Source organism: Pristiophorus japonicus, chromosome 7 (assembly GCF_044704955.1).
Source record: "Pristiophorus japonicus isolate sPriJap1 chromosome 7, sPriJap1.hap1, whole genome shotgun sequence".
Taxonomy (NCBI): domain Eukaryota; kingdom Metazoa; phylum Chordata; class Chondrichthyes; family Pristiophoridae; genus Pristiophorus; species Pristiophorus japonicus.
The window spans coordinates 63,926,743-63,998,831 of record NC_091983.1 but is presented as its reverse complement, the minus strand read 5'-3'; the positions used below and the strand labels follow the sequence as shown (position 1 = coordinate 63,998,831).

Here is a 72,089-nt window from a genome sequence, read left to right as displayed (position 1 = left end):
ATATTGTCCATAATTTAATACAAATACAGGATCATTGATTCCAATCTCATGTGACACAATTGCGCTATCATGGTATGCACTTTGCTGAAGCCGCCTGCTCTCTACCTGTTCATGTAGATCAGGGTGAACTAACGAGAGCCTTGTCTTAAGTGCTCTTTTCATGAGCAGTTCAGCAGGTGGGATCCCAGTGAGTGAGTGGGGTCGCGTGCGGTAGCTAAGCAGCCCTCGGGATAGGCGAGTCTGCAGTGAGCCTTCAGTTACCCTCTTCAAGCCTTGCTCGATGGTTTGCACTGCCCTCGCTGCCTGACCATTGGACACTGGTTTAAACGGGGCAGATGTGACATGTTTGATCCCATTATGGGTCATGAATTCTTTGAACTCAGCACTGGTAAAACATGGCCCGTTGTCTCTCACCAGGACATCGGGTAAGCCGTGTGTGGCAAACATGGCCCGCAGGCTTTCAGTAGTGGCAGCGGACGTGCTAGCTGACATTATCTCACATTCAATCCACTTGGAGTGCGCGTCTACAACCACAAGGAACATTTTACCCAAGAACAGGCTTGCACAGTCGACGTGTACCCCAGACCACAGTTTGGAGGGCCAAGACCATAAACTTAGCGGCGCCTCCCTGGGTACATTACTTAAATGCGAGCATGTTTTACATCTGTGAATGCAGGACTCTAAGCCCGCATCAATACCGGGCCACCACACGTGGGATGTGGCTATCACTTTCATCATTACGATGCCTGGGTGGGTGCTGTGGAGGTCATTGATGAAGGTGTCTCTGCCCTTCTTTGGGACCACTACTCGATTGCCCCACAGAATGTCTGCCTGTATAGACATTTCACCTTTGCGCCGCTGGAACTGCTTTATCTCTTCCTGCATTTCCACTGGGAGACTGGACCAGCTCCCGTGAAGCAGACAGCTTTTGACTAGACATAATAAGGGGTCCTGGCTTGTCCAGGTTTTATCGGCCGGGCAGTGACGGGTGATTGCTCACTCTCAAATGCTTCCATAACCATGGCTAGATCTGCGGGCTGCGCCATTTCCACCCCCGTGGTGGGCAATGGCAGCTTACTGAGAGCATCGGTGCAGTTTTCTGTGCCTGGCCTGTGGCAGATGGCGTAGTTGTATATGGACAATTTGAGCGCCCATCTCTGGATGCGAGCCGATGCGTTGGTATTTATCCCTTTACTCTCGGAAAACAGGGATATAAGTAGCTTATGGTCAGTTTCCAATTCAAATTTTAGCCCAAACAGGTGTTGATGCATTTTCTTTACCCCATAGACACACACTAACGCTTCTTTCTCAATCATGCTGTGGGCTCGCTCAGCCTTAGACAGACTCCTGGATGCATACGCAACTGGTTGCAGTTTCCCGAAATCATTAGCTTGTTGCAATACACACCCGACACCATATGACAACGCATCACATGCTGGTACCAAACGCTTACATGGATCATACAACACAAGCAATTTGTTTGAGCATAACAATTTTCTCACTTTTACAAAGGCATTTTCTTGGCTTTTGCCCCAAACCCATTCACCCCCTTTTCATAGTAAGACATGTAGTAGTTCTAGCAGTGTGCTGAGACCTGGTAAGAAGTTACCAAAGTCGTTCAAGAGTCCCAGAAATTACCGCAGCTCTGTCACGTTCTGTGGCCTCGCTGCGTTCTCGATTGCCTCCATCTTCGCGTTTGTGGGCCTGATGCCGTCCGGCGCAATCCTTCTTCCCAAGAACTCCACTTCAGGCACCAGGAAAACACACTTTGAGCGTTTTAACCTGAGCCCACGCGGTTGAGTCGACGAAGAACCTCCTCCAGGTTCTGCAGGTGCTCAACTGTGTTCCGACCTGTGACCAAGATGTTGTCCTGGAAGATCATGGCGTGCGGGACCGACTTCAGTAAACTTTCCACGTTTCTCTGAAATATCGCCATCACTGATCGGATTCCAAATGGGCATCTGTTATAAACAAAAAGACCCTTGAGCATGTTGATGCAGCTGAGGGCCTTCGATTCCTCCAGTTCCTGCGTCATGTAGGCCGAAGTCAGATCCAGCTTCGTGAACGTCTTTCCTCCCGCCAGCGTTGCAAAGAGCCTTTGGGTATTGGTCCTGCAGGGAAAAACGATTGATAGTTACTTTGTAATCGCCACAGATTCTGACTGTGCCGTCTCCCTTGAGGTCTGGGACAATAGGACTGGCCCACTCGCTGAACTCGATCGCTGAGATCATGCCCTCTCTTTGCAGCCGGTCTAGCTCGATCTCTACCCTTTCTCTCATCATGTACGGTACTGCACTCGCCTTGTGATGGATGGGTCGTGCCCCCTGAATTAGGTGGATCTGCACTTTTGGTTCTTGGAATTTCCCGTTGCCTGGTTTGAACAGCGAAGGAAATTTGTTTAAGACCTGGGCACACGAAGTGTCGTCAGCGGGCGATAATGCTCGGACGTCGTCCCAGTTCCAGCGTATCTTTCCCAGCCAGCTCCTGCCGAGCAGCATGGGACCATCACCCGGTACCACCCAGAGTGGTAGCTTGTGCACCGCTCCATCGTAGGAGACCTTTACAGTAGTACTGCTGATTACAGGAATCAGTTCTTTTGTGTAAGTTCTTAGTTTCGTGCGAACTGGAGTTAAGACTGGCCTTGAGGCCTTGTTGCTCCATAGCCTTTCGAAAATCTTTTTGCCCATGATGGACTGGCTCGCGCCCGTGTCCAGCTCCATTGACACCGGGAGTCCATTTAATTCAACATTCAGCATTGTCGGGGGACAATTCGTGGTGAATGTGTGCACCCCATGTACCTCTGCCTCCTCTATCTGTGGCTCTGGTTCGTCGTGATCCTCCTTGGATCTGTCCTCCTCTGCAACATGGTGGTTTGCAGGTTTAACAGGTTTAGCAGCTTGCCTGCACACTCGTTGGAGGTGTCCCATTGTTCCACAGCCCTTGCAAACATACTCTTTGAATCGGCATGAATGGAAACGATGATCACCCCCGCAGCGCCAACAAGTTGTTAATGGCCTTGCATTCATCACCCTTGATGGTGGATTCAAAGTCATCTGCGGACGTGCAGCTGCAGGTATGTGTGACCTGCCCTGTACATTACGATTCGAAAACAACATCACTTTGTTCACAGTACTTGTAGCAAAACCTATGTGTTGAGAGATTTGCTTTGTATTGTCACTAGTGGCAATGAATGCCTGGGCTATCGCTATGGCCTTACTCAAGGTTGGGGTCTCTACAGTCAAAAGTTTGCGAAGTATGGTTTTGTGGCCAATGCCAAGTATGAAAAAGTCTCTGAGCATGTGCTCCAAATGTCCTTCAAATTCGCAATGTCCTGCAAGGTGTCTTAGCTCGGTGACATAACTCGCCAATTCCTGGCCTTCAGACCTTTTGTTGGTGTAGAACCGGTACATCGCGATCAGAACACTTTCCTTCAGGTTCAAATGCTCTCGGACCAGTGTGCACAAATTGTCATACGATTTCTCCGTGGGTTTACTTGGAGTGAGCAGATTCCTCATGAAGCCATTCATTGGTGCCCCACAAACGGTGAGGAGGATCGCCCTTCGTTTGGCAGTGCTCTCTTCCCCATCTAGCTCATTGGCCACAAAGTATTTGTCAAGTTGCTCTACAAAAGTTTCCCAATCATCTCCCTCCGAAAATTTCTCCAGGATGCCCACTGTTCTCTGCATCTTTGGGTTCGCTATCTGTAGCTCGTCGCCAGTTGTTGTGTATGGGGAAAGAGTCAGACTGAACACTGTGAGCTCAAAGTAAAGTGTGACCATAGTCTTTTATTGCAGGTCTCCATAGTGCCTCTCCAACCTGTGAAGCCTCCTTAAATACCTGTGCTCCCAAAGGATTATGGTATCCCTTGGGACTCCAGGGGATGAGCCCTCGGGTGGCTGTACAGAGTAAATACAAGTCCACATATATAACAGCTGCCAATTGGAAACTTCCAACATTCCATGGAGACAGGTCAACTAAGGACATTATCCATTTTAAAACTTTGCACCATGAACAGTCCAGTAGCCTCCCTTCCCCATCTACTTTGTAATATTCTGGAGAACTTTTTTAGCCAATATGTAGCAAGCACAACAAGAGGGTGCGGGGGGGGGGAGTCGTGGGGGTGGTGCAGTTCTGGTTTTAGTGTTAGGGAATGAAGCTGGGCAGGTGGAAGGAGTAGCATTGGGAGAGCATGTTTGTAGTAGTGATCATTATTCATTTAATTTTAGCATAAATATGGATAAGGACAAAGAAAAAATATGAGTCAGGGTTCTAAATTGGGAGAAGGATAATTTTACTAGGCTGAGAAGTGATTTAACAAAAGTGGACTGGAAGCAATTACTTGAAGGTAAATCAGTGCCATAGCAGTGGGAGGCATTTTCAAGAAGGAGGTACACGAAGTTCAGGGTAAACATGTTCCCACAAAGAAAAAGGGTACAACTCAAAAGTTAGAGCCTCTGGATGACGAGGTGCATGCAGGGTAAGCTAAGGCAAAAAAGGGAAGCCTATATCAGATATCGTGAGCTCAATACTGCGGAATGCCTAGAGGAGTATAGAAACTGTAGGGGTGAAATTAAGAAGGAAATTAGGAAAGCACAGAGAGCATGAAAAAAAACTGGCAAGTAGATTCAAAGAAAACCCAAAGATGTTTTACAATTAGATAAAGAGCAAAAGGATAACTAAAGAAAGAGTAGGCTCTATTAAGGGCCAAAATGGTGATCTATGTGTGAAGGTGGAGGATGTGGGTAAGGTACTAAATGAATGCTTTGCGGCTGTCTTCACAAAAAAGGGGGACGATGCCAACGTTGAAGTTCAGGAGGAAGAGAGTGAAATATTGGACGTGATAAACATAGTAAGAGAGGAAGTATTAAGGGGTTTAGCATCCTTGTAAGTAGATAAATCGCCAGAACCGAATGAAATATACCCAAGGCTATTAAGAGAAGCAAGGAGGCAATTGCAGAGGCTCTGACCATCATTTTCCAATCCTCCTTGGCTCTAGGAGTGGTGCCAGAGGATTGAAGAACTGCTAACATTATACCATTGTTTAAAAAGGGGGGAAGGGATAAACTGAGCAATTACTGACCAATTAGTTTAACTTGGGTGATGGGCAACTTACTGGAATCAATTCTGAGGGACAGTATAAACCTTCATTGAGAAAACCACAAATGAATCAAAGACAGTCAGCGTGGATTTGTTAAGGGAAGGTCGTGTCTGACTAACTTGATTTGTCATGTATGCAAACTCTTTGTATTCACTATGTAACTATGTACGATGTACCACCTGAGGGCGCTGCTGTTGGAGGCCCCAGGGGTTTCCTGTCCTGGTGTGCAGGGGCATATAAAAGGCAGCCTGCCATGCTGCCTCTCACTTTACAGTTATATTAAATGGACTGAAGTCACACAGCTCTTACTCACAGTACAAGGCCTCGTGGAGTTATTCGATGGTAATTGCAGACACAATATGATTTAATTTTTTTGAGATGGTAACAAGGAGGGCCAATGAGGGCAGTGCATTTGATGTAATTTACATGGATTTTAGAAAGGCTTTTGACAAGGTCTCACATTGTAGGCTGATCAAAAAAGTAAAAGCCCATGGGATCCAAGGGAGATTGGCAAATTGGATCCAAAATTGGCTCAGTGGCAGGAAACAAAGGGTAATGGTTGTGGGGAGTTTTTGTGATTGGAATGCTGTTTCCAGTGGGGTTCCATAGGGCTCAGTACTCGGTCCCTTACATTACTAGTATATATTAATGATTTAGACTTAAAGGTAGGGGGCATGATAAAGAAATTTGCAGATGGTACAAAAATTGGCCATGTGGTTGACAGTGAGGAGGAAAGCTCTGGACTGCAGGAAGATATCAATGAACTGGTCAGTTGGGCATAAAAATGGCAAATGGAATTCAATCCGGAAAGTGTGAGGTAATGTATTTGGAGAGGGGCAACAAGGCAAGGGTACACACAATAAATGGGAGGAGACTGAGAGATGTGGAGGAACAGAGGGACCTTGGAATATATGTCCACAGATCCTTAAAGGTAGCAGGATAGGTAGTTAAAAAAGCATATGGAATGCGTTCCTTTCTTAGCTGAGGCATAGAATACAAGAGCAGGGAAGTTATGTTAGAACCATATAAAACACTAGTTAGGCCACAGCTTGAGTGCTGCATGCAGTTCTGGTCACCACATTACAGGAAGGATGTGATTGCACTAGAGAGGATACAGAGGAGATTTACAAGGACGTTGTCAGGACTGGATTACTTTAGCTATGAGGAAAGATTGCAGAGGCTGGGATTGTTTTCCTTGGAACAGAGGAGGCTGAGGGGAGATTCAATTGAGGTGTATAAAATTATGAGCGGCCTAGATAGAGTGGATAGGAAGGATCTATTTCCTTTAGCAGAGGGGTCAATAACCAGGGGGCATAGATTTAAGGTAGTTGATAGAAGGATTAGAAGGGAGATGAGGAACCATTTCTTCTCCCAGAGGGTGGTGCGAGTCTGGAACTCTCTGCCTGAAAGGGTGGTCAAGGCAGAAACCCTTATCACATTTTAAAAGTACTTGGATCTGCACTTAAAGAGCCGTAATCTACAGGGCTACGGATCTAATGCTGGAAGATGGGATTAGGCTGGGTAGCCCTTTTTTGACTGGCAAAGACATGATGGGCTGAATGGCCTCCTTCTGTAATTTTTCTATACTTTTATGATTTTATGGTAATATTTCAGGTAGGCCATGAGCATCATCTTTGACTAGAGAAGGCAGAATTAAGAAACTAGAGAACTTAGCATGTGCAGTGGGGAAATAAAATAAAAGTTCCGAGCCACACTAGGTCAGAAAGAAAACAATGAGGAGGTAGTCCGAGAAGTTTCATACTTTGAAATGGAAATTTATGTAGTAGTGGTGGTGCTGGAGGAGCTCCTCATTCATTCAACTTTGATAAGTAGGAATATATATGTAGCACAGAAACGAACAGCTCAGCTGTCCCACTTTTTCAAGCTAGCTTAAAGCACACCACAACTGAAGTGCCATTCACCCACAGCTACTGGGTCATGGTAATAATGATCACTGAAGGTATGAAACCCAGCATCCAGTTTGTTAATCATCGCTAAGGAATGTGTTTATTTAGCATGTTTCCAAATGAAACTGTCTAGATTACTATGGGGCAGAAATTCTGGCCTCCTGGGTCCGTACAGAGTGTGTACGGACCCAAGAAGACAAAGAAAAGCAGGTTTTCAGTGCACAATGCGAATGCGCTGAAAACCGGCTTTTCCGATCTGTCAGGCTCCAGCTTGACAGATCTTCCATATCTCGGCAGCCAGGACATTTGCAAGAGCAAGATTGCGCTATTTACCCATATCTTACCCAGCAAATGTCCTAAAAACTCTTGTGTCTGATGAAAGCAGACACATAGCCTACTTTTACTTTTACAGACATAAGAGTTTTAAAATACACAAAAATGTTCTAAAATAAAATTATAAAAATACATTTTATTTTTAAAAAATCCTCCCCACTATGGTAAGTTTATTTTAAACCATAATTTAAAAAACGTTTTTGTTTTTAAATCGGAAAAATCTATTTTTTATAATACATAAATAACGAATTTAAATTAATAAAAATACGTGGTGTATTTTTTCTATTTCTTATTTGCCTTTTGGGTGTTTGGGGGGGTTTCTCATTCATAATGGCATTCCAACTTATGGAGTTTCCATCATTATGAATGAGAATATACTTTATCTGATTGGCAGCCCAGAGCCATGTGACTGCAGCTCCAGCCCTGCGCATGTCCTGACGTGCACACACTGCGATACACAGTCAGTGGAGGCCTCAGGACCAGGAACTCGCATGGGCGCAGCAGCTTCAGGTAACTGCGCATCTTTTTAAAGTTTTTCCCTCGATCACCCGCGGGAAGCAGCCGACCAGGATTTCTGGGCCTATGTCTTTCATTATGTTCACAGAGATTAGCTAATACTCTAAGTAAATCAGAGTAACACTACATTCACTGATTGATAGAACAACTTACATTTGTATAGTGCCAATTAAGTACAAATAAGTGTAAGGACATTTTACTTGGTAGATTTTAAGTGGATAATAAGCCTGGGTGGAGGAGAAAAGAAAAGGGTTAAGGGGGGAGTAAAAGCAAAGAGGGTCTGAAGGTAGGTGTTTGAAGGTGGTAACTGGCAAGGCAGAATTGCGAAAGGAGGTTGTTTCAGAGGGTAGGGCAAACTGGTTGAAAGAAGAAGCTGTCAATCGTGGAGCAGGCATTTAGAAGTAAGCCGGTGTTGGAAAACCAGGACAAAATCATGGAGGGGTTTGAGGTGAGGACAAGAATCTTGATTTGATACTCAAGAAGCCACTGTAACTTAGTGTGCGTATGTGGGTTCTGTGTAGGTGAGGATATAAACTGTTGCATTCTAGATGTCACGCAGTTGATGAATTATAGAAGCAGAGAGGTTTGCATGGTTCTCTCCAGGGTACCCCAGGGTTCCTTCTTTACCCACACCCCTCCACCCCATTATTTACACGTTGCCTCTTGGCAATGTTATCTGGAAACATGGGTCAATTTTCACATGTATGTTGGCGCCACCCAGTTCTACCTTACCACTTCTTCTAATGACCCTATTATTGTCACTACTGTCTCCAACTACCTATCTGGCCTTAAGACCACGATGAATCAAAATGTCCCCCAGTTAAATGTCAGTAAAACTGAGGCAATCTTCTTCAGCTCCTACAAACATCTTCACATGTCTGGCCTCAGCTGTATCCCCCTCCCTGGCTGCCAGCTCATGCGTAGTCCAGAGATGCAGACCCTTGTCATATTGCTTGACCCAGAGTTCAGCATCCACACCCACATCCTGTCACCAAGACTGCTTTCTTCCATCTCTGCAACATTGCCTACCTTTTCAAAATGATAATTTCTTGAGACATGTAAAACACAGATCAAAATTTTGGAATCACGGAGAAATGAATCCTCCGAACTAAGCAAGGTATCCATTCGTGGCTTGGTATATGTTGGTTCCATTTCACTGCATAGCCTGGTCTTTACCAAAAGGTAAGATGTAATACAGGATAACAGTAAAGGAATGCACGAGAAACATTCAGATACACTGAGACATCCAAGAGTAAGAGGAGGCAGAAAAAAGGAGACAGAAATCATGCAAAATTCTATGGTTTTATAATATATTACTATATGTCCATATACATGCAAGAATTTTGCATCTAACATATGTCCATAGCATAACACCTGAAGCAAGTTTCAGAAAGTGATCCACCTCCGAAATGTCAGTTCTTGTAGTGCAAAAGTCATGATTGGCTCAAATAAGGTGTTACCAAACAATGGCCCAGAATTTGCGGTCAGCAGCAAAGCAAGTGTTCGCTGTTGGCCCTGAAGTAAGCTTCACACAAAGATCTCGCAATCTCGGTCGAGAAGTTCGTGTTTTCTGACGTGTAATTCAAATGAAGATAGGATCCCTTAGAGTGAGCTGCTGTGATGGCAACAAGCTGTCTAAGCAGCCAATCAAAATGCAGAACCTTTACAGGCAGCAAAACAGGATATGGGTAAGCTCTTAAAATTGCTTTTTCAAAATGTTGAGAGAAAAAAAAATGAAGATTTAGGATCTCACATGGGGAAAAGGCAAATCTGAAATAAAGATGAACTTAAAAATTTTAATTTTTATTAAAATGGAAAAAAAATTGACACTGCACAAAATTAAAATGTTTTTTCAGGGCCGTAATCTTTGTTTAGTAGCGAATACACTGTTAAATCCCTAGTTACATCTAATCCCTTTGGGTCTAACTTTTAGTGGGGTATTTAACAGCGTAATTACTGCAGAAGAGCTGAAGTATTTGTCAGTTCCCATGATTTGACAGATTACACTGATTGCCGGCTCTGGGGGTTGAGGGGTGCACAGCGCAGCCTGTGGAGGAGCAGTGAATGACAGAGCGCAACTTCAAGATTTCGGCATTAAGCGGCACAGGCACTAAATCCTGAAGTTGCGGTCAGTTTCAAAGGCGAAATTATGCCAAATGCTGCCAGTTCGCTGTCATCAGGACCGCATATTCCAGGCCATTAAATTACTTGCTGTGAATCAAATAACAGAAGCAAAAAATGTGTACCAAAAGTAGCAAAACAAATTGGGTGGGTTTTTTAAAAAAAATACAAGCTTAGGTCAATGTATATTCAGCATACAAATATGTAAAAAAACAAATACATAAAAGGGGGAGAAATTGGTCTCCTTTGCACCTCCTGTTAGCGCCTCCAGGTGGCGATAACAGGGAACTACTGGCTTCCTGACAGGGCGCGGCGAGAGTACCAATGAACTTCCCTTGCAGGTGCCGGTAAACCTTAACACCACGATCCATTGTGTCCCGGAGATCGTGATGTCATCCAATGCGCAGCACCCCGGTACTGCCCCAGATGATAACTGCACTTCTGCCCCCGCAGCATCTCCAGGCATCAACACCGGCAGCTGCAGGAGGCGTTGTATGGTCAGCTGGCTGCATGGGGAGCGGTAGTTAAAAGGGATTGCCAGTGAGGTAGGCGAAAAAAAGTTATTGAACCCTTTTTTCAATGTTACCACTGCGGCGATTGATCAGCTCTGCAATCTGTTAAGAGTGCTTGGGGCTGTTCGTCGCGGATCGCAGGTGCCGTCATCCTGCAGTGGATTTGTTTTCTTGCAGAGCCCTCAGCAATGGCCCTTCCTTTTAAGGGGGAGGGGGTTGGAGAAGGAGCCTCTGAACCCAGCAACGATGCACTGGACATAGCGGTACAGTGTTGTGCAAGTGCCCCTTGATTTAGCGCTCCACTTCCCTCCTGAAGCGCTAAACCAGAAGTTCGCATCTGCTCCTGCAAAATTTATCTCCCCAAATGGGACGCTGTGCAATTTCTAGCCCAAAATATACAGAATTCTGAAAATAAAACGTACTCATTTAATTGGTCCTTTAAAAATGTTAGAAATGGCTGCAAAAAGTTGCTTCAACTCTCTGTTCTTCTCTCCGGGGCCCCCCGAGTCAGAAATATTATCTCAATACCTGCTCCCGTGAAATTACAGCAGGTGCTCCAATAACCCAAATCACATGGCAGCCAGGTAGAAAAGGACTGCGGACTTATTACTCCTGTTGACAAAACCTATGAGAGCACCAGTGAAACAGATATGTTGGGAGTTACAAGTTTTCACTTTTGTCCTGAGGAACTACAATACAAAATCGGACAGAAAACTACCGAACAGCTGGCGCACTGCTTAGACATGCAGGATAACATCTTTTTTTTCCTGCATTATATAAATAAAATCCTGATCTGTGTTGCTTGAAAAAAAAAAGGCTTGCATTTATATAGCGCCTTTCATGGATAGAGAACTGGTTGGCAGATAGGAAGCAAAGAGTAAGAATAAACGGGTCCTTTTCAGAATGGCAGGCAGTGACTAGTGGGGTACCACAAAGTTCAGTGCTGGGACCCCAGCTCTTTACAATATACATCAATGATTTGGATGAAGGAATTGAATGTAGTATCTCCAAGTTTGCAGATGACACTAAGCTGGGTGGCAGTGAGAGCTGTGAGGAGGATGCTAAGAGGCTGCAGGGTGACTTGGATAGGTTAGGCGAGTTGGCAAATGCATGGCAGATGCAGTATAATGTGGATAAATGTGAGATTATCCACTTTGGTGGTCAAAATAGGAAGGTAGAATATTATCTGAATGGCGGCAGATTAGGAAAAGGGGAGGTGCAACGAGACCTGGGTGTCATGGTACATCAGTCATTGAAAGTTGGCATGCAGGTACAGCAGGCGGTGAAGAAGGCAAATGGCATGTTGGCCTTCATAGCGAGAGGATTTGAGTATAGGAGCAAGGAGGTCTTACTGCAGTTGTACAGAGCCTTGGTGAGGCCACACCTTGAATATTGTGTACAGTTTTGGTCTCCTAATCTGAGGAAGGACATTCTTGCTATTGAGGGAGTGCAGCGAAGGTTCACCAGGCTGATTCCCGAGATGGGAGGACTGACATATGAAGACTGGATCGACTAGGCTTATATTCACTGGAATTTAAAAGAATGAGAGGGGACCTTATAGAAACATATAAAATTCTGACAGGATTGGACAGGTTAGATGCAGGAAGAATTTTCCCTATGTTGGGGAAGTCCAGAACCAGGGATCACAGTCTAAGGATAAGAGGTAAGCCATTTAGAACCGAGATGAGGAGAAACTTCTTCACTCAGAGAATTGTGAACGTGCGGAGTTCTCTACCACAGAAAGTTGTTGAGGCCAGTTCGTTAGATATATTCAAAAGGGAGTTAGATGTGGCCCTTACGGCTAAAGGGATCAAGGGGTATGGAGAGAAAGCAGGAATGGAGTACTGAAGTTGCATGATCATATTGAATGGTGGTGCAGGCTCGAAGGGCCAAATGGCCTACTCCTGCACCTACTTTCTATGTTTCATGACCACCGGATGTCCCAAAGCGTTTTACAGCCAATAAAGTACTTTTTGAAGTGTAGTCACTGTTGCAGTGTAGGAAACGCGGCAGCCAATTTGTGCACAGCAAGGTCCCACAAATATGTGATAATGACCACATAATCTCTTTTAGTGATGTTGATTGAGGGATAAATATTGGCTAGGACACCAGGGATAACTCCCTTGCTCTTCAAAATATTGCCATGGTATTTTTTTTTTTTTAAACGTTCACCTGAGAGCAGATATGCCTCGGTTTAACGTCTCATCCAAAAGACAGCACCTTCGACATTGCAGCACTCCCTCAGTACTGCACTGGAGTGTCAGCCTAGATTTTTGTGAGTGGGACTTGAATTCACAACCTTCTGACTTGAAGCGAGGGTGTTTCCCACTGAGCCACGGCTAATGTTTGGGATTAAATTTTATTGTGCCACTGATAGGGACAGATATTTGCACCAAGCCGGAAAGAGAGATCGATGAAAGTTTGATGTAGACGGCTGCAGTCAGCTAACTAGATACAGGCCATGGCAAATTAAAATCTGTTCGGGTGCTGGTCGGTGGAGAGTTCCAACAACTGGAACAGTTTCACTGGATAATGATACATCAACTAAAATTTCATCATGAACTACAAATCCATTGTGGGAAGCAAATTGGTGAAAAATATCCTTCATAATCAAGTAAATACCCAAGAACAAGGAGGACGTTTTTGGACAGGCAAAAGGGATGATCAAACAAATAAAGCACTGGCATCTTAATAAAATACTAGAAAAATCCACTATGGGAGATAGAGGAAAAAAGAAACTTGGAATAAAAAGGTTTTGGCAAGGAAAGAACAGTTACTTGCAAGTTTAATAAATTATTAGTTAACTAATATTACAGGAATAAATATCTGACTTTGCACTCCTTGCCCACCGACAGTGTATCTAAAATTCTGGAATGTGCTGCACGAGAAATAGAGACAAGAGTGAGTGGGTTTGGGAGTGGGTGGGTAGTTCACAGCGCTGAAATTGACAGCGCATCAGGAAGCCAGCTTCAACTCGCCTGTTTGATAGTGAGGAAGAAAGCTGTAGACTGCAGGAAGATATCAATGGACTATTCAGCTGGGCAGAAAAGTGGCAAATGGAAATAAATCCAGAGAAGTGTGAGGTAATGCATTTGGAGAGGGCTAAAGAGGCAAGGGAATACACAATAAATGGTAGGATACTGAGAAGTGTAGAGGAACAGAGGGACCTTGGAGTGCTTGTCCACAGATCACTGAAAGTAGCAGGACAGGCAGATAAGATGGTTAAGGCAGCATTCGGGATACTTTCCTTTATTAGCTGAGGCATAGAATATAAGAGCAGGGAGGTTATGCTTGAACTGAATAAAACACTAGTTAGGCCACAGCAAGAGTACTGTGTACAGTTCTGGTCACCTCATTACAGGAAATATGTGATTGCACTAGAGAGGATACAGACGAGATTTATAAGGATGTTGCCAGAACTGGAGAATTTTAGCTATGAGGAAAGATTGGATAGGCTGTGGTTGTTTTTCTTGGAACAGAGGAGGTTGAGGGGAGACTTGATTGCGGTGTATAAAATTATGAGACCGAGGTAGAGTGGATAGGAAGAACCGATTTCCCTTAGCAGAGAGGTCAATAACCAGGAGGCATAGATTTAAAGTAATTGGTAGAAGGATTAGAGGGGATTTGAGGAGAACTTTTTTCACCTAGAGGGTGATGGGGGTCTGGACTTCACTGCACGAAAGGGTGGTAGAGGCAGAAATGCTCATTGCATTTAAAAAGTACGTGGATAAAAAGTACTTGAAGGCTATGGACCATGAGTTGGCAAATGGGATTAGGCTGGATAGCTTTTTCGGCCGGCACAGACATGATGGATTGAATGGCCTCCTGTGCCGTAAATTTCTATGATGCTATGAATTGGGGAAGCTGAACAAATGAGATATTTTTTTGAAATCACATTAATACTCAGACCTCACACCTGCTTCCTTACCTCAGGGAAAGGCTCTTACTAACACCACCTGTGCTAAGAGTTTGCTTTTAGGTGTTTGCAGCTGATTTCTACAACTTTAGAAGTCATTCTCACTACATTGGAGGATTGTGTGTCTGATCTCCACTTTACTTCTATCAAACATCAGGTTAGCATGGGGTGCCACTTGTGCTGTTTCACCTTGGACCTCAGATCAGCAGCAGCAGCAACAATAACAGCCTTCTCCTCACCAACCTGCTGATTCACAGGAGAGTGGAGATGTGCACATGGGTGCAGCTCACAGGACGCAATACCCTCAACACAGGGAATATGGGCAGAGGATCAGCTTCCTGGATATGACTGAACACCAATGCCTCAGGAGGCTCAGGCTGTCACGTCAGGTCGTGGCAGACATGTTTGGCTTGCTGGAGCAAGATCTGCAGCCCAGAGAAGCGGGTGGCCATGCCTTACCAGTGGCTGCCAAAATCACCACCGCCCTCAACTTCTTCCCCACAGGCTCCTTCCAGGGATCTGCAGGAAATATTTTTCAGGATCTCGCACTCATTCGCCCACAAATGCATCAACTCGGTGTTCGATGCTGTGTTTGAGAAGGTAGGCACTTCTGTACACTTTGCCACCAATGAAGCCAGTCAGATTGAGCGTGCACTCAGCTTTGGATCGTTGGCTGGCTTTCCACAGGTGCTGGGCGTCATCGACTGCGCACCTGTGGCCATCGAGGCACTCCCAGATCACCCAGGAGTGTTCGTGAACCGTAAGGGCTTCCACTCCATCAATGTGCAGCACATTTGCAACCACAAAAAGGTCATCATGCAGGTGTGTGTCAGATTCCCAGGGCGCTGTCATGATTCATTCATCCTGCGCCAGTCCACCCTCAGCTCTTCACACCTCCAACCAGCTGGCTGGCTGCTTGGAGACAAGAGGTATCCACTGAAGATGTGGCTAATGACATCCTTGAGGAGGCCAAGCAATGAGGTTGAAGAGCGCTACAAACAAACCCAAATGATGACAAGATGTGTCATAGAGCAAGCAATCAGGATGCTGAAGATGCGCTTCAGATGCCTGGACAGATCTGCTGGAGCCCTTCTATACGCACCAGCCAGGGTCTCCAGAATGATCGTGTTATGCTGCGCTCTGCACAACAGAGTGCAGCTGCAAGAATTGGAGCTGCAGGAGGAGCAAGATATAGAGCACAGAGCCTCTTCAAAAGGAGTAGGAACAGGAGGAGGAACCTGAAGTGGACATGGCACCAGCAGCAGCGAGATGGTCTCATAGTGGCACGATTTACTTAAGTTGCACCAGTGCACCCATATGGCACCCAGATGCTGAACCAACAGTTCCCCTCACACCCCTCCCCCCACAAATGATCAAACCATTCCTGTCACACACATCCATTGCTTGAAGTTAAGTAGTTTTACCATTCACTTCAAATGACAAGGCCACTTGCCAGGCAGCAGGTAAAAATGGATAAGACAGGAAAGTGGTGCAATGAAATAATTTTATGTGGCTCAAAAAGTAAACAGAAACGTAACATTTTGTAACACACCCATGTGCTTCTAGAATTCTTTCATCTTCCTCTTCCTACCACTCCTATACCGTGCAACCCCTATGGCTTCAGCAGAGGTCGAGGCAGGCTGCTCACTTCCCTGCTCTGACTTAGACACTTTTGATGGATGTCTTCTGGTTTTGGAGCCCGCCAAAGACTGCTCCTCTTGGACCTGTTCAGGGGCAGACTTGGTTATCAGGATCTGACTCAGCATATAGAGCTCTGACTGAGATGGGGGGAGAAGTGGAAGCGCTTTGAGCAGAGTCCCCACTCACCATCATTCCTCTCATGGCCCACCCACACTTCCCTGCTAGCAAGGAGCTAGAGAGCACTTTGCTGCACAACCGTGGGTTTCTAGCTATGCTAGATAAGGTGGCATTCAGAGTCTGCAAGCTTTTGATCAGAGCAACCATGCACTCATTTGAATACCGCATTTGATGCTCCACGCAGGCGGCCACCTGTCCACCTTTCACACAGCCATAGCCATGGCCTGCAACATCATGCTGGTTGTGCTGGAGAAGGACTCCTCTATTCTCCCTACAATCCTGCCAGAGCCTCCCGCATTTTTTGTTGCTCCTTCAGAATCATCCCTTTTGTCGATGGCCCCCAAAGTTCAGCATCTTCGTCCAGCTGAGCAGTGATTGTAGCATCCTGCACCCTCCGACGAGATTTTGCCACTGCTGTCCTGGTTTCCACCATCTGCTCCTGCTCCCGTGTGAGATACCAGGTGACAACACTACCTTCTGACTTAGTGGACCCACCAACATGTGTGTTTCTGGGCTAGTGCTTGGTGTGATGGTGCACCCTCCGAGTCCATGGCCTCCTCTGAGAAGTCTTTCTCCTCTAGCTTGACTGTGGGGTGGGTAGGGCCACTTGATGAGCCTGTGGGAGAGTAAAGACATGAATTAGAACGGTTACAATATGTTGCCATTATGCACATGATCATATTTCCCTGGCTGCTGACATCAAGTCAGTGACTGTTGTATGCCATGCATCATATTCTGATTCAATTGCAGTGGCTTTGTTAAAAAGAGCGTCACAAAGGTAAAAGTTCTGTCCCATTATTTTTAAATGGGTGGCGTAGTGCTAGAATTTCCGATATGTGCTCCTGGCAGGTGAGGAGTGTAATGTCTGAAAATGACATCTTACATCAATGAAACCTGCGTCTTTTAGTATCAGTAATTTAAAAAACATTTTACCTTGTCAATCGTAGGATATAGTGCTTCAGTAAATTTGTTGCATCATGGTGACCGGTGAATCACTGCTGCTCTTCGACTGCAGAAGCACAATGGTAAAACAGCCATCAGCCACAGGAGATAGTGTATTATATAATACACTGAGTTATATGGTACAAAGCTCCAGTTATAAAACAGGATTGTCTAACCGACCAGCACGACAGATTCACTATTTATAAAATCTTACCACAAAATTATTTATCTTCCCAATTGTTCTTCGTTGTTTGCCAACTCGGAGCTGGACTGCTCATTCTACTCTTCCACTTCCACCATTCCCTGCTTCACTTCTCACTCCCTCAGCCCCAGATTATTTGAGTCCAATATCTCTTCAGGTCTTCCTAACTGCCTCCAGAAGTAGTCAATCACCACTGTTTCATCCTCTGCAATAAGTCAAGTTATCCCAACCAAACTGCAATATGGAATAGAAACATAGAAAATAGGTGGAGTAGGCCATTCGGCCCTTCGAGCCAGCACCACCATTCAATATGATCATGGCTGATCATTCACCTCAGTACCCCTTTCCTGCTTTCTCTCCAGACCCCTTGATCCCTTTAGCCGTAAGGACCATATCTAACTCCTTCTTGAATATATCTAACGAACTGGCATCAACAACTCTCTGAGGCAGAGAATTCCACAGGTTAACAATTCTGAGTGAAGAAGTTTCTTCTCATCTCAGTCCTAAATGGCTTACCCTTTATCCTTAGGTTGTGTCCCCTGGTTCTGGACTTCCCCAACATCAGAAACATTCTTCCTGCATCTAACCTGTCCAGTCCCATCAGAATTTTATGTTTCTATGAGATCCCCTCTCATCCTTCTAAACTCCAGTGAATACAGGCCCAGTCGATCCAGTCTCTCCTCATATGCCTACAGCAGGAATGCATCACTTTCACATCACAGAGACAGTTGAGATAGGCCCATCTACTAATAATGATCCCAACTCTCACTGTAACAGCAACAGAGCAGATACTCGTGGAGGTCGACAATGGCAGAGCAAACAAGTGGATGATGTGATTAGATAAACAGAAGAAGAGCAGCAAGAGTAGCATATATACATATATTGACATTCCGTCATCGTCGCTGAGTCAAAATCCTGGAACTCCCTACCGAAAAGTGTTGTAGGAGTACCTTCACCACCAGAACTGCAGCGGTTCAAGTAGACAGACCTCCACCACCTCTCATGGGCAACTACGGGTGGGCAATAAATGCTGGCCTTGTTAGCTACGCCCATCCTAAGAATGTTTTTTTTTAAAAAAAGGAAAAAACTTTTTTTTTTTAAAGTCGTGCTGGGTCAGAGGAAGGGAACCAAAAATGAAGGACAAAATGTCAAAGAACACGCTACAAGGTACACAATATGTACAATTTCAGAATTTTAAAAGTCTGCAAAAGTTAAATCGTGAAATGTGGAAACTAACATTTTTTTGTTGTACAAACAACAAATACAAAAATAGAAATTCAAGTAAACATGTGGTATACAGGAAGCGCTTGAACAAAATATAGGGAGTACAAACAGCATTTGTTTATTTACAATGGACAGAGGGCCATAGAACAAATATATATTGCACTGCTTATGGTGCATTCATTTTTGAGCTGATGGAAGAAAATTTGCCCTTCAGGAATTAATCGCACTCCCTGAAATGGAAGCTGTAATAAATTCACATGGTGCCATTTGTAGCATTTTGCTTGTTAAACACAACCTAAATAACAAGTGAGATTTATACTGCCATTCAACACTAGATGCTCATTTTCATCAGATTTTTTATTAACATTTCAACTAGAAATGCAAATATTTAAAGGGCATTAAACAAACCCTACTTTATCCATATTGAACCCATTTTGTAATCCAATTAGTGCGGTCAGATCTGATCATAATACAGCATAAGCATACTATAAAACTCAAAATCTGGCAATTAATGTACCCAAATCAAGCCATGTAAACATAGCAGTGTCTTGCAGTAAAAACAAATTATACTTTTTCATTTACTTTCTCAAGGAATATAATAAGCATATTGTAACAGCGTTGGTCTGGACTAAAGCACACTTTTGCTAACAGCAAGCTGTAGCAAGGTTAAAACATTCTTAACCTGGAAAAGTAAAAGAATCATAAAATCTTTACATTTATAACATGTAGCAATTTGACTAGTAAATCTAAAAAATTCTATCCAAATGACTTAACAGAAAGCTTGTTTTGACAAGTTGGCAGTGATACCCATCAGTGTTGACATGTTAGTGGTGCAGTATTACATTCCAAAGGAGCCAAATGACTTGTTTTGATACATATGCTGGAAAGATTAGTCCCTACAAGTTGTCCAATGGATTCAAAATATCTGACAATTTTTGCATTGTCCAGTTTAACATTGCAGTAGACCAGAGTACTAATCTGGATTAACACAGGCAAGCTTCATCTTGCTGCAGCATGCCATTACAGGAAATAATGCAATGCTCAACAATAAATAGATCTCTTCCATTCAAACCTGCAGTGCACCAAGTTGGACCACTGAACACTGCTATACAAGTAGTTGAATCCTTTCACTTAGTACAGTTGATGCTATTCTTCGTCCCAATAAATGACCCTTGTGGAGAGTCCAGAACAGAGGCAGAGCCAGGGGAGGGGCATAACCTTGGAATTAGAGCTAGGCCATTCCGGGTTCATGTCAGGGGTCACTGCTTCACACAAAGAGTGGTGGGAATTGAGAAATATCTTCCCCTAAATAGATGAGAGGCTAGGTCAATTGAAAATTGAAAAACCAAGATTGATAAGATTTTTTAGTCAAGGTATTAAGGGCTATGGAGCCAAGGGTGTGTGTGTGTGGGGGGAGTAGATGGAGTTAAGATACAGATCAGCCATGATCTAATTAAATGGTGGTGCAGGCTCCCGTCGTATATTCTTTATTTTCAGATGATTTTAGATATAAACCCGTCTAAGATTATCTCTAAATTCAGATGGAGAGGACCCCCTAGTATTGCTGAAGATGTTAAGAACACGAGATAGATCTCAATTGTCAGTAAAAAAGGAAAGGTAAGTGCCATGCAATTAAAACTGTTGAATTGTTGATTATTTTCCAGTCATATGCAGCGGGTGGGGGATAATAATGGCCCTGAATTAGCGGTCGGCAGCGTAGCTAAGGAGTACATCGCCGACATCCGAACAAAATCCGCACTTACCTATTGAAGCTCCAAGCGAAAATTAGCTTTCAGATGCTGCAGAGCTGTTCACAGTATCGTGGCCCATCAATGCCACAGGCGCACCGTTGTGCGTATGCGAACCTGGGATCTCGTGGGGCAGGGCTCCTTTCACTTCCTGACTCTTGGCCAATCAGGAAAGAGGAAATTGTCGATATGCCCACAACTCATTTTAAATAATTTAGCAGCCAGAAATTCTATTAATATTAATAAATTACGATCATTGTAATAATATTTTACACACAAACTGAGATTTCAACATTAATAGAATTCTATCAAAAAATATCTCGAGACTTTTCAGTGTTTAACTGAAGGTGTCCTTAAAACTATAAACCACAATTAGGATGCATTTATGGCCTGTAGCAGAAACCTAGCTCAAAATTAATACAATTTTCTCATTCTCCCCTCCCCTTACGCTGTGCACCAGACATAAAAGTTTTCAGGGTGCAATAGGTCATTCTACCAGCACATGGATTTGAATGGGTAGGTGAAACATACAGCGAAGCCAACGTGGAGTCAAAAATGGACAGATCGCAAGTTCAGATTTCAGTGCAGGTGTCCCGAACGTTCGGAAATTTCAAAGGCGGTATGACATCGTACATGTCCTCTCCGCTCTCACTGGGCATCTTGTCAAACACTGAACAATTGTTGATCATTGGAGGTGGCCAAATGGTGTTGAGTGCAGCTCGTGAATTGGTTAGTGCTGTAAATACGCAGCAGCCAGTCAGTATCTGAAAGAGAAAAGATCGGTTCATGTATCAGCGGGTTCGTCCTTTTCTTCTCTCAACACTTGCTTTAATCCAGTCGGTTTGCCAAATTAGATCGCTGAATATTGGGAACAGTAACACAGTGGTTATATTACTGGACCAGTAATCCCGAGGCCTGGATTAATGATCCGGAGACATGAGTACAAATCCCACCACGGCAGCTGGGAATTTAAATTCAGTTAAACAAATAAATCTGGAATTAAAACATCAAATCAGTAATGCTCACCATGAAACTACTGGATTGTCATAAAACCTAATCTGGTTCACTAATGCCCTTTAGGGAAGGAAACCTGCCGCCCTTACCCGGTCTGGCCTATGTGTGACTCCAGACCCACAGCAATGTGATTGACTCTTCACTGCCCTCTGAAATGGCCCAGCGAGACACTCAGTTGTCACCACACGACTGCAGTATTGAAGAAAATGGCTCACCACCACCTTCTCACGGGCAACTGGGGAGGGGCAATAAATGCCGCCTTGCCAGCGACGCCCACATCCCATGAATGAATTTTTTTGAAACAGTTCTAAACCTGGCAGAATGTGAATGTTTGAGGAGAGGGGTCATTAACGTTACTTAGGTACTTACAGCCAGGGCAGCTTGTAACCATAGTTCCTGAACACAATTGTGCCATGTGTGATCTGTGTCAAATGTTAATGCTTGCGTAGCACTTACTCTGAGCTAAAGAACTGTTTGTCTCTCTCCCCCACCCCACCCTCTGCCAGTTGGAAGTAACGTTTTGAATGTGCCCAATTGAGCAATGCCAGGTAAGTCATTTAAGGTTTGTCACTGTGTCGACCGAAGGGTCCTTGATGACCCAGTCAGTGCCATACTGACATATTTGTCTTTACTACTAACCTTTGATGGAACTGGAGAGATGTCGACTGTGATGCCAACAGTTTTGGCAACAGACAGTTTAGAGGAGCCGATCCCAAAAACTGCCCCAAAGTTAATACAGCCCCTTTGATCTACTAGAGTATTTTCCCATGAATTGTTCTCATATTGATTACCAAAGCAATTGGTGACTTAGCCTGACAAGCCTTTGAACGGTGGGGGGGGGGGGGGGCAATTTTATCCTGAGCCGCCCTACCCCCGTGGGGAACTGCTGGGATGGATGGATGGGGGGCCAGCACTGACTTTACAGCCTGGAGTCAGTAGCGGGAGTGGGGTAATACTGGCGTCCCATCCCATCCCGTGGTGATTCCTGCCCGGCAAGTTTGGTAAAAGTGATACCCCCCCCACCCCCGGGTCTCTGTGTGGCAGCCACTTCAGGGGTTTTAATTTCTCCAGCCTCCCTGCGCACGGTTTCAGCGGGTCCCCCAAGTCGGGGGTCCCCCGTTACTGGCTGATGCTTGGCAGTGCTTACGGTCTTGTATGTATTGTCGCCATCGGGTTAATCAAGATCTGGTCAGTTACAAGCGATCTGTAAAGATGCAATGGGTTTTCCTGAATTTGTTAAGGCCCCTAGTTAATACGCAGCGAGGGTGTTACCATTCATCTGGACTTGGTTGGCTGTGAGGACAAGTGTATCCACTGTAGCCGAACTCCCTCCTCCTGCTCCAGGCCAAGCAATGGAAGATACGTTCAGGAAAGGGGTACTGAGGGAATGATGAGCCATGATCTTATTGAATGGCGGTGCAGGCTCGAAGGGCCGAATAGCCTACTCCTGCATCTATTTTCAATGTTTCTATGTACTGCCATTAACTTGCTGTCCAATTTTGGTTGTACAGTCTGTATCCTAAAAGATTTTGAAGTCAATATATGTTAATTTAGGGGAATGATATATATTTAAAAAACACATGTTATATATCCTAGGGTATTGAAGGGGGCTTTGAATGAAATATCCAATATGTGTGCGCACTAGGTCCGTGCAGCAAAGCAGGTCTCCAGTCGTCTTGGTTAAACCTTACCACTAGATAAAGGCCTTGTTCGGTCAAGCCCGTGCGGTGGCCGATGTGCAACGGTCACCACACGTTAAAAAAGTCCATGCACAGGCATTGTCCAGCCCTTCAACATGTAGTTCAGGACTGGAATATCTGAGCCCTTCATTGAAACATCTGAACTCATATGGAAGCAAGTCATCCTCGTTTGAAGGACCACTATAATGATGATGGTGGATGAAATATGTAGGATCTTGTGGAGACATCGCTGCGTGATATTTTTCCAGCAACTTGAAGTATTTGCTGTACATGGTCCATGTCTGAGCCATACAGGAGGGCAGGTATTACTACAGCCCTGTAGACCATGAGCTTGGTGGCAGTTTTGGCACTGATCACACTCGATCAGCTCTGCTGGGCAGGCCAGGCCACATAATTCGCATGCCAGACACGAGATTCCCAAAGCAAATGCTCTACTCGGAACTCCTTCACGGCAAACGAGTCAGAGGTGGGCAGCGGAAACGCTACAAGGACACCCTCAAAGCCTCCCTGATAAAGTACGACAATCCCACTGACACCTAGGAGTCCCTGGCCCAAGACCGTCCTAAGTGGAGGAAGTGCATCCGAGAGGGCGCTGAGCACCTTGAGTCTCAAAGCCAAGAGCATGCAGAAATCAAGCGCAGGCAGCGGAAAGAGCGTGCGGCAAATCTGTCCCACCCACCCCTTCCCTCAGCGACTATCTGTCCCACGTGTGACAAAGTCCGTGGCTCATATTGGACTGTTCAGCCACCAAAGAACTCACTTCAGAAGTGGAAGCAAGTCTTCCTCGATTCCGAGGGACTGCCTATGATGATGATGGATGAAATATGGTGGACACACTCATTATGGAGGAATCACTCAGCACTGTTAAAGTTTGACAGGGCTAGAAGTAGGAATACATAGCACTTATTTTAAAAAGGGATGACAAGTTTGAGTCAGGCAAATTATAGAACCATTAGGCTGACATGAATAGAAGATAAAATAATGGAACACAGTGTTGAAGGATGCAAGAGGAGTATATATGTAGTAGTAACTTAATAGTCAGTACAGACTTAAAGGGAAAGATCCTGCATGACAAGCCCATACTTCTTCGTGGAGATTACAGATTAAGCAGATAGTGGCATTCTTTGATAAATCTTTAAAAAAATTAACTGTGACTAAAGCAAAGTATATCATATATATCAAAACAAACCATATGCATACAGCAAATAGAACTACATTAGCACAGGACGATTTAGAAAGAAACTGAGAATGATGGAATATAACAAATTTACAGAAGTTAAAATCATAGAATCCTATACATTTACAACACAGGAGGCCATTCAACCCATCATGCCTGTGAAAATAAGCTATCCAACCTGATCCCACTTTATAGCTCTTGGTCCATAGCCCTGTAGGTTACAGCATTTCCAAGTACATATTAAATGTGATGAGGGTTTCTGCCTCTACTACCATTTCAGGCAGTGAATTCCAAACCTCCCACCACTCTCTGGGTGAGAAAAGTTCTCTTCAACTCCCCTCTAACCCTTGTATTAATTACTTTAAATTTATGCCCCCTAGTTATTAGGATCAGAAATTTACAGCATGGAAGCAGGCCATTTCGATCCAACGTGCCCACGCCGGCCAAGCAAAAGCTATGCAGCCTAATCCTACCTTCCAGCTCTTGGTCTGTAGCCCTGTAGGTTACAGCACTTCAATTGCATATCCAAGTATTTTTTAAATGTGTTGAGGCTTTCTGCCTCTACCATCCTTTCAGGCAGTGAGTTCCAGACACCCACCACCCTCTGGATGAAGACATTTCTTCTCATATCTCCTCTAAACCTCCCCCAATTACTTTAAATCTATGTCCCCTGGTTGTTGACCCCTCTGCTAAGGGAAACAGGTCCTTCCAATCCACTCTATCCAAGCCCCTCATAATTTTATACTCCTCAATCAGGTCTCCCCTCAGTCTCCTCTGTTCCAAATAAAACATTCCCAGCATCTCCAATCTTAACTCATAGCCAAAATTCTCCAGTCCAGGCAACATTCTTATAAATCTCCTCTGCACCCTTTCCAGTGCAATCACATCTTTTCTGTAATGTGCTGACCAGAATTGCACACTGTTGTGGCCTAACCAGTGTTTTATACAGTTCAAGCATAACCTCCTTGCTCTTGTATTCCATGCCTCAACTAATGCCTTCCATATGCCTTCTTAATCACCTTATCTACTTGTCGTGCTACCTTCAGGGATCTGTGGACCTGCACTCCAAGGTCCCTTTGTTTCTCTGTCTCCTACCATTTATTGTGCATTCCCTTGCCTTGTTAGCCCTCCCCAAATGCATTACCTCACACTTATCCGGATTGAATTGCATTTGCGACATATCTGCCCACCTGATGAGCCCATTGATATCTTCCTGCAGTGTAGTTTTCCTCCTCACGGTCAACCACACGGCCAATTTTTGTATTATCTGCAAACTTCTTATGCTAAGGCTCAACAATTAACTGGTCAGACCACACTTTGAATGCTTTCAGTTTTGAGCACCATGCCCCAAAACAATTGCATTTGAAAAGGAAACAGGAAAAACGTAACAAGTCATCTCAAGTCTTCTTAGACAGTACCTCGTATCGAGGATGACCTGCTTCCAAACCAAACAGGGATGAGTTCACGGTGAAGGACCTGATATTCCAGGTCACGAACTGCATATTGAAGATGCCGGTGTATGGATTTTTTTTTAAAAAACGTGTGGTGACCGTTGCACACCAGCCACCACACGGGCTTGACAGAGCTAGGTCTTGGTGCAGTGGCAAGGATTAACCAAGACGATTGGAGACTAGCTCTGCTGCACGGACCTAGTGCGCACACATATCGCAGTTTGGGCTGGCCCGTGCCGTCCGTGGGCCCCTCGCCTCTTCTGGGTCCGGATCGCTCTGCTCCGGTCATTCACCGCACCTCCGGCATGACCTTTCCGTACCTGGGCCCCGCCGAAGTTCTTTCCCACGCTCCAATCGGCGATCTGGGTTTTGGTGACGTCAACCAGTCGCTCGCCTCGAAGCGGTCGCCCTAACGGCTCGCACTGTATCTTGAAGTGGCATGCTCCTCTTATACCCCCGACACGCGGCTGGTGTTTCCTCGCAGGTCGGGGCGCCACCAGTTTCATGTATACAGTAGATGAAATGTGATAAATGTTGAAGTGTACGCTTTACAATCCAGAAGGCAAAGAGTAAAATATAAAATTACTAATGGTATCAATAAACTAAATCTAGATGACTTCAAGGTATACTAAACAAAAGTTGGAACAGAATACCCAAATGGAAGAGTAAAAAGTAAATATAGAATGACAATAGGAAGAATTTGTTAACTCAGTGATAAATGCATGGAACAAGTTTGTCAGACAGACCAGCGATGGGGTTGTTCAAGGTGCTGTTTGATGTTATGAGAGTTGGGATACCAGAGGGGTGAGATTTGATGGACTGTGGCTGTTTTAGTATTGAATCTTAGATTTTTAACTACCTGCATCAAACTTCAATTTTGTATGTTCCTATAGCAACAGTAATTTGAGCACAGTAAATCATATTAAGTACTGAACTAGGTTAATAAGTGTTAATAATTATTGATTGTCATTTGGATTTTTCAGTCATTTTGCTGATCACAAAAAGATTTGATGCCTAGGAGTTAGACTGCGATTCAGCTGGGAAGATCTGTTGAGATTACAGAAACTGAACAGTCATGAGCAACTCCTAGATGATATTTTTCAAGCCCTTTCCTTCTTTATCAAGGAGATACCTGGAACACCATTGGAAAATTGAGACAGCGCAACATTCAGCAGAGAGCACATTGTGGCAAATTAGATTTTTGCCAGGGTTGATTTTTTTTTAAACTTACAATATTTTGATAATGCTAGATTCAGCAGATGTATAATGTTAACTCCCAAGCCTACATACATTTCTGCCCAATAAGCCAGACGCTTGTCTGGAATTAGTCTGACTATGATAGCGTTTTAAAGTGTTATACTTGGGAGGGGGTTGGTCATTATCCACAATCTCAAATATCTTAAACCATTGAGAGAATGACTCCTTGCAACAATCAAGCGCTCATTTTGTTATTCCATTCTATTCACTCAGGTGAAAAGGTCTGGCAGACATTGGGAACCCTCCTTCATCCCACCCCCCCCAACTTTCAGTTTGGTAGGCTGATCCCCCAAACACATCACAGACATACAAGGGGGCAATTTACAGTGGACTGTGAATTTGACATCCAGCAGCAAAAGAAACATTGGTTTGTACTTTTATGAATCATTTTAGGATTAAGCTAGAGAAAGTTAGAGAGCATGCAAGTTGTGACTTTAGTTTTTCATAAATCAAAGAATGCAGGGAAATACATGTTTCTAGCTGTGTAAGCTGTATACCGTTCATTCATTTCATCATCATCATAGGCGGTCCCTCAAAGCGAGGATGACTTGCTCCCACACCAAAAAGGGATGAGTTCACAGGTGTTTCAATGAAGGACCTAATATTCCAGATCTCAAACTACATCGTGAAGGGTGGAAGATGCCTGTGCTTGGATTTTTTTAATGTGTGGTGGCCATTGTACACCAGCCACCACACAGGCTTGACAGAGCTCAGTCTTAGTCCAGTGGCAAGGATTACCCAAGACCAACTGGAGACCAGCTCTGCTGCACAGACCGAGCGTGCACATATATCTCAATGTGAGCTGGCCCGTGCTGCCCCTGGGCCCTCGCCTCTTCTGGGCCCCAGATTCACGCCTCTCCTGGGCCCCGGTCACTTCCCTCTACAAACTTTTGCCTCCTTCGCCCTTCCTGCTGTGCCTGCCCGCACTGTAATCAGCGACCTGGCTTCGTAGCCATCCCCTCCTGCAGCAGCACACGCTGTTCCCTGCAGTGGTATGCCGCCGCGCGCTCCCTCCAATGGCCCCGGTCTGCTGATGGTCTTGCAGGCCAGGACCGCGCCAGGCCACCGCACACTGCTCCCTTCAATGGCCCCGGCCTGCTGATGGTCTTGTAGGCCGGGACTGCGCCGATTTCCAGGCCGAGCCGTCGCACGGCACTCATTTATTCTATAAGTAAACCAACCATTGCTCTAAGGCTGCACGTCATCTGCAAAGTGCAATTTTGGTCCATCTTCCACAGAGGCAAATTCATGTGGCAACATGCTTCATGTTTTACGAGCTGGTATAGGGAGAATGGGGTTGATTCATGGGTCATGCCATTGTTGAATTAAACAAGAGCCAAAAATAGTTGCATTCCAGATCACTGGGTGCATGAGTTCCCCTTATGGACACAAGTGATGTCACAGAACCAGAAATATATAGCATAAAACCCAAAAGGACAAAAACCCACCCACCCGCTCCGGAATGTGATTGGTGCTTGACAAGCTGCAGGAGTTAACATGCTATTTACTAATAAATGCATTTAAAAAATGGTCTTTGTAACTTTAAAAGTCTTGCATTCAAAACACTAGGGATAACTGTAAAGATTGACATCTCAGCCAAACCATATATTTAACAAAAAAGCTACAAAAAATTAATCCATGAAATATTGCCATTATGTTCAGATAAGGGAAATTGAGGGGGCTGTATGTCTTCATTTAAAATAAGAAGTTGTGTGGTGAAGTCTTCAAATTTCTTCTTTCCAACTTTCAGGGTGGGGGCAGAATTTTCCTAAATGAACTAGACAAGATCACCCAAACCTCCTTAGGGCTAGCAGTGTTCCCCAGTTTTCCAACAGGTGATGGTGGTAAAGACAGAAAATATGGAGGAGCCCAGGAAGACTGGTCTCTGCCCAATCCCACCGCAGAAGTTCCATCTGCCCCCCTGGAAGCCTGGCATTCAAAAATAAGACAGGACTGGTGGGATGGCATCAGCCAGAATTCCCACAGGAACTGGTGGCCAGGAAGATTCTGCTGTCCAGTTCATTGGAATGGCACAAATGGGGTTCACGGGTGTTTTCCTGGACCGGGTCATGGGCTGTAACACTCCAGAAGATGAAAAGCTGAGAAATGGAAGTTGGCTTTCTTATGAAAGATGGTCGATTTCTAACTTAAGTGCTCTTATTAGCAGGTCCTAAGTATGCAATTTGCCCTTATGGCATGCAAGTCCTGCATTTTGTAGCCCCTTCAACAGTCACTCAAGATGTGACAATACTGGTACGGGCATCTGACTATTTTAGTCAAATAGCCCAACTCCAAAAACTCCAGCAAAGTCAGGCAGGCTCCCAAGTTCACCAAAAATTACAACAGTGGTGCAAGATTGCAGACATTCTATCCCACCATTGTGATTCAGCTAAAAAGTAACATCTCTTGGCAGCAAATAGCTGAAGTTGGTTTGATCAAGAGTTTAAGATTTAGATCTCAAAACAGCAGAAATGTTAAATCGTTACTAAACGAGGAGAATATTAGGATAATATATAGCCCATACATCTAACCTGAAAGTACCTTCAGTCAGACCAACAGATACAAACAATTGATAACATTGTAGGTCTGCTCATTTGGCAGGGAGCCGTTGGGAGGGGGGAGATGGAAGGGTAAACGGGAAAAGGAAAAAAAACACTTGACTTTGGATAGAGGTGATGCTATTCAAAACTCTCGTCTCCCTGAACAATTGAGGTTCAATGAATGGTATAAATTAGTTAACGGATTAAACTTACAACTAAAATTGTTCAGAAGTCTGCAGATAATGCAACAGAAATAAGATAGCCATGGTAATAACCATTGCTTCTGTCCAGGTGTGTCATTTAAATCAGGAGAAAACCATAGGTGGAAGAAATGCTTACTACCCAACCTCCATACATATCCTATTGTATGTCTCTCCCACCCTCCCAAGAGTAGTAGATAGAACCATACCCATTGGTTGAAGGGTTCCACTTTTAGATCACAAAAAAAAAGAAAACACACAAAATGTACACAGATTTAGAAGAAATAGCAGCACTCAGTTAGTTGTGCAATTCACAATTTATTTACTGAAGGAGAAGATTAGGACAAAACATCAAACCAAATACAATACAATCAAAACACCAGAGGCAGTAAAACCCACCATGCAGTCTCCTCTGTTCCCCTTCCACTTTAGTTTGAAACAAAGACAAGTAGTCCTTCTCAACATAGCACCATCCAGAGTGAATATGAATTCACTCCCATTTTCTTTTGTGATTTTTTTTTTGAAATTTTAAATTAACACTTGGCAGGTCAGCTGCAGCTTTTCCCCCCCAATGAGAACTTTAATTAACCATCCTCGTCTGTGTTTTTAATTGGCATATACAAGCTCTCCTGAAATGCAGGCAATAGCATCCATAAGCCAAATAGGTCAAGTAGCTGTACGTACATGCAACATACTATAAAAGCACAAATTCAAGTTAACAGATACGTACTACAGAGTCCACGTATACCTATCCAAGAACATGACCATTTCACAGAACTGGTACAGGCAGTAATCAAACAACCGAGGTACTGGAGACAACACAGGAAAAAAATAAGTATGCAAGTTAAGAGATTCCTAATATATAGCAATTTGAAAGCAAAAGGAAAGTAATGACAAGCTAAATTAAAAACAAATCTACAACCTATTCAGGGTTTGAAATACATACTGTATGCACAGATGTGTCTGCTCAATAATTTTACCAATTATAGGCCTGTAAAATGTGCTTGTATTAAATGCTTTGTAAAAAGGTCATGTTTACCTATGGTGAAAAGAAAGTATAATTTACCCAACTATCAAAATATCATGCCAACTCGAGCTGAACTGTACGACTTTACACATGGCCTTCACGACCACAATTAAAAAACGACGTTTTGTAAATGAACAATTGGTTTTTATGCATACAACTGTATCACTATGATTGGTCAGTCCCAGGTACTATAAATATTTTTCACAAGATACCATGTAGAGTGCCTCATGAAAGCACAACCTTGAATTAAAAAAGTATTAACAGGAATAATTACTTAATGATAAGTAATTACTGCAATCTAATCCTGTTAATTCAGTCACTTAATTTCAAACTGTACAGCACCAAGCCACGGAACAGAACATTAGACCAGTTACTCACTTACTCGTGTGATAGCTTAAACTCACTTGTATCGTGGTGTTACTCAATTATGGGTGCTGAACACTTACACAAGAATTTTTAAGTCTTTGTCGCAAGATGTCTTAAGTTTGCAGCAGGGCAAGGCTGATAAACACTTCAACCTCACTGATATTGCAAAGTTTACTTGTTCACCAATTGAAAGAACAGAGCGAAAGTAGCCAGATACCTGCAAAAGTATACTTTTAAGCTCCCAATAACAAGGAGATATGATGCTAACATGATTGCATAACCTATAGTATCATTTTGTGATGGCACATGTATTTGTTACAAGTACACAAAATGTAATTGGTTTCAAGAGAGCGAGATAAAAATTATGTCTGGGACAGGATAGCTTAACTTCAGGACCAAACCTCTGCACAACCCAAGATGGCTATTACCTGGCAGTATTGGAAGAAAGGACCGAATGATCAGTGCTCGATGAGGGTGGGGAAATAAAAACAAAAATAACTAAATTCGAATACTGTTGTAGGAAAAGACAGATTACATTGACATCTAAAATAAATACACACTACCAAACCTGCAAAAATTGTATTATAGGGTAGGACACCATTTTATTTGTACGGGTACAACAGTTCCAGTAGATGTATTTCAAACCCTGAATGTTTGCCAATAAGGACCTCACTACCAGTGAAGTTACACATGACATTTCATTTTAATCGTCCCTGCCAACCGGCATTGAAGTATTGTACACTCAACAGATAACAGTTATTCCCTCTTAGGGAACTGGGCATTAAAATGCCCATTTTCTGACAAGAATATTTAGTTTAATCAGAAAAAAAGAATTACACAAGATAATGAAAATAGCTACATATAAACACAAGCAGAACTTTTCCTTTTAGCACCCGCATTTTATGTCGGTTCATGTGCACCTAAATTTTTTTTTTTATGAATCACATTAAGATGTTAAAACATCAGAAACAATTAAGGAGACTCTTAAAAGGAGGATTGTACATTCCCTGAATAATGAGAAGGAAAATAATCTAACAGTGCGATGCCAATGTGTTACATTGTGTGTCGAGTCTAATTAAGTTTCTATTTATTGTGATTTGCAACCATTATAAAATGGAGTAAAGAACTGCACAGTTACGCACGTGTGCAGTATTCAGCGCTCTCCGTGGCTCCATGAGATGAGAAGCTGCAACATTTTACACTGCCTTTTCCTCCAAATCAATCTAACTTGATAGCAGAACCCCCCCTAATTAGTTGTGCTACATGTTAACCCTTAGAAGTCCCACTCTGCTAGTCATTTTAAGTCACAGTACATCTGCACCATTTTTGCTACCAAGCTAGGTCGATTCAAGGTACCGTTAATCAGTTCAGGAAGGACTCCTTCATGTGGTGGGTACCAGCTGTTGTATCTTCTCAATGACACCCAACTTATGGGTAAACTCAGTTGAAAAACGGGTCCAACTCAACATCCATATTCACATCAGGCACCAGCTGATCAACTGCTTCTTTTTCATTAGCACCATACCCGGAACTAGAAGCTGCGAAATCAGAGGCAAACCAGGGATGGTCCAAGATTTCCCGGGATGTCAGCCTTTCCAAAGGATCACGACGCAAGATGCTACGGATAAGGCATTTTGCCCTTGGGGAAAGTGTTTCTGGAATGTTAAACTGGCCACGCCGAATCTTGCTAAAGAGTGAACTTGGCTCCACATCATGGAAGGGATACCGTCCAACAAGCATCGTGTACAGCATCACACCGAGACTCCAAACGTCAGCTGCCTTACCAGAGTAGCTGCCATTGGTGTTAAGGATTTCAGGGCTCACATATGCTGGACATCCGTGCTTGTCTGAAAGAGCATCATCTTCACCATTCAAGATATAAGCATCCTCCAAGCTTTCCAACTTTACTTGTGTGCTACAACAAAGAAAAGCAAATCACATAATTGTAACATAACACTTTAAGTAAAGTATGTTGCTAGAATTTCAAACAAACAGTCCAATATATAACATGCTGTGCAAATTAAAGACCAACTTTAATCAACAGGCTTGATTTTTTTGCTCACTGACTGAATGGGTGGAAATATAGACCCTGGATTTGTCAAAATTTCTGCATTTCAAATTGCTTGCTCTGTTAAATGTAACTGGAAATTAGAGAATGTATCAACACAAAGTGAAAAAAGCCATCAAGAACCAATACTACTCTGTGCCATGAACAGGGAACTTCTAGTTACAAAGGTCTGTGACTTCCTACCACTTTTAAAGCGCATCATGCCGCTATGCTACAAGTCTCCATTAATAGGCTTTTCAACCAGAAAAAAGGGATGACATGGAAGTTCAAATGACATCAATGTGCCTTATGGCTCCCCACACATCCAATTCCCAATCTCAAGACAGATCACAAACTTCTTCCCCCCCAAAAAAAGAGAAACAGGCAGTTACTCAGAAGTAGGACAGAAGGAAGAATGTGGATCAAAACATCTTTCACTGCTTGCAACCCGCCACAGGGAGGTGCAGAGTTATGCTGGCAGACACAGCAGTAGGTCAGCGGTCTATCATCTCTTGGCTAGGTACTTCAGAGACAGTGAAGTGATAGTAACACAGCCAGCTCCATATTTCAGAGGAAAATACAAACAGATTCTGAATGACTGGCAAGACTGAAACAATAACATGCTTTAATATAAATCCTCTATCAAAAAGATTTAATATAGTGGGCAATCTTGTCAGGAAAATGCTACCTTACATGGAGGACTTTGGAAGCTCCCAACTCATTGTAAGCCTACAAAATCAAAATGTACAAGACTAATTTTGCCTAAAATGTACAAGGAGAGAGATAATTTTGCTCTACAAGTAAAACCAGAGGAGTCACAAATAACCCTCCCTTCTCACTCATGGAATTATAGCGATGCTTCAGTATCTCTTGTAATCCACCCATTTAATTGTGAGCCTCCTAATTTGTCTTCAATCATTTATTTCTAAAATACAATCCACCCAATACATACAAAACCCAATTTCCATAACTGTTGCAAATTTGTTGAAGCCCATTAAAGAACAGCTTCTAATATTCAAAGTGATCTTTCCTGCATTTAGGATTCCCATCTTACTTGGTTTCCATAGTGATTCCCATAGTGATAACGCATAATGAGACTAGATATGAAATGCAAAAGCCACGGCCGTCAAAGAATTAGCTCTTTGCTACATCAACTCCTAGGATTATATTATTGCACACATATTTTGTTGTCACGCACACATGCCCAACTTTGTGCCCAATAATGTATGTCATTAACAAAAAATATTTTACATGGTAATGAATCTAAAGCAAAACATATTAGAAAGATGTACAAATGCTGAAAACGATCATACAATACTTGGAGGGTTAACAAGTAAACATCAATACAATATAGCATTCATACTACAGATAACTTTTCTAACAATGCAATTGCTTGTTGAAATCAGAGCATATAAACAAAATAGATGCTGTTTAGGAGCAAATTACAGCAGCAATCTACTCTGAATGGGGCAGACTCCCACATCAATGACAGCTCTCTGCAAGCACAAAGAGTGCTACAAATAAGCAAAGCATTCTTCAATCAAATAACTCAACCACCACTATGCAACTAAATATAAAATTGCAATTGCACAATTTGGACAGGAATGTGCCAATTTATTTTGATAACCAAACAGTCTCCTCCTTGTTGCAACACTTCATTTGGAAACCATTAAAGCTCAGCTTGTACAGCTCCCTGATTAAATGCACATTCAGCATTTGCACAGCAGTGGAATAGTGGGAGTCGCGCTTAATGAATTCTGCCTCAGGTTAAATATTTTCAGCCATTACATTTTGCCATCTTATAAAATTATCCATTTTCTCATCACAGCTCCAGTCTTTCAGAGATCATGTCGTACATATGAAATACAAGTTCAATCTCTGGTCTACGAGTTAGATCAACTCAGCTGGGGAAGCTACAGTTGACCTCCGTGCCTCTGAGCTGGACTTTTTTTTTTACAAAAAAGGAAATTAAAAAAAAGAAATGGCTCCTGATCATTATCCAATGGCCACGTTTGGGAAAAGTGCATCTGTGGGGTCTGGACTGGGTTGGCTATGCTACTCCTGATGATTGAATAGCCCAACACTCACCAGCTAGACCTGTGGCGGGCAAAATAAGGTCCGCCAATGGATTCAATCCGACTTGCCAAGACCTGGCTTTGAGGCCGAACATCCGCTGCGCCTGACCCCACATCAGAAGGCAGGTCAGTAAGGGAGTCATAACTAAAAACAGAGACGGGCAAATCGAATCTGCAGGTCGCTGCATCAGTATCGTTATCACACCCGAAACCTCAGTGCAACGTGAAAAGGTGAGTTACTCAGTTTGTGGGGTCAGTTTCAATAAATCTGTGCATACTTTCCAGATAAATGCATAACAAATACTTTAAATATATAAACCACCACCATTGGCAGCATGACTCAGAATTGACACAATTCAATCGATTGGAAGGTTGTTTACTTTGGTCTTTTTTAAAGTTTCAACTCGTCTCTGAAGGAATTTTAGCAACTAATTCAAAATTAGTCCTGGGCTCAATTTCATTCCAGTTATAAATTGCTGTGTGCGTTTATTGGTGCAATTGGGTGAAAGGTGCTATCTGAATTCTGCAGAGGTACCACCAGTCTCCCGGTGTAACTCTGGTGCAGACCCAGTAACATTGAGTCCCAGCCATTACGGAGTTTCCTCAGTAAAGAGCCCGGGGCAGGGGGGGGGTTTGCTTCTAGCCCAGTGGTGGGCAAAATACTGCCAGCGGGCTATATCCGGTCCAACTGTTCATTCTATCCCGCTCGCTGGACGGGACAGAAATGCTTGAGCTCGAGCTCAAGCTGCACATTAGTCTGAGTTGTGTCATGGCTGCTCATCTCAATTACTCTTTTACCAAAGAGACAAGACGGTGCGATTTTCCTTTCCCGGTACCTAGTGTACGAAGGCATTGGGAGGACGGAAAGAGGGCTTTCGCCTCGTCGTTTTGGACACGGGAGTGGATCCCGGAGCATAAGGACTCCAGGTAATGGCACGTGATCGTAGTTCAGGCCTTGCGAAGCCTCGGGCCCCCATACTCAGCACACTAAAAAGAGACCACTTCTCGCAGACTCGAGTCGCTCTGCCAAACAGCCACGTAGACTGTCAGTATAATGTAAATCGATCATTTCATTCGTTTACCAACAGAAGATTTTATTATTTTGCACTACATTGTGTATTTAAGATACTATCTGACCTTCTGAATTTATGTTTATAAATTATTGGGAGGGTATAGGTGGGAGTGATTGCCTGTTTCAAATTTACCAATTTGACACTTTGCTCTCACCAACGTGCGCAGTCCCTTTAAATTTGCTGCGACCTGGTGAGCGGCCTGCGCAGGACTTCGCGATTGTTTCTCCAAAGTGCACATTGATGTGCGGCCTTCAACAGCTCATCAAAACTTGTTAAGTGGCCCTCCAGCCCAAATAATTTCCTACCCCTGATCTAGACTCATGCAGGAAGAATAGCTACTTGGGCAAGGTACCGAAGACAGTCAGAAATAGTCACTCCGTTCAAAGGTAAAGCGGGAAAAAAACAGGAAGAAAATCGGGCAGTTATATAGTAGTAATGAAGCCCTGGCAACAAAGAGGTAGAGCATCCATTCAGAGGCACCTGAAACTCTTTTTGGAGTTCACCTGCAAAACATAAAACATTAAACGGTGCCACCCGACCTGGGTGACACTCCAGACATTTACAAGGCCCTTTTTTTTTTTCAGAGGCACTTGAAACTCTTTTAGAGTCTACCTGCGAAAACATAAAACATTAAAGAGTGCCACCCGACCTGGGTGACACTCCAGACATTTCCAAGGCCCTTTTTTTCCCCCCTTTTTTTTTTTTTGTTTTTTTTTTTTTTTTTGGTTTTTTTTTGGGCACTAAAAACACAATTTTTCCCCAGTGCCCCCTATAAAAGGGAAGGGGACACTAAAAGCACCGGCAGTTAAAACAAATTAACTTTAAAACGTAAAATCAAATTAAAATTTGGTTGCCGGGCGTGATGATGCACTCCAGTCCCTCCGGTGCCCACCTCTCGCGGAAGGCCGGGAGCGTACCGGTGGACACCGCGTGCTCCATCTCCAAGGACACCCTGGATCGGATGTAAGAGCGGAAGAGAGGCAGGCAGTCAGGTTGAACGACCCCCTCGACCGCCCGCTGCCTGGACCGGCTGATGGCACCCTTGGCCGTGCCCAGGAGCAGTCCTACGAGGAGGCCCTCGGACCTACCCGCTCCCCTCCGCACAGGGTGCCCAAAGATCAGGAGAGTGGGACTGAAGTGCAGCCAGAATTTCAGGAGCAGCCCCTTCAAATAGTGGAACAGGGGCTGCAACCTCGTGCATTCAATAAAAACATGGAACACGGACTCCTCCAGACCGCAGAAATTGCAGGCGGCCTGGGAGTCCGTGAACCGGCTTAAAAATTTGTTGCACGGCACTGCTCCGTGCACCACCCTCCAGGCCAAGTCCCCGATGAATAGTGGGAGGACCCCTGCGTAGAGTGCCCTCCATCGGGGACCCCCGCCTCCTCCGGACGGCAAGATGGTACGCCATGGCGTGTCCGGACGGCCGGCGAGGATGGCAAAGTTGAGGGTGTGCAGGAGCAGCCCGTACAGGAAACCCCTCCGCGCGGAACTGAAAGGCACGGAGGGGATTTCCCCGAGGCGGCTCAAGTTGTGAGGCGCCGGCCCCCGAGGGAGGTTCCGGGGTTTGGCGCCGATGAGGAATTCCGTCCGGACGGGGGTCAGTTCGGACGGGATCTCCCCACGTGCCTGAGCCTCCTCGATACACCTAACGGAGTCAGGGCCCAGAGCTGTTTTTAGCGACTCGATGGCATCGGCCGCGCGGCGGACGTTGGCAGAATTTAGGCGCCGCGCCAGCGTGACTGGCGCCATCCAGCCCGCTCCTCCGCCATCGAGCAGGTCCCTGACCCTGGTCACCTCACCAGCCACAGCCCTCTCTTCCGACCGCCACATGAAGCCTCGGCCGTGGAGGTACGGATTCCCGAGCAGCGGCTCCTGCAGGACGGCCGCCACTCCAGCCGGCGGAGAGCTGCGCTTGGTGGAGACTTTGTTCCAGACCCTGATGAGTTCCCTGTAAAAGACAGGCAGCTCCCGGAGGGCGGTCCTGGCACCCCCCAAGTTCACAAACAGGAGCTGCGTGTCATAATTGAGGTCGAGCTGCTGGCGGAAGAAATACCTCGCCAGAGCACACCACCTAGGAGGGGGCTCGACGTAAAGGTATCTCTGCAGGGTCTGAAGACGGAAAGTCGCGAGCTGGGCGCTGACGCACACCAACGACTGACCGCCCTCCTCAAGCGGGAGACTCAAGACCGCGACAGAGACCCAGTGCTTCCTGTTGTTCCAGAAGAAGTCCACCAGCTTCTTCTGTATCTTGGCGACAAACGCAGGGGGAGGGGTCAAAGTGACCAGCCGGTACCACAGCATTGCGGCCACCAGCTGGTTTATGACTAGCGCTCGACCCCTGTAGGACAGCACTCGGAGCAGTCCTGTCCAGCGCCCTAGGCGAGCGGCGACCTTGGCCTCCAGCTCCTGCCAGTTCGCCGGCCAGGCTTCCTCGTCGGGGCTAAGGTAGACTCCCAGATAGAGGAGATGGGTCGTGCTCCAGGCAAAAGGCCTGAGCTCCTCCGGCAGGGAGTCCACCCGCCACTGACCCACCAGGAGTCCGGAACATTTCTCCCAGTTGATCCTGGCGGAGGACGCGGCCGAGTAAATCTCCTGGCACTCACGCATCCTCCGCAGGTCAGCGGGATCCTCTACCGCGAGGAGCACGTCATCGGCGTAAGCCGAGAGGACGACCTCCACGCCCGGCCCTTGCAGAGCCAGTCCCGTCAACCTCGTCCGCAAGAGGCGCAGGAAAGGCTCCACGCAAACGGCGTATAACTGGCCGGACATGGGGCATCCCTGGCGCACCCCTCTCCTAAAGCGAAGGGGCGCCGTCAAGGACCCGTTAACCTTAATCAGACACTCCGCGGCGGCGTACAAAAGTCGGATCCGGGCGACGAAATGCGTCCCGAACCCGAAAGCGCGCAGAGTTCCGAGCAGATAGTCGTGATCCACCCTGTCGAACGCCTTCTCTTGGTCGAGGGATAGGAAGGCGACCGACAGACCAGCCTCAGAGGCACTTGAATGTGCAAAATGCAGTGTCAGCTGTCAGTGAAACGAGGCTAACAGTTTCATCAGCAGACAGAGAACTTAATCTCCAATGTTGTCGCTTGAAGGGATTCGCTGAGAATCAGTAGAGAAACCTATTGCACCCCAGTAGAAATCAGTCAATAAATAATAGCATTGAAGGCAACTATGGAAAATTCTGTGACCTAGAAAATATTATTTCCCTCCAGCTAATGGGAGCAATTTATTGAGGCTAAAACTTCAAAAGAAATTGAAGTATGCACTCAACATAGTATATTGGGGGTATGAAGTTTATAGAAGCACCAGAAACTATCACTTTCAAGCAGAGCTGCTGCTGGAGTGAGAAGGATTAGATACAGAAATTTGGAAAATGGTTTAAAAAATTTTCATCTTTGTAATTTAATTATCAACTCACAAGATTAACACTGACGTTCTAGAACACAACACCCCTTGCACCAAACCCACTACCAACACCAAAACACACATGCAATTACACCAGAATAGTGCCTGTTGGTGAATTCTACTGCTGCCCCATCCCCTCCATCCCAAACTAGGTGGAGTCAGTGGGAGGTCACTCCATCTTACCAACGCTCATCTGTGCCATTAGAGAGGCATCGTGGGCAACCACCCACCCCAAACTGCAAGGAAATCCAGCAGCATCTGTATTTGTTGCTTCCAGGCGATCCAGCGCAGGATAAATCAAATAATCAAAGTAGCCCCAGATGCAGGAAAATGCATCAAATACAGTCAGCACGCTCACATCTCCACATATGCATTACATGCCCAGAGACAAGCAAATTTCAAATCAGTCACAGTACAATATTCAGAACTTGGAAAACACTGCATTCTCAACCCATATTATATTCAGTGGAAGCAAAATGTTCAAAAATAAATGACACCGACCCTGTAGTTAATTCTATACTTTACTCATGCAATCTAAAAGAGGTACATTTTAAAATGAGTTAGCAACATTTCTAATAAATTGATGGTTCATAGTATGTCAATCTACATTGGCACCCTCAAGTTTGAAGCCCTGGAAAGGAATACTTCAGTCTTTATTTGATTGAGAATATTTCTCAACTGTTTTTTATTGCTCTGGTTAGCGTTTCCCATACTCATTTTAGCCAACTAGGTTGCTGTGGCTTGTCTTCCTAAAATGAATTATGAAAACTTTTGGTCAGGCAGCTTATGTAAAGCTTATCCCCATGACACTCACAAGAAAAAGATGCAACAGGACAGGCATTTGAATTAATAGCATAGCTCCCATTAGCTCACAGTTCTCTGTAAAATATTACTATCATGCCTCTCTAAATAAGTAAGGACAGTGCTCTGACCAGAGTAAGAAACATAAGAGCTCTCACCATTTAACTACTGTGAAAGCCAAAGTAAACAAATACACATTTTTACCACTAGGGATTGAATTTTGCCCAGAGCTGCTGTTAAGAGAATATTTTTTTTTAATACAAGACGTACAGAAAAAGAGCTTCTGGTATCTCAAAAGTATTAAAGCAGTTTGAATCATTTTCCTGCACATCCAAAAGCATTATCTGTACTAGCAGAAAATGTGTTATTTTAGTGCATTGTCCATTTCTGCCACTAGATTCCACAAACTATTTATGTAAAGTCTCAAGTGACTGAACGCAACGCAGCACTTGAAATAAAGACTACTAATTTGTTATGCAAGCAAATGATTAGTTAAGTCACTTGTCTGCAACATATGCATTCGTCGGCACACGACAAGTAGTAAATTTGTAGCTCAAGGCGATACTTGCATGAAGATACACCCCTTTTAACCAGTAAAAACAAAGAACCAGGATACAGTAAGTCCCTGCCACCAATCTTTCTCCCCCACCCCCTCCTTTGTGCAGGATCAAGTGAGTACTAAACCACTTGCACAGACAACATTAGCCAGTCATTTAGCTGCTACTTACTGGACAACACGTTCTCAATTGCCCAGTTATATAACGGAAGTTGCCGTAAGGTTTTTCCCCCACAATTCTGGGTATTTTATTGCATATTAAACATTCAGGTGACAAGTTTTTAAACTGGACATTTCAACTGACCACTAAAGAACCAAAATCAAGCAATACAAAAGATTCTACTATCAAAAGAAAGGCATGTGTGCAAAAAAAAATCCAGCAGCTGGAGAGCTGTGCCACAAGACGACCGGATTTTTAAAAAGCTGATTTTTCTCTCTTTTCTGGTTGAACAGCAGTTTTAAACCCATATTAATTGAAGATGTTATTGTAACCAAAAAAAACTCCTCCATTCTACATACATAGCATGAGTCGCTCTGGCTGCCTGCCTCTCTTCCATGGTCGTATCCATGCCCGGGTGGCCCTGGAGCACATGCTGCCCACCGGTACACTTGGAGGCTTTCCGTGACTGGTGGGCACTGCAGGGTATGGGATTTTTGGCAAACACGGCCGATATTATTTCAGTTCTAAATTTCCTTTGTGTTGTAATTTATCAGTTGTGCCCCTTTACAAAGGGCACTTTTGTTTGATGATTTCTCAATTTAAACGAAGGAGACAAAGGCATATAGAGTCTAACAACTCGGGGGATATGAGCAGGCAACGGCGACTTTAAAATTACAAAAAATAAAATGCAAAAATAAACCTCTCTTCACATTATTGCAAAAGACAACAACAGCTGTCTAGGCAGCAGAAGGGAAACGACGTCTGCCAATGCCTTCCCATTGCTGTGTGAATGAGACCGCAGAGCAACGCGCCGGAAATGCGCTTGTGTCGCCATAGAGACTTGGGGAAGCTGCCCCCAGGGTAGTCTCGCTTCACCGACACATCTCGGACCTCACTGCGGCCTGCGAGTAACACAAACCCCCGCTGCTCGCTCCGGCAGGCCGCCCACAATGCCGAGGTCCTGGGGGGGGCAGGTTGGGGGAGCGACTGCAACCCGCAGTTAATTGTTTGTTTTTAAATGCAGTAGGCAAAGACACGGGTCAAAATCCCCACCCACATACCCAGTGTAAAAACGTCAGTTTAAACTTGCCAACTGCAACAGCAAAATGTCGCTGTCAAAAATCCAATTTGCATTTGAAACGAACGAGTCCCTGTGCGGATGTGCATTGGTTGCTGAGCGGAATGCTGATCTCTTGCTAATCCCCTGTAGCGGTTGTATCGCACACATGTACTGGTGCCCACGTGGTGACATGGTGCGTGCGCACTGCTCTGTGACCCAGCAAGCTCTCCACTCGTTCTTAAATTTACAAAGCACCCTCCACCTCTTCCATTCACTAAAAGGTGCACTCCGCTTCACATATATTCCTGCATTTCAACTATCACCATCCATGCTAGTTGTACGGTTGTTCATTTTGAACTATATTCTTAGCAATCTAGAAATCACTTGCCAAATCTCTAAATAAAATCAAACATCGTTCCCATGTGCACAAGTGGGTCCACACACGCATCATAAAGTATCTCTCCGCTATTTGAGCAGAGGTTGGACATCGCACTATTTATATATGAAAGACAATTTTGCATTACTGTATTGCTGCAGATGGTTTTAAATCGCCCTGGTTGCATTAACCGTAAAGAATATAGTTGGACAATAGGGAACAAATATAAAATGATGCTACTTTCTTTCGATGCAAGTAAATATCTATAGTGTACACTCGGGTAAAGTATTTATTGTTGATGTGCATGTTAAATGCGGAATTGAATTCACTCGCACAATGCAGTAGCACATGGGTGACTGCAAATACAAGAAGAAGTGACGGTTATATACGCAGTCAATACTTTCAAGCTTTGCACCAAATGTTAAAAAGTCTCCTTCCGTTACTGTAACCTGTGTGTGACCTAGGTTCACTTGCGTGGGAAGAACATTTAGTATCTTGCAATAGCAAGGCAGCCCATCTATGCCAATAATGTCTGGTTATGATGGCCCCCGATTTAATATTCTGCCTCACTCCAGTGCGCATTGTGAGCTGAAACTACAGCATTATTTCAGGTTGCTATGAAAAGTGCGCCAGCGTGCTGATCTCTAACAAAGGAGGGACGAGTCCAATCTACGTGCCATTCATGAGGAAAAAAAATCAGTTATAGCAGCATCAGTGACTAATATAGTAAAGACACTTTAAGCTCAACGTTTAATCGAATTAATAGCACTAATTCTCTAAAAAGCTTAAGCATACAATTCTGTTGCCAACTCGTTGGACAAAACTCCCATGGAAGGGTTAATCAAGTTAAAAAAGTGACATTTGTCATTTATTTGGTTGTAGTATAGAGACTTAAATCAGTTTCAGAAATCTTCGTCTAAACAAAACCAGCAACGTAATGAGTTACGTTAAATATTTACCAACTGATCTCATCGACAAAACAGATCATTGGAGGAGGAGTGTTAACAGTTTAAACAAAGTGCAGAACGTTGTTTCTTGCACTGCTGCATGGTGGGGTTATTGCAATGGAGGGCCGCTGTTTATATTAATATTTTTGCATTATACTTGATGGATTAAAACGATCATAGGTTGCCAATCTTACCGTTCCTCATCTTTAAATACAAATTTTCTTAATTTGAGATCTCGCAGTACCACGCCATTGTCGTGGCAGTGTGCTACAGCAGACGTTATCTGATAGAATAATCTTGCTGCTTCATCCTCTTTGAGCCTCTTGCAAGTGCGAACAAATGAATGCATATCCCCATGACTCTTTTCAAAGAAAACATATGATCGTTGCTCCCCTAGAAGGATTTCAGTTATCTGGTTGATGCTTTCGTGTGCAGACAAACAAAAATAGGCTGCTAATGTTTCTTGATATCGACCAATATCGAATACCTGTGGAAACAAAATAAATGAAATTTGGCATCCTTTCCTACCACTCCAACAGGAAACAATACATTGGGGTAAAGTAACCCAACATATAGATTGTTTTACATTAAAACTGCTATGGCTAAAAACTAGATCAAATACAATGTCCCATACAGTACGTATCCTTATTGTGCAGTTTAAAGTTTCATTAAATATCCCCTCCCAAAAACGCAATACGCACGATTGCCGAATGAAAGAGCTTCAACAGCTCAAGTTTTTGGGCTCTCGATTCAGATTAACAAAGAGGCTGTACTTTTGCATCTTGTGTATTGTGTTAGTGTGTGCGCACATGTAATTGAAATTGAACCAAATGGCGTTTCACTGATTAAGGGATCAGTAATTGTTTTTTTTTACCTTACAGACGAGCTCCTCGCCGCTATGCAAATGCACAGCCCCAAGAACGTGGTCCCCCTCTAAAGGCTCCAACAATAGATACTGTCCGATTTGAGAAATGCAATGAGACGAGTTAGGGGTTTCAGGTGGGCTGGGAGAGCCTAGGTTCGGGCTGAAACTCTGGCTGGAGTCACTAGTCCTCACACAAGATAATTCTTCATATTCGTGATGAGCCTTGTGCCGCGATCGTCCATACCTTACAATGCTGATTGGACTGGATCTCTGTATGCTCATGGGGCTGTAAATAGTAGTCCTCTTAAAAAATATATAGCTTCACTGGCAAGCGTCCACGTTGTATTGGCAAGAGTTTAGGAAGGATTTTACTCCAGAAGCTAAATGTAGGAGCGTTTCCCCCCTCTCAGTACGTACTTTGGTCTAGACTTGTAGATCCAGTTGTGTGTGTGTTTTTCCCCAGCAGGAGTAAAGGAGTTCTTTATTTAAAAATGAGCACCATTTGGAGTAATAATGCCGACTGTATGTTTATTGCTACAGTTTTTGTCTTTTGCATAGAATGTTCGGATGTGCCAAATAATGCAAACAATCGAATGGAATCAGGCCCTGGTGTTCTGGAAGCGGAACGTGGAACGCCAGCTCACAATGCTTTTGTTCTTGTGGTTACGCGAGGGCATTCGCCGCAGCAGACTGGCCGAGGCGCTTGCACACAAGCCAGCCAGGTGGCGACGGATGGATGGATGGATAGGAAACTACTCAACTCCTCGCCCTCCGACTCTAGGTGGCGTCCGATCCCCTCTCTCTCTCTCTCGCCGTCTTTCTCTTTGCAGCTGAAACAAATAGCCTCAAACTATCATAAAACAAGAGTACGGCGTTCACCCTCTCGTCATCTGCTTTGCAACGTCCACCAAGTTAAAACTTTAAGGGGATTGGTTTTGCACGCACGCACTCGCTCATGAGAAGATCTTTGGCTGACGAGCACTTTCCAATATTGGCGAGCAGCAATATATATATATATATATATATTTATCAAAAAAATTATATAAAAAGATAACAGTCAAGGACAAAAGAGATCAATCGTATCGTGTTCCCACCGTGCACACAGTCTATTTCCTCCAAGCCTAGGTCCCAAACACAGCGATGACTGAGAAACTCCCGATGGCTTTGCAACTGCACAATTGTTGAGATGACGACCTTGGATGCACAATTTTTTTTGCAAAAAAAAATGGAAACAAAAACAAAAAATATCTGCAGCTTGTTTGCTCAAATAAAGGGATGGCCGAGAGGATCAGGCCGATCCCTTTTAGCAACAGCAGACATAAGACATCATTTTCGATTGCTGTGTATTACTTACGTGGCTGCAATCTGAATAATGTCAGCAGCACTCACACTTACTTACATTCAATGCAATCGCTGACTGCGGTCCACTGCGCCTCACACTAACCTGATAAGTAAATGTCCCGCCCCCTGCTTCCACTGACCTGTCAATAACCCAAAACTCAGACATTCATTGGACGACAGAGGTGTCAATCAAGTTGTGCGTCACTTCTGGCGATCATATTAGGCTGATCGTTCCTTCACTTGGTTAAGTAGGTGATATCCCTCCGCATCGTGTGTGCGGCTCTAATCTCCCCATGCATAAGGGATGTTTGCACGCATTCAGTTCTCTGACTCAGAATGTGCCTTTTAGGAGCATCAGTGCAAGAAGCGCTGAGTTTCTTTGCTTTCCGTTCTTGCATTATGCGAGTAAGAAAAGAGTTATTCGCCGCACTATTTTCTTGTTACTTTGGTATTCAATGAAGTGGCAGCGGGTGCGGAGGGTTGTGCGAGGTGGTGAGTGGGCTGGCAACCTGATCCCGAGCAGCTGCGTCTCTTTATTCATAGTTATTCATAGAGGAGGTGAATGCTGAGGGAGCGTTGCGCAATCCGGGCAGGAATGTAGTCAGCAGGAAGACAGCCACAGGCAGCAGCATTCTTTCTGTTGTGTTTCTCTTTCTCCCAAAGTATTAAAGATGTAACATATTCCCGGTAGGTTTAAGAGTAACAGGTATATATATTATAAATCACTTGTCCCCACAATTTATAAAAAATGTTTGGATCATAAGTTTATTCATTATGCATGTATTCCAGCCACCAAATATGTAATAATTAAGATTGAACTTAAGATGGTTCCAGAATGAATGCAGCACCATCATTTGGCTTCCCTTGGTCACAACCATTTGGCTTCCTCTAATTGCTGTGGTAGTTGATGGCTCATCTTGACTTTTTTTCTCCATTGAATTGGGTTTTCCCACATTATGTCCTCTCTTCCACTGTCTATCTTCACATCAATGACGTTCACCACCTTATCATTCACCCTTGCCCACCCTGGCAATAGGTTCCACTCCACATTCATCAATTTCCTTCACATCGCATATTCTTGATGCTCAGAACCTCTGGTCCTCTTGCAGTGCAAGTACTAAATTACTGCATGTTGATGGCCTCCGTGTATTTTTTCAAATTCTTCCACACACACTGGCTAAATTTAAACTAGCTCGCCCGGTGGGAAAATGATGGCTGGCATTGGATCAGTCGCCTGTTTTACGCCTCGTCTGTTTTTATTTTGCAGTAAAGTCAATGGAACGTAAAATTGGGTTGGGTGGGTTAGTTTAAAATGATCCCCAATGTCTTTATGGCTCTTGTAAATTTAACATCTTGCTACAATTCTTGCTTTTGAACATTAACACCAATTCTCCATCCAACAATGCTCTTGGTTCCAGTGAGGCCAGAGCAGATTGTGAGGTGATCGCATCTTTCCCATTTCTGTAGTTCCCTGTTTTGTGCCAAACCTGCTTTTCCCTCATCAATTCTTAACTCTTTGTGTAACACCAGTCTGATAATACTCCTCTATACAAGGACCCCCCACTAAAAGCTCTCTCCTATTCTGGGACAGCATGTAAGAAAAAAAATGTCAACTGATAGTTTCATGTATGTAACCTTCATGTAACAACACTGCATACTGTATACACCTAAGAAATGCACACCTTGACCACAGTGGGTGAACTTGTGGGAGACACTCCTCACCTGGTCATCCAGGTATATAAAGGGAGGTCCCACGCAGGGTCATCACTTCTTGGTCCTGTGAATAAAGGTTCGGGTCACAGAGTGACCATGTCTGCAGAATGTGCCGTGTGAATTTATAGTAGTGTGTAAGGACATTACAGATAGGTACTCCCTCTCTCACCTGCAGCTTTCAGCCTAGCTTTCACAACCTTTGCCTTTATTATTGATATTGCTATGGTCAGTGCTCCTCTAAATGTTCTTTTAAGTTGTAAATATGCTATCCGACATGTTCTTCCTACATCCTCACAATGTTGAAACCAAGAGTCATTGCAGTCTCCTACTCTAACTCAAATTTTCTGAGACCTCAAGGTAAATGGAACTCCTCCCTCAGTACAACCATTCTCTTACAATCTCCAGGCCATTTAGTGTCACACATAACTACTTGCTGATTTACCTTCTCTTCTTAATTACTATTTTTGACCCTGATGGTTTTCAATCCGGCACTACTCAGCCTTGGTTTATTGAAAAAAAACTGTTATTTTGTATTTTCTTTAAATGTTATAGAAATATAGAAAATAGGTGCAGGAGTAGGCCCTTCGAGCCTGCACCACCATTCAATATCATCATGGCTGATCATTCACCTCAGTACCCCTTTCCCGCTTTCTCTCCATACCCCTTGATCCCTTTATCCGTAAGGGCCATATCTAACTCCTTCTTGAATATATCCATTGAACTGGCATCAACGACTCTCTGCGGCAGGGAATTCCACAGGTTAACAACCCTCTGAGTGAAGAAGTTCCCCCTCTGAGTGAAGAAGTTCCTCCTCAGCTCAGTCCTAAATCACCTACCCCATATTCTAAGACTGTGTCCCCGGTTCTGGACCTCCCCAACATCGGGAACATTCTTCCCACATCTAACCGTCAGAATCTTATATGTTTCTATGAGATCCCCGCTCATCCTTCTAAACTCCAGTGTATAAAGGCCCAGTTGATCCAGTCTCTCTTCATATGTCAGTCCAGCCATCCCTGGAATCAGTCTGATGAACCTTCGCTGTATTTCCTCAATAGCAAGAACATCCTTCCTCAGATTAGGAGACCAAACTGAACACAATATTCCAGGTGAGGCCTCACCAAGGCCCTGTACAATTGCAGTAAGACCTCCCTGCTCCTATATTCAAATCCCCTAGCTATGAAGGCCAACATGCCATTTGCCTTCTTCACCGCCTGCTGCACCTGCATGCCAACTTTCAATGACTGATGAACCATGACACCCAGGTCTCGTTGCACCTCCCCTTTTCCTAATCTGCCACCATTCAGATAATACTCTGCCCTCGTGTTTCTGCCACCAAAGTGGATAACCTCACATTTATCCACATTATACTGCATCTGCCATGCATTTGCCCACTCACCTAACCTGTCCAAGTCACCCTGCAGCCTCTTAGCATCCTCCTCACAGCTCACACCACCACCCAGTTTAGTGTCATCTGCTTGGAGATATAACACTCAATTCCTTCATCAAAATCATTAATGTATAATGTAAAGAGCTGGGGTCCCAGCACTGAGCCCTGTGGCACTCCAAAAAGGACCCGTTTATCCCGACTCTCTGCTTCCTGTCTGCCAACCAATTCTCTATCCACGCCAGTACATTACCCCCAATACCATGTGCCTTGATTTTGCACACCAATCTCTTATGTGGGACCTTGTCAAATGCCTTTTGAAAGTCCAAATATACCACATCCACTGGTTCCCCCTTGACCACTCTACTAGTTACATCCTCAAAAAATTCCAGAAGATTTGTCAAGCATGATTTCCCTTTCATAAATCCATGCTGACTGGGACCGATCCTGTCACTGCTCTCCAAATGCGCTGCTATTTCATCCTTAATAATTGATTCCAACATTTTCCCCATTATATCTGTAATGGGCAGATTATTTATATTTCTGTAAATGTTTTGCCTCTAATAGGTACCTGTTACAGCACCTGTGATAGTGTCTGTACATAGTTTTTTCTCATTAAGGTAACCTTCAGTATAGTGAACAGTGAGGAGGATAGTGATAGATTAAAGAAGGCATAGGCAGGCTGGTGGAATGGGTGGACACGTGGTAGATGAAATTTAACACAGAGAAATGAAAGTGATACTATTTGGTAGGTAGAACGAGGAGAGGCAATATAAACTAAAGGATACATTTTGAAAGGGGGTGCAGGAACAGAGAGACTTGGGGGTATATGTACACAATATGTGGTAGGGCAGGTTGAGAAAGTGGTTCAAAAAGCATACAGGATCCTGGGCTTAAGAAAAAAGAGTACAAAAGCAAGGAAGTTCTGATGAACCTTTATAAAACACTGGTTCAGCCTCAACTGGAGTATTGTATCCAATTCTGGGCACCACACTTTAGGAAGGATGTGAAGGCCTTAGAGAGGGTGCAGAAAAGATTTACAAGAATGGTTCCAGGGATGAGGGATTTCAGTTATGTGGATAGACTGGAGAAACTGGGGTTGTTCTGCTTAGAGCAGAGAAGGTTGAGAGAAAATTTGATAGAGGTGTTCAAAATCACGAGGGGTCTAGTCAGAGTAGATAGAGAGAAACTGTTCCCATTGGCGGAAGGGTCAAGAACCAGAAGACTCAAATTTAAGGGGATTGGCAGAAGAACCAAAGACGACATGAGGAAAAAGATTTTTACGCAATGAGTGGTTAAGATCTGGAATGCACTACCTGAAAGGGTGGTGGAGGCAGTTTCAATTGTGGCTTTCAAAAGGGAATTGGATAAGTACCTGAAGGAAATAAATTTGCAGGGCTATGGTGAAAGAGCAGGGGATTGGGACTAGCTGAAGTGCTATTGCAGAGAACCAGCACAGGAACAATGGGCCAATGGCCTCCTCCTGTGCTGTAACAGTTCTATGATTCAATGATTCTAACCTCTTTCTCTGAAAAGTTCACCCATCCTGTATTCCTCATTTCCCTAGCTATTTTTCACAAATAGAACGGTGGGTGGGTTGAAGTACTGAATAACAGATGGCTAGACTTTGAGCTTATATATAAAAGAATACTTGTGTGGATAGTGGCTTTATTTGCACTGGGGGAGCACTGTGCACAATGCTCTGCTCCTGATGTTCTCCTTTCCCCCAGTTCCTACTCAACCATCTAAATCTCTGCCAGACCTCATTTTCCCAAGATCACTGCCTGTACCCACCTTACTGGCCCCAGAGTAATTTACCAGCTGATACAGTAACCAGCTGTTCTTGAAGTCAACACACTCTCTGCACCAACACTTTAAATGTGGGGACTTTTAAAACGTTAATGTTTTTAATTTGCATTTATCGTACCAGTGAGCAGAGTACATGTTGACTAAGACCAGCTGGTTATTTCCTCCAAGAGCAGCCACGTGGTTGCAGACAGGCAGAAAGCTTTGGGCCTAGAAATTAGATGATGCCAGTTTTAAAGTCCCAAATGGGCGCAGGGAACAATCTCAACTTCTATCTTGGGATCTGGGCAGGCAGGTGGGAGTTGATAAAATTTCAGGCCATGGATAGGTGGATGAGAAGTAATATAATCATGGGTGGGATGGTGGAGATTGGGGAACTACAGAGAATAAAATCCAGAATGAGGCCTTTGTGAATAGACAGACACTCAGGATGTGTGTTGCTAGTGACACCCAGACACTTGATACACAGTTTTGAAAAGGAAATGTTAATTTAGGCAGGAAAAGGTTTTCCTTTTCTGATCTTTTTCAGAATCGATCTATTTTACATGGCTGTATTCCGGCATATATAGCTCAGTTTTGGAGGCGGGAATCACTACTTCAGGCCAGGCTCCTGCAGGATCAGAGTATGGTCAACTGACTCTGTGGCAGAAAAAGGTATCCCAAATTGTTGCTGCCAAAATCCGTGGGAAAGGAGTGAATTGACTGCTGGGTGATCGATTTACTCCAGGAGAGAGGAGTTAAATTTTAAAGGACTTCCATCAGCACATAGCAACGTTGGATGCCATTTCTTGCTTCCAGTGTTGCTTTGGTGGTAATGATGGGAAATACAATGCAAGGTGTCATTTTTCTCATTACCATCTACTTTGAATATGCCTGCCGTATTTGGGAGGATGTATTCAACATCCAGCATCACATCTTGGAAAAAGTCCCAGACGTGGCAGTGGTGAACCGAGAAACAGGTTGTATTCCTGATGATAATTCAGGCCAATCAATTCAGCACACACACACATGATGTCCTCAACACTCCAGTCTCCCACTCATCTACTTTCATTCTTCTATTGTCTTCTAGTCAGCACTTATATTTTTATGCTGTAGTGCTCACTTGTTTGAATTTGGAAGAAATGATTGTTTATCTTAGCACCACTCCCGTTGGTGGCTAAGTCTTAAATCCAGCAACAGGAGCAGAGCTGAGAACAGATATTTCCAAACCTGTCAAATGCAATCAGCTGAGCCTGCAGCTTAAGTATATGCACAGAAATCAAATTAAACCCCAGCTACCATGGGGCCGGAATTCAGAATCTCGGTAAAATCCTTTACTGCCCGTTTGCGGCAGCCATGTGGCGGAATCCCATGGCCGCCGCTTTGTGGTCAACTGGCCGCCCCGACTCGGGGATTTTTTGGCCTGTCTCCACTTCTGCCCCGCTGCTGCCGACCGCCACAAGCGTGTCATAAATGTGCGCACCGCCGCTATCCCTCACCTGCAGAATACACCGACCCAAATTCACCTGAAAAAAAGAATTGGCCCGCCGTGCGGTGCCCCCAATATCTTTTTCTGTCGTTGCACCTTCTGCTGACTATATGCGGCCTGGCAGCATGGGGACCCTTCAAGGGGAGGGTTTTCTTCCGCCGCCGCCGCCATGTCTTTATTTTTGCCGGCTGACTTCCCGATTGGCCAGCAAAACAGTGCCCACGAGTTTGGCCAGGCAGCCTGGCACCCCCTCTTGGGTACCAGGCCACTGGCCCGGCCGAAATCCTCCTTGATGGTCCAGTTGCCGAAGATAAAAAATTCCGGATTCTCTCTCCTTTAACGGAGAGGAGAGAGCATGGTGATGCACACGCACTGTGATGTCACCACCGCTCCGCCACTGAGTGACAGCGGCAGGGTCCCGATCCTGCCCCAAATTCCGGCCCCTCAGCCTGCCTTACTGCCAAACTCCTGCCCCTACTATGACCGACTTCCGGTCCAACTTTAAAAAGCGTCAAAGTCCCGAAAATCAATGGAAAGGCTGCCTCAACGATCCCAGCGGAAAAAACTTCAAGAAAAAGCTAAGTCTGCCAGCTTTCTGGCGGCCCTGAATTTCGGCCCGAACTCTTGTAACAACCACCAACTTTTAACGAGGCGAAACAAAATAATTATAGAGGATTTATTGTTCCCCCATCTCAGCACCCAGGAGTGGCTTCAAACAAACTATTGACACATGCGTCCGTAATTTGCCCCTGTCCATCTATTATACTACATATAAACATGATTCAAGTTGGGCCCTAAGATTAGGTGAACCGGTTTCAATTTGATTTTGAATGGAAATTTTTAGGTTATTCACATTTAACCCCACAATTTGGCAATTTAGATAACACAACAATGAAATATGAAATACTGTAACAGATGTAACAATCACAGATTTGTGTCCTATTTTCTTTTCCCAGTGATAAATAGATTTAGGTGTCAATATTTTTACAAAATTCAAATCTGATAACCATTATTCCCCCATCAATATTTAGCAAAATACTCTTTCAAAAAAATTACAATATCGACTAATTCTTTTGATGCCATATGACATCATGAAGCACCTGAAGCAAATATTCCTCAATGCAAAAATGCCTAGGGGTGGTCTAGACGGTTTGCACATTGGCCTTTCACCTCTAGGATCTGGGTTTTAATCCAATCCTGATTTACTGTTGATTATAATGGTTGTGTATAAAATGAGTTTGAGTAAAGTCCACCAGGTTCTTTGTTGGCATGGGCACTCATCACAAAAATTGTAATTAATGTAATGCTAAATTGTCAATCTCACTCAACGTGTCAACGGTGCAACTGTGGATCGTTGATGTGGGGAATGGAAAAAGTTATATTGATACAGTGGGGCCGAAATTCAGCCTCCTGAAAATGGCTCTTACAATCGGAAAGCGGGGCCACGTGTTGGAGTCGAATGGCCGTCGATTTGGGGTCCAATGGCCGTCACTTGGGAAATTCTCTCCGGTGGTTTTTCCGGTGGTCCCCACTTCCGACCCGCTGCTGCCGACCCCTCCTAAGTGCATCATCAAAGCATGCACCGCCGATCTCCCGCACCTCTATCAAAATTCAGGGCAAAAAATCTTCGAGCCGCCGAGCGGTGCCCCCGACAGCTTTTTGTTCGAAGTGTGTGTGACATGGCTGTGCAGCAGTTATTCAAGGGGTGGGCGCACTGCCGCAGTTGCCATTTTATTTTTATTATCGGCCGACTGCCAGATCAGCCTGACAATTATGTCCCCGAGTTCGGCCGATTCACCAACAGGCAACCTGGCACCCCCTCTTGGGTGCCAGGCCACTGGCCCGGCCGAAAACCTCCCTAGTGGCCCAGTGGACCTAACTAAAATAATCGCAGCGCTCACAGCGGCTTGCCCCTTTAAGTGAAGGGGTGGGAGCGACGTGGTGACGCACACGCACACATCATGACGTCAGCCATTATGACCGACTTCTGATCCCCTCGAAAACAAATTACAAAGAGCTGAATTTTGCGCAAGAGGCCACCTCATCTACAGCGGCGTGAAAACTCATCAACAGCGATTGGTTCGATCCGTTTCGGGTGGCGCTGAATTTCTACCCCAGTATGTCTTCCAAATTTGGACCTGAAGTACATTGATGGAGCCAAGCTGGGGAGTGCTTGATGCGGTCAGTGGGTGACTAAAAAGAGAAAATGTTCAATTTCAAACTGTTAACACCCACCATCATAACTGTTCTGATGAAAGGTTATCATCCTGAAACAACAACCCAATGTTTCTCCATAACCTGCCTAACCTGCTGAGTGTTTCCAGAATTTTCTGTTACCATTTCAAATTTCCAGCATCTGTACAATTTTGCTTTTTGATAACATCCATCTCACCGAGTATAACATTTGGTGAAAAATAAGATAAAAGACTAATGTAAGTAGATTAATAAAGCATGTCAAATTATATTAATATTATTAGGAATCATGAGAGTAAAAGTGTATTTTGTTGATAATTTAACAGAAAGAAATATAGACATTTTAGCACAGGAGAATGTTATTTGGCTCCTCTTGCCTGCACTCAGTTTAAGCCTCTGAGGGAATTGTTTTTACTTATTCCCATTTTTTCGCTTATCAAACTAATTCCATTTTACTACTTTCTCCCCATTCTTTTTTATAGTCTGCTTTAAGTAATTACCCAGTACCCTTTTGAAAGCTGTAACTTACTTAGCATTGATTACCACTTGTGGCAAAGGATTCTACATTCTGATCTCTCATGTGTGAAAACGTTTCTTCTAATCTCTTTCTTTATGTATCTGGTCCTTATCTTAGATCCTGGCCTCTTGTGTTTAACGTACCTATCAATGGAAATAATCTACTTGTGTTTACCGTGTCTATTTTATCATTTTGAATACATTAAAGCCACAGAGTGGACTTTGTTGGTATATGTGGCAGGAATTGATGTGTAGAATATCCTAGTTGGTTCATTGTATGAATGCAGTGTGTGCATTATTTTTAAAGCACCACCACAATATAAATACAACTAAAGTTGTTATAAAACATTAAACAGTAGGCATCGCAGAATGCTGTGAGAAAATAAATCTAATTCTGATCTTTAAACAAACCTGCTCGGACCTGACATGCAATCCAGGAATATATGTTTTTTTTTTGTTTAATGGCGTATTACCTCGTTCAGTGCATACTGGCTCACTTTTAGAACTCAAAAGGAAAATTAAAGATTCCTATTTTAATAGGCAGTAGATGGATATGGGGTTGAAGTTGGACAGAAAGAGGAAAGCTTTATTTCATCCACCTGGGTTGAATTCAAACCCAGATCATAGAGTTGAAAAGAGTGATCTACTCTATCGAGTCTCCTTTGCTCTAAGTTCTTGTATTTGTTTAGCACTTCAGCGGCATATGAGTCAATGAGGTACTTGTGAACTCAGACTTTTTTGATAAAACCTGTTCTTTCCTTCCTCTTCCAACAAATAAAATCAGTTTAATTTCTTAAATGATGTTACTATAGCTGATTTGTTTGAAGCAATACTGAATCTGCACCAAAGCTGACATAATTTTTTTATAATTCTTAATAGAACTTAACAGAAATTAAATAACCTGAATAAGTGAGAATCAAATCCTTTGATGAAAACAAAACAAAAAGAACAAAATTAAATAAATATACAAGATATATAAAGTGAAATAAATTAGTTATCCACTGTATTTTAATTCTCCTTTAAAATCACAATTGATTGTATTCTCTACATATAGCTAATACTTTTCTGTATAACAACAGCCTTTAAGTTGTTTCAGTATGATATGATGCTACGATGTAAGTCTGATGTGAAATAAGTCTGGTAAATAGAAATTATATTAAATCATGCTGCATGAAAGATTGGTTAACCTTTCCAGATACAATGAAGAAAAATAATTTTTCATGGTCAACTAACATGACAATTTTGATCGATTTCAACTTCGATCAACATGGGAAATGAGATATGACAGCAAAGGGAATGAATGGCTTCTTAGATAATCTACTTTTATATAGTAAGATTTGTATTGATTGTGTTTTCATAGAAATTTATGACACAGACAAGATGGCAGCATGTTTATTTTGGGGAGGTACCTCTATTTCCTAGTCCCCCCCCCCCCCCCCACCAACTTCAAATCATTCAGCTACTGTGACCTTTGTTGTGGTCGAACCTGTGATACAGACCAAAGTATCGTTTGCATGTTTTGAAATCATATGCACTGAGCTGTTCATCAACAGCTAAAAATAAATTTAGATTTTAGACTGAGGATATTACAGTTTTTATGTACAGTACATAAATTTTCATTCATGTAATAGGCTCACAATAAAAAGATTGATTATATTTCACATCATGCATTTGTGTCATAAACATTTGTTTATATTATTCCAGTGGCAGAATGCCCACATCTCCACCCCGCATAGTTAGTTTAATGCAATTTTGGTTGTTTGTGGTGCATATGCTCTGTTCTTTTCCATTTTGCTGACATTTAGTTGTTCCAAAAATCACTATAGAAGATCTTTACTTATTGATTGTACTTTACATACTATCCTTTTTAAATTGAAACTTTCCACAGAGCCCTGATATAAACACTGCACACTTTACTGTGTTCTTTCTCACGACTGTTCATTATGAGGTCATGGGAATGTTGTATTATGTATGTGGTAATCTCTGAATGGTATCTGTTTGCCAAAAACAAATGTAGGGCATTTCCAACTATCACATAAAAAGTATTCTGAACATCGCCCAAGCCTCTGTACAACAATACAGGAAGTGCATAAAACAGTATTGATTAAATAATCCTAATTGTTTCAAATAAGTAAAAGGAAGATGTTCACATTGCAGTTGCAACTCTAGGTCTATATGTACCATAGTCTTTGGCAAGCCTTTGTAATTTCAAGGTCGGAAGCAATTTTCTTCCAATATATAGTTTTTAATTTTTTTCTTATCTCGATTTTAACTCCCAAGCTGGAACATGGTAAAGCAAGCAGCCAGCTCATCTGGGAGCGGTAGTAGCACAGCTCAGCTGATTTTAACAGCCAGGCTTTATTAATACGCTGTTTATCAAATAGCCAACTTCCCAACCAAAATGGCTGAGAAGTTGTCGGGAAGCAGTTGTTCAACCGTTAAAATCGGGCATCAGGAGGCCGCCACTAGGAACCAGGGGGAATGGTCGCTGGTACGTGGCAAATGCTCCAAGAGGGGAATCGTGACCACGGAACTTTGTCCCACTGCTTTGGATTCGGTGTCCTTAACACCTGTAATTTAAAATTGGAGTCGGCCAGATTGGGGCAGGGAAGTCCCTGCTCCATTTTAACTGCCCTCCTGCCGGGCCAAGGGGGGTTAAAATTGACCTTAATGTCAGTGGCAGATTCTAATTCAGTCACAGATGAATGAAAAATAATGAAGAATTGTGTCAGCATCTGAAGACGATCTATTGATAAGGTCAATTGATAATTGACTTACATATACAACAACACAGGAATGTGCAGAGCCAATATGTGTTAAGTGGCACTTAGGATGAATACAGTGTAATACTAGATAGCATTTAGTGAAATGAAAATGTAATTGTGGCTGCTCATCGTTAGTACCACTGGCCAGCAAGGAGTACGGTCGGAAGAGGCGCAAAAGCAGGAGTAGGATGATGAGGTGGAGGTGCAACATGAAGAGGCAGAAGAGCAGGAGCAGCAGCAGCAGCAATCACCATTGCCCCTCGCTGCCAGAGCTCTCACAGATCAGCTCACCCAAGAGCACTTCACTTGAACCATCTCTAATACACCAACAATCCTTATCACCACTGTCCTCACTACCACCATTCAATTGCCTTCCTTCAGTCCAGCCTTACGGGTGTTGTACTCCTTTCACTACAAATATAAACACCAACATCAAATTCAGAACAAAAACAAATATATCCAACAACTCAATTCCATCTTTGCCTAATAGTTAAAAGAAATAATGAAGAATCCCTTAGTGTCTGGTTTGTGTGCTTGTTTAGTTACCCTAGTGCTCCTCTGAAGTGTTTCCCCAGTGGCTATAGCTTGGGACGTGGAAGGCTCTGAGCTTCTATTGAGGACACGTCAGATGACCGTGGTACACAACGTCAAACAGCTGAGGCTAGAGGCCCTGGCTGCAGATGGCAGCTTCTCAGCGTATGCCAGAGCAATCTGGCCCAGCTTGCAGTGTGGCACTAACAAGGACATTGGCGGAGTGGCTGGTGGGAAAGCAGGCATGTTGTCATCCTGAGAGAGGAAATCAGGTGCTTCTCCCATGTGGCCAAGGCTACTCTCCTTGGATTGCGATGGCTGATCGTCTGAATCATAGAATGAGCTGCAAACACCAATTTAATGTAGTCCCTGCCCTGCCCCCTGCACACCTGCTCTTCGGCATGATCGAATTTCTAGTCCACCACTTCTAAGTGGGGTAACAATAAAGAAAACTAGAAATTAGTGCTGCCTCACCCAGAAGTGCTGATTCCAATAATCAAATTGAAAAGACCATCAAGCAGAAGAGGCAGCCAGTGAATTGGATACAGACAAGATCCTCTCATCTACATGACTAGCAGAGGTAATTCAGACCGAGTATTACCTTAGTAAGCTGCATTATGACCTTGTTAGCTTTTAAGCTGTGCATTCTTCACTGGTCAGTACATTACAGTTAGCCTGTTTACTGTATCAGTGTATCTAGTTCACTGCTGGTGCCTATTGAATTGTATCCAAACAATAGTCATTAATTGCAGAAGAGGAGGGGAGAAAAATGCACAAATAAATCACCAGTAACATTAACATTTTGAACCATCTTACAGAAAAGAAAATTGCATAGGCAGTGAAAATATAGTTGATTCAAAATAATGCTATAATTCTAATGGATTCTGAGATCTCTGATAATTATAGAGCTCGGCATTAAGCACAAATCTACATTGAAACACAGTTCAGGTATTTAGAAAACACATAGGCTGGAATTTTGTGGACCTGGTCCGGTGCAGGCGTGGTCCGTGGCAGGTCGTCGCGACCCCACTGCAGGCTCCATCCCGCTGTTGAAAATTAACTTACCTTAATGGAGCCTATTAAGCCCACCCAGCCCATTACCCGGCCAAATGAGATGGAGCGGGTCTGGTTACATCATTAATGACACGTTTTCCGTTAAAGGAACCATGACCACATTACATTTGGGGCTGGATGTTCGGGTTTTAGCGATTTCGCCGTTTTCAGGCAATAATCGCGGGGATAAAAATTATTTACCGCTGGGTTATCGTTACTGCCAGAGCTCGCAACTTTTGGCAAATGGTGAAGATCGTTAGCGATAGCGTTAGCTCTGGTGTTGCACAACAGAATTTGTGCGTTGGAGCCGAAAGTTGCAACCCAAAAAAAATCGGACCTTCTGCGCATGCGCAAATTTTTTGGGGGGAATTATTTTTATCTTCTTCCCGCGCTTCTGGTCAGCTGTCGATCACAAATGCTAATGCAGGCAGGGAGCACAGTACACCCAGGGCTGAATCAGCCATTTTACAATTTGATTCATGATGGAAGGAGATGATAGTAGACAGAGAGCCAGTAGGTTCAGCCCAGACACAAACAAGGCCCTTGTCAGTTGTGTAGAAAGAAGAAGGGCTGAATTGAACAGGAGGGGTGCAAGTAGACCCCTCCCAGCAGTTTTTAGAAAAATTTGGAGAAGCATTGCTGAGGAAGTTTCCTCTGTCGACACTATCCAATGGACCCACATGCAGTGCTGCAAGAGGTTTAATGATCATTGCAGGATAGTTAGAGTAAGTAATATTTTTATTGATGCACTCCTTCATTACATAAATTATAAATCTGACACACTATTTGTTCTCATGCCATTGGTATAGGTAGGCTTAGTGTTGCACCCTATTTGCCATGAATGATCTTTACACATTATTAAGATTGCTGCTTTCTGAGATCTTAAAAGATGTTTCTGCACTTCGATGTCTTCCTCATGACCCACGTGCAACTTCCAGGGCCATTAAACAGAGAACTGTATTAAATGCACACAGCATGGTACACGTGCTTTGGTGGCTATCTGTATGTGCCACAAGAGCAGATGGGCCCTCTGGTAACCATTCCCATTGTCACTTTGCAGGCAAAGAACCACCAGGAGAGTGGCAGACAGGCGGTGGTCCGCACCGACCCATGCCTTTGACAGACATCGAGTAGCGAGCGGCCGGTCTGATCGGTGCCTCAGGGAGGACAACTGCCTGTGGGGGTGCTGAGCCTCCATTGGATAGTGAGAGTAAGTCTTGCACACTCCCTGGGCTGAGTTGGGGCAATGTAATGTAGTGTCTGTGGACTAGGGTTGGGGCAATGCGATGTAGTGTCTGTGGACTGTAAGGGGTTTTCTCAGTGAGTGTTGTTGTGCCTTGGGTGTCTCTCTCTGGGCTTCTGCCCTCACAGCTTATGCCTGGCTGTGAGGTACCCTGAGTGCTGCAAGAGCACCCCTGGAGAGACTGTGTCCACAGCTTATGAAGGGGGTTTTGAGACTTGTGCATCCCCACAGCTTATGCCTAGCCTGTGAGGCACCTGTGAGTGTCAAACACTCCTAACCCCTTCTTCCCTAGCCTGTGACACACAGTTGAGCGTTTTCGAGGCACTCCTAGCTTCCCTTACACTGTTCTGACATAAGACTCACGATCAGGAGATGTAACACAATAGAACTGAGACAAGGTGATTCCAAGAGGAACTTTAGGCTTCCAATTTATTTGACAAGCTGTATCTCAACAAACAGCAATACACCAACAAAACAATCCCCCTAAATCCCACTAAACGGACACAATGAAGATCTTTACACAAGTTTAGCAGTACAATGCCCAACCTCCCACCTTTCCTGGCCTAACTGAGTTGGGAGTTCCGGGGACCAGAGGTTATACTCACTACTGTGCCTTCTGCAGTCTGGTGGTTTGTTTCTTCTATCTTCGGTGTCTTCGGACACTGGTTTACCTTCAGTGTCGAGAATCTTGCTGGTTGTGGTTGTTGGATGACGAGGGCAGGGAAAATCAACCCCCCCACGTCAGAAACCCTTTTTTTATAGCCAGATCCAGTCCGCCTCTCCTGCTGAAATCGATTCTTCTCATTGGTGGACTTTGTGATTTTGAAAAATTCAGCAGTTTTAGATTATTGCGGGTTTTTTCCACTGATGTTAACCTACTCAAGGTTTGAGTGGGTGTTGATTGCATTGACTTCCTGTAGCCATTGTATAGGCCCTTGGGTTGTTTTGGGTTCCCTGGTTTCGAAATGTCTGCATAATTATCCTTCAATTCAGTTTTCCTAACCTACTCAATGTTTGAGTGGGTGTTAATTGGGTTGGCCCCCTGTAGCCATTTCCTTCCATAGTGTAAACATGGGGAAGACAATAGTCCGATAATGGCTGTGAGTCAGTCCCAGTTTTCGAGCAAGTGCTCTCCCATTGGCTTGAAAGCCCCATGCTTCGGGCTGACTCTGTCTCACCATTGGTCCCCCCCCCCCCCCCCCGGTGTCCTCCCCCGTCCAATCACTGCTCTGCCAAGGTCAAACTGTTATCGGTTTCAATTCACAGCACAGACTGATCCCACAGCCCTTTTCCTTCTGGGTAAAATGAGGGAGTTTTCGTCCTCCCCTACAGGACTAGGGTTGGGACAATGTGATGTAGTGTCTGTGGACTAGGGTTGGGGCAATGTGATGTAGTGTCTGTGGACTAGGGCTGGGGCAATGTGATGTAGTGTCTGTGGACTAGGGTTGGGGCAATGTGATGTAGTGTCTGTGGGTTAGGGTTGGGGCAATATGATGCAGTGTCTGTGGACTAGCGTTGGGGCAATGTGATGTAGTGTCTGTGGGCTAGGGTTGGGGCAATGAGATGTAGTGTCTGTGGGTTAGGGTTGGGACAATGTGATGTAGTGTCTGTGGACTAGGGTTGGGGCAATGTGATGTAGTGTCTGTGGGTTAGGGTTGGGACAATGTGATGTAGTGTCTGTGGACTAGGGTTGGGACAATGTGATGTAGTGTCTGTGGGTTAGGGTTGGGACAATGTGATGTAGTGTCTGTGGACTAGGGTTGGGACAATGTGATGTAGTGTCTGTGGACTAGGGTTGGGACAATGTGATGTAGTGTCTGTGGACTAGGGCTGGGGCAATGTGATGTAGTGTCTGTGGACTAGGGTTGGGGCAATGTGATGTAGTGTCTGTGGACTAGGGTTGGGACAATGTGATGTAGTGTCTGTGGACTAGGGCTGGGGCAATGTGATGTAGTGTCTGTGGACTAGGGTTGGGGCAATGTGATGTAGTGTCTGTGGGTTAGGGTTGGGGCAATATGATGCAGTGTCTGTGGACTAGGGTTGGGGCAATGTGATGTAGTGTCTGTGGACTAGGGTTGGGACAATGTGATGTAGTGTCTGTGGACTAGGGTTGGGACAATGTGATGTAGTGTCTGTGGACTAGGGCTGGGGCAATGTGATGTAGTGTCTGTGGACTAGGGTTGGGGCAATGTGATGTAGTGTCTGTGGGTTAGGGTTGGGGCAATATGATGCAGTGTCTGTGGACTAGGGTTGGGGCAATGTGATGTAGTGTCTGTGGACTAGGGTTGGGGCAATGTGATGTAGTGTCTGTGGGCTACATATAATGGCGTAGTGGCGGTCCTTCAAATGAGCCTGTGCTATGTAACCTTCCTCATGTCTCCCTGCCCCCTCCCCTACTGCTAACCACTCGTCTGTTGTTTTCTACTTCCAGATGTGGAGTCGCAGGTGCAAAATTCTCTGCAAACCTTCGCCTCAGGCTGTCAAGTGGGGGAGGAGGAGGATCAGGATCTTGAAGGAAAGCAACGGATGAAGCAGCCTACTCTGGGGTTAGGGGGCTGGGATAGGGCTGATGCACTCGACACCTCTTTTTCCATTAATCAACACCTCGTCCGAAGTTTAAACATTCCCGGGCTTTGAGTCATCCGAGGCACCGAGTACTAGTAGCGTGCAGCAATGCACTTCTGGGGTTGAATCCCGTATGCCGTCTCTCCGGAGGGTGGATCGGCAAAGCCGGTCTGCTGACAGACAGGCGGATGCACACCTGGACATGGTGACACTGTCCAGGGAGAGCGTCCAGCTCACCCAACAGCTCCTCGAGGGATTGGGTAGGATTCCCGCAAGAATCGTGACACTATCTGCGAACATGATAGAGGTCAGGTCGCAATTTGTCCGTGTGAGCTGCGAAATCTGCGAGGCCGTCAGTGCCCACACGCAATTAATGGCCTCCATCTGTGACACTGCAATCCCAAGTGTCACACCCAGAACCACATCACCTGTGAGTGGCGACGCCGAGCAAGAGGCTCGCCATTCTGAAGCCGGCCCTTCCATACCCCGAGCTTCTCCAGTGGATCCACACATGGCGTCTCCATTGTCTTTCCCCCCAATACAGCAGGACTCTGGTCGCCTTGCTGCATGAACTCTTGGTGCCAACTTGGGTAGGGTCATGAAGTGAGGGAGGAGGGTTAGTGTGAGGGGGGAAGAGCCGGAGGTAAAAGACATACAATGCAGGGATTGTTGTTTTGTTACTATTTTATTAAAGTTTTAAAACTTTAGAAATTCTGTTCAAGTTCAAATTTTATTTAAGTTTCAAAATCATATTTACAAGTTTACAATGTTTATTAAATTATTTTCTTCACCTTAACCATTCCTGCGCAGAGTCTCATTTACAGAATAAAAGTGGGAATAGTCAACATAGTGGGATAGAGTGGGTAGGCAACGGTCAAAAGTGCCGTTCACTCTTCAAGCAAAGCATTGAATTATGAGCTGCTGACGTAAGGCTTTTTGCAGTGGCAAAAGCTGCACGAGGCCTCCCCTGTGGTGGTGAGGGTGGTAGTGGCATGGGTTTCTCACCAGGCTCATCTTCCTCCTCCTCATCCTCCTCCTCCTCATCCTCCTCATCCTCTCCTCTTTCTCCTGAGTTGGTCCTGCAGTCCCCAGTGGCAAATCCTGTCATCTCATGAGGCTAAGTTGTGTAGCATGCAGCACACCACAATGAGCTCAGAGACCTGCTGAAGGTGGTATTGCAGGCAGCCTCCAGAGTGGCCCAGGCATCGGAAGCACTGCTTGAGCACTCCAATTGTCTGTTAGACAATGTTGCATGTGGCTGCATGGCTCTCATTATAGTGATGCTCGGCTTCTGTCTGAGGTTTCTAGAGGGGGTCATGAGCCAGGTGGTGAGGCCGTAACCTTTGTCCCCCAGCACCCAGTTCTGGCCTTGTGGTTGACGCTCGAACAGGCATGAGACAGTGCTCTCACGCAAGATGAAAGCATCATGGATGCTCCTTGGATATTGGGCATTGATGCGCTGAGTATGGTCACAGACGATCTGTACGTTCATGGAGTGGAATCCCTTTCGGTTTCCGTAAACCTCTGGATTGAGCACAGATGCTCGCAGGGCGATGTGCATACAGTCAATGGCATCCTGAACCTTGGGGAAGCCAACAATTCATCCAAAATCTACAGCCTGCTCATTCTGGGCCTCCTTGGTCATTGGGAAGTTTATGAAGTCCATCCTGCTTGCGTACAGTGCAATAGTCACTTGGCGAATGCTGCAAAATGGAGCATATGTCCCCTGCTGAAAGGAGCTGGAGGCATAGAAGGCAAGTGCAGCAGTCGCCTTCACCTCGACGGGTAGTGCAGTCCTGGTGCCGCTGGGAGGCTGTAGGTCTGCCTTTATGAACTGGCATATCTCTGTGACCACCTCTTTTCAGAAGCGCCGCCTTCTAATGCTCTATGCCTCAGACAGCTGCAGGTATGAGCGATGTTCCCTGTAAACTCGTGGGGGGTAAGGCCTCTTCCCCATACATCTGCAACCTCTTCAATAATGCTCATCAATAAGCCTTCTTGCAGCTCGACGCTGTATAGGAAAAGCAGCCAGGAATAATAGCCCCCATTTAAAAAAATGTCCTTAAATATCCTTTAAAACGAACTATAAACTCACATAAAACTTCTTCTCCCAATCCTTTTATGCACTGAACTTCTGCTCTGTTTTTAAAATGGCGCCGGGTGCGCCCTGGGTCCGACTGATTTTTGTTGGCGGGTTCCCGGGCAGACGGTAAATCGGGTGACATCGCCGAAAGTTCCGCCCAGTGTGCTAGCGCAGCATTACATGCTGATTGACGTCATCCAAATGGTGAAAACATCGGACGGGCGCTTCGTTTTAGCGCCGCTGCAAAACCACTGCCGAAAGTTCCGCCCCGGCGCAAAGTTTTGCTCAACTCGTTTAGCACCAAAAAATGTCGTTTTTGCAATTCGCTCAGGCAAAAACCCAGTCACAAACCTGGTGAAAATTGAGCCCCAGAAGTTTAATCTAACATAGTGCTGTCAGTGCACTACAGCATCGGAGTTCTGCAAATACTTTGACAATGACTGCACAGAGGCAGAGGGCTGCATCCAGGTTCTCCCAGAACACACAGAGACCTTTTGAACAGAAGAGACCTCCACAGAAAACCAAGACAGCCTGGTTGCACATTGCACAGGAGGTCACGAGCAGGGATGTGGCCAGGAGGACCTGGGAGCAGTGGCACAAACCTTTCAATGATCCCATTAGATCAGGAAATGTTAGTACAAAGCCATACTCACCTTCATCCTGCGGTGCCTCTCATCACATCCCCATCACTCTGCCTTCCTTACCCATACCAACATACCTTGCACCTCCACCCATCCCTCTCTATCTACATTATCACATCCCCATCTCAACAGCCACCCCTCACACTCACCTTTATCCTAGGGCAAGCATACCAACAACACACAAGGATAGCCACTTGAGTGTTTTACCAAATGTTTTTATAAAGTTTCTGTTAATGTGGTGTCAAACATGAAAATCTTCATTTTCAGCACTTTCTGGTCTTAGACAGATTTGTGTGCACCTTTGGAAGTGGCTTAGTGAGTTGCAGTGAATAATGAGACAGAACGGTACCTCCAGCAATGGTGGTGAGTGTGAAAGGAATGGTTTGGTCATTGTAGGGATGCTTTATGGTGTTGGTGTGGGGTGGTGCCAAACTGGTGCATCATGTGGCAGCCATATGGGAGTACAGTATCAAGTGAAGTAAATCTGGTCAAAATTAGGTCTCCTGGCCTCCCGGGCAGCAATGTGCTCAGATGCTGATGCCCTATGTCCTGTGCAGCATCTGGTGGTTGCGGAGAAGGTTAGTGCTACTGGTGTGCGTGATGCTGCTGGTGTTGGGGCTGATCGTGGTCAAATCCTGAGGACCAAGGTGAGACAATATAAACGGCACCCGTGTTGATGGAATAGATGACAGGTGAAGTAGAGATGACAGAAGCAATCTGTCAATGCTGAGAGAGTTCTTCCAATGAGGTGATACTGGATGGAGACTTTGCTGGAAACACTTCCAGCCTGCAGAATCTGTGCTGGAAATGGACTGAGCAACAGCTTCTGTCTGAGGAAAGTGATCATCTGTCAGGTGGAGCTTTTACTGTACATTTGATGTTGTCAACTAATCACCTGGAGCAATGGCCACAGAACTCCCACCTCAGGTTGACAGACGTGGTTCGCGAGGTGCATGAATCCCATGGCCAAGTAAGGAAATTTAAAAGGTAAGTGAATAAAGGCTCTTAAATGCCTGTACACTACCTCATAATCATTTCAATTGGGTAGCCTGCCACTGTCAGTTGGGTCGGCTCCGTGATGACACGCACCTGGGGGAAAGGTGCGTGGGAGCAAGATGACAGCGAGTTCCCGGCCCGTTGTCAAAAATAACAACTTTCCCACCTGACCCGCCACCGATCACGTCTGCTACCATCCTGAAAAATTCTGGCACATTTTATACAGTTTTGGTCATTCTGAAAATCTGTCTTATTTTTATTTATATTATATTATTTAAATTTAAATGCAAGAGGCATGTAAAGGGAAAAAATGCCCCTTGGTGCTTGCATGGTATAATTTTCTACATCTCATTATAAGTTTCTATCCAGTATAGGTAGTTTTGGGGCCTGGGAAACTCTTGACTAAAGTTAGGTCGATTTTGAAGAAAGCAATGTATTTGTAATTTTTCTTTGTTAAGAAAATTTTCCTTTATCTGTGCAACTGGGAAATTGCAGTGATTATTTAATGCATCATTGCCCATGTTCCCCATTTGGTTGAGAGAAAGAAATAGCTGAATTTTAGAATTTACTGATAAAAATAGTATTTTTTTTCCATTAAGGAAATCAGATTGGACAGATTTTCCTGTAAACTTATGCAACTTCTTTTAAAATAAAATATACATCCTGTATACATTTTTTCTCAGAGTACAATGGTGATGGCTGTCATTTTTTTCATTATAATTATTTTATGTCATTACTGTGATTGTCAGACTGCTTACTTGCCATTGACCTGAAATTAAAGAGGTTTATTTTTACCAATGTGTAATACTTTGGAGAGATAACTTCTTGGAAAGCTGGAGCTGAAATAAGTGTAGTCGCATCAGATATTGAATACTTTTGGGAAAAATACTGATGTAATTATTGATGTAAATGTATCAAATCATCAAACATCTGAGCACACTGAATGTTGACTATTTTAGTTGCAATGTTGGGTACTGGCAATGTGCATGAATGTCAAATTGATGGTGATAGCATCTTTAGCCTGGACAACTTTTTGTAAGTGTGTAATTCAATTGATGACAGTGGCAAAATGCAGATTACTGCTTCTAGTGACACTTCTATGGAATTTACCCTTCCTGATCCATAGAATCACCTGGGGGTAGGGGGAAGGGGCGAGGCAAAGTAAAAGAGCAATAAACCTGAGGCCAATTCAGGAAAAACTCTGGAAAATTCTTCTTCAACTCCTGAAGTAATCAAACAAACTCAAGGGGCTAAACTTTCCTTTCATTTTCAGCAGGTTCTCGGCGATTTTCTTGGCGGTACAGCTGTTTTTCTGCCCGGCGAAAGTTTCCCCTTTTGTTTGTCAATGCTATCGCCCAAATCTGAAAACGTCCACCGGGACCAAACCGCCGACGTGCACCACCGAGAAAATCGCCAGGGCGTAAGTTTTGTCTCAACGGAAGCCCGTCCAGATCGCCGAGGGAACCGCCCTGTGGGAGCTGCTTAAACAGGGTGGTAGGTGAGTACTGTGCAAAGAAAGGTGAGTTAAAGGTTCTTTATTTTTTTTTAATTTTAAAACGTCGATTAGGTGTAAAAATGTCTTGGAATTTGTTTAACTTTTTATTTTTTTGGGGGGGGGAAATTTTTTTGAAAATGTTTTCCCCCCTCCCTAGGCCCAACCACAGTCTCAGACTAAATTTTTAAAAATGCCCGTTTTACTTAGTTTCCCCTTAACCGCCGAGAATAATGGAGCAAGATTCATTTTCTCTCCGGGCGATTAATTTTAATTAGTTTAACTTAAAAGTGGAACTTTTCGTCAGCGTATCTTACCAAACATTAGCGGTTTTTCTAGGTGGGCAATCGGGCATTGAGGGGCTCTCGGGAAAGTCTAGCCCCAGGACGCCATGGTAGCCTATAATCATAACTAAGTGGCAACTTACCTTCACCTACTGTCTACAACTGGAAATGCCCTCTTCATTCAAGAACGTGCCAAATTCCCTTTTATAGGTCTGGATAATGAAAAGGAAATATTGAGCCCAAGTTTCCACATGATTTGCGTCTGATTTTCAGGAGCAACTGGTGGAGAACGGACTATCTTAGAAATCGCAATTCTCCACATTTTTTTTTCTGCAGTTCTAGTCAGGTAGAACAGTTCTACTTTGGAACAGAATTTTTTCTTCAAAAGGGGGCGTGTCCGGCCACTGACGCCTGATTTCAAAGTTTCCACAGTGAAAACGTACTCCAAACTAAGTTAGAATGGAGCAAGTGAAGATTTTTGTAGAACTGAAAAAACCTGTTCTACACATTAAAAAATCAGGCGCAGGTTACAAATTAGGCGTCCAGAACGAGGTGGAGGGGGAGAGTGGGGGGGGAAGGGAAGTCATTAAATTCTACAATAAATCCTTATTTATACTTCTACAAATATTATACAAATAAATCCAACCTGAATAAACATTGAAAAGCAAAGAAAAGATTAAATAAACCATCTTCCTACCTGTGTGAAAGTGCTTCAGGCACGGAGAATGCTGCAGTCAGCCTGAGGCGCCCGTACTTCCCGCGGCGGGGGGGGGGGGGGGGGGGGAAGAGAGAGGAGGCGCCCGTTCTTTCCCGCAGGGGGGGGGGGGAGGAGGCGCCCGTTCTTCCCGCGGGGGGGGGGGAGGCGCCCGTTCTTTCCCGCGGGGAGGGGGGGGGAGAGGAGGCGCCCGTTCTTTCCCGCGGGGGGGGGGGGGAGGGTTGGAGGCGCCAGTTCTTCCCGCGGGGGGGGGGGGGGAGGGAAGGAGACAGTGAGAAGACTGCAAGTGCTGATGGCAATGTGCTTTTATTAAAAAAATGTTCAAAAATTAAACAACTACAAAGAACTACAAAAATAGCCGAATGCCAATGTTTTTTTCACACTGAGCATGCGCGAACGCTCCAACGCGCACGCGCAGCGTTGCCGGCAGGAAAAAAACTAATTTGAATAGTACCCGCCCCCTCCCACTTACAAAATCGGCACGAGGGTAGGCTCCGCCCCCCTGGGTGCCGCGCCAGGCAGACAAGGAGCTGCAGGGCTCTCCAGAATCGCGAGGTTTTTTTTAGGCGCCGTTTTAGGCGCAAAAAACGGGCACCCAGCTCGGAGGGGCGCCCGTTTTTTATCGTGTGGAAACTTGGGCCCATTATGTTATTTGTTTGAGTTCCTTTTCGTTCTGAAGTTATGTAATTAAAACTCAGAACATTTATTTGAAAGGAACAGTTTGATTTTTATCTTCAGAGGAAAGGTATACATTGTGCTTGTGCACAGTGACTGTACTGTTAGATTGATGAAGTCGCATCAGTTCTTAGGCCTTTGACACAAGAGACACGGTGTCATATTTTCATTCGTTATGCATCCAGAGTCAGCAAGCTGACCACCTTTAAAACTTCCGATTGATGAGAAATGAGGCTTACTTCATAAATTATAAACCTTTTGCAGATACAGAGACACTTTATATGCTTTTTTTGGTTCCAACGCTACCCGCTTTTCTTCCCTCCTCCCTTGAAGATACCGACTCATGCTCGAGCAGAGTTTCATAAATGCTGAAGCGGCACAAAATCTGCCCACATGGCTATTCCTCATGTGTGCAGGTCTAGACAGTGAGGCCGGAATCTTACTAACCCCTTGAGAGTGAACTTAGAGGCGGGTCCGCTGTCAAAATGGCCGTGATGGACCGTGGGACGGAAGTCCACTCTGAACCCGCCTCCTTGTGAATTTTCAAAGTGCCGGCTCTGGCTGTGGTTTGCAGACCCGGCACTAAGCGATGTGTCAGGCAATTGTGCTCGTTAAGAAATTGCTTAAAGAAATATTTAAGCAGCATTTTACCAGGTCCAAAAGATTTTTCCAAGTTTTTTTTACAAAGTTCACATCCCTCGGGTTATCAGGTCAGGTAAGTGTGCCGGGTTCTCCACAACTCTAGATTGGTTTGACTAGCTGACAGCTGCAGAAATGGTATAAAAGCTACCATTTCACAGCTGTTCAATTTCCAATCAAAGAAGCTGGAGCTTTCAGGATTTGGAATACACTATTCAGCTTTATGGAGGTTTGAAGGGTTTGCAGTGAACTCCCTATGCAGTGACACCTCCTTGGAGCAAACTAGCTTACCATTGACAGATCGCTTCTATCATCTCTATTATGTTCCTAACACAGATGAGACTACACACAGGGAGGTTAAAGTAACAGTGACCTCAGTCTTTATTAAGACACTTCAGAGTGAGGAACAGGCCTTCGGGACCGGCTTATATACAGTGATCCCAAGGGATGCTGGGATCCCTTGGGACTTCAGGGGATGCCCTCCCTGGTGGCAGAAGATGGGAGTGCATGCTTTACAGATACACAATATCACTCTCCCCCCCCCCCGCCGCCAAAGTCAAAGTGAAAACTATTTACAAGGTGAGGCGGTCGGGAGCCTTTCTTTCCCTGGTGGACCGCCTCGGTACAAATGTCTGTTCTGGTGTGTTGGCTGTGCCCTCGCTGGGCTGGTGTGTTGTTGGCCCTGCAGGGCTGCTGGGTGGGCCTGACCTTGCTGGGCTGTTGGGTTCGATTTCCTGGTCCAGGGTGGTGTCATTAATCCATTGGGTATGTGTTGTGGGTTCGAAAAAGGTGATGTCTGTTGTGGGTAGTTCAGGCCAGTATGTGAACCGCAGCCTCTTTTGGTCCAGGTGATTTCTGCAAATTTGTCAATTGTCTAGTTTGACTACAAACACCCTACTCCCTTCTTTAGCTATCACAGTGCCTGCGATCCACTTGGGACCATGTCCATAGTTTAACACATACGCAGGGTCATTCAGATCAATTTCCCGTGACACAGTGGCGCGACCATCGTTTACATTTTGTTGCTGCCACCTGCTCTCTACCTGATCATGCAGGTTGGGGTGAACCAGCAAGAGTCTGATTTTAAGTGTCCTTTTCATGAGTAGCTCAGCCGGGGGCACCCCTGTGAGCGAGTGGGGTCTCGTGCGGTAGCTAAGCAGTACTCGGGACAGGTGGGTTTGGAGTGAGCCTTCTGTGACTCGTTTGAGGCTCTGTTTGATTGTTTGTACTGCCCGCTCTGCCTGCCCATTGGAGGCTGGTTTAAATGGGATCGAGGTGACATGTTTGATCCCATTGCAGGTCATGAATTATTTAAATTCGACACTGGTGAAACATGGCCCGTTGTCACTGACCAGTATGTCAGGCAGGCCGTGGGTGGCAAACATGGTCCTCAGGCTTTCAATGGTGGCGGTGGCGGTGCTTCCTGACATTATTTCACATTCAATCCATTTTGAAAAAGCATCCACCACCAGGAACATTTTACTGAGAAACGGGCCCGCATAGTTGACATGGATCCTTGACCATGGTCTGGAGGGCCAGGAATACA

The 72,089-nt window shown here is 44.5% G+C and overlaps 1 protein-coding gene and 1 long non-coding RNA gene across 3 annotated transcripts; one reads left to right on the top strand and one right to left on the bottom strand.

Moving 5' to 3' along the window:
- Positions 1-29,974: 29,974 nt before the first annotated feature.
- Positions 29,975-45,856, bottom strand: trib2 (tribbles pseudokinase 2). 2 transcript variants are annotated; one of them, XM_070885012.1, is made up of 3 exons: positions 45,840-45,856; positions 43,770-44,062; positions 29,975-32,984 (listed from the first exon to the last, which is right to left on the bottom strand). In XM_070885012.1, exons 2-3 carry the CDS (start codon positions 43,922-43,924, stop codon positions 32,510-32,512), a joined length of 630 nt encoding a protein of 209 aa, XP_070741113.1. In that variant the 5' UTR covers positions 43,925-44,062; positions 45,840-45,856; the 3' UTR covers positions 29,975-32,509. The 2 variants fall into 2 exon arrangements, with proteins under 2 accessions (XP_070741113.1, XP_070741112.1); XM_070885011.1 differs by having other exon boundaries at positions 44,450-45,855.
- A 500-nt stretch (positions 45,857-46,356) lies between these two features.
- Positions 46,357-63,772, top strand: LOC139266781 (uncharacterized). The gene is made up of 3 exons (XR_011593766.1): positions 46,357-46,468; positions 60,271-60,420; positions 62,885-63,772. It is a non-coding gene; the product is annotated as an uncharacterized lncRNA (long non-coding RNA).
- The last annotated feature ends 8,317 nt before the right edge of the window (positions 63,773-72,089 follow it).

Bases quoted from the DNA above. Each gene is read 5' to 3' on its own strand.
- trib2 (XM_070885011.1), bottom strand. From the start codon at position 44,722: ATGAGCATACAGAGATCCAGTCCAATCAGCATTGTAAGGTATGGACGA. The intron at 44,063-44,449 runs GTAAAAAAAAAC...TTGTTTCCACAG, and splicing joins GCGAGGAGCTCGTCTGTAAG to GTATTCGATATTGGTCGATA. The intron at 32,985-43,769 runs GTAAGATTGGCA...TCTTTGTTGTAG, and splicing joins GTATTTAAAGATGAGGAACG to CACACAAGTAAAGTTGGAAA.